Source organism: Protopterus annectens, chromosome 2.part1 (assembly GCF_019279795.1).
Source record: "Protopterus annectens isolate FY-2018-M chromosome 2.part1, PAN1.0, whole genome shotgun sequence".
Lineage (NCBI taxonomy): Eukaryota > Metazoa > Chordata > Ceratodontiformes > Protopteridae > Protopterus > Protopterus annectens.
Window position 1 is genome coordinate 835781767 of NC_056729.1, and position 72089 is coordinate 835853855.

Sequence of the window (72089 nt, forward strand, 5' to 3'; positions counted from 1 at the left end):
CTGCAGCACTCTAATATCACAAACAATACACCAAACCCACACACATTGCCAACATCCTACCAAACAGATTCCTTGCAAACTCCCCACCAGCACCTAACTGCCAAATATCTATCCCAGGAGAGTGCTGGCCCCCTGACATTGCAGATGCTGAGGTAACAGCCAGCATCCACAAAGCACAGCACATGGCATCAGTGGTACCAGATGGTGTCCTGGGTTGTGTCCAACAAGTACTGTAAGAAGAATGGGACAGTAAATGGCAGTACTGCGCACTATCAGTCCTACCACAGGATATGTACCCAAAGAGCAGTGTACAGCAACAGTGGTCCCTCACCACAAAGGGGGTGCCTGAATGGATACTGCAAACTATCACCCCTCAACCCCGACTATCTAGGTTGGCAAAGTAATGGAGAGGATGATCATGGATCCCATGAATAACGAGATTGGGTACCTACAGACATTGGACCCTACCCAGTGTGGCTGTCATAGGGCAGATCCTGCCCTTTACACATGTCTGACTCATGTGAAACATGCACCAAGGCCATTGATGTGGGAAATGTGGATCACACAGCCTATCTGGACCTTGCTAAACCCTTCCATACAATACCCTAGTTGGCAGTACAGATAAGCTCACCAGCCTAACTATAAACCCCTATGCAAGTAGATGGGTTGCAAACCAGCTCAAGGACAGAACTGACCTGGTCAGATATGCTGCAGCCATGGCAGACTACAAACCAGGTACAACTGGCATCCCACAAGGCATGGTCCTGGGACCTCTCTTGTATGCTATATATGTCACATAGGTACAGGCCAACATGGAAGGACTCTGTCTGAACAGGTTCGCAGAGGACTGCAAACTGCCCACCATATTGGACCCTCCAGCTGACACAAGCAACCTACAAAAGGCACACATAGAAACAGACAAGTGGTGCCACAGCCATGTCAACAAGCTAAATGCAGAATAGTGTATAGTCAATCCCTGTGGAAACACAGTACATGGCCAGAAATTACCACATAGGCATTAACCCAGTAAGTACATCAGGAGCAATAAGAGACCTGGGGACACAAGGTGATAGATATCCTGCATGTGACAACCATGTGTCTGTAGTGGTTACAGAAACATACCATATACCCACCTAATCATGAAGGTAAGCACAGCTCGGTTAGGGTAGGTCAATGTGCCTCTCCAGTCATCCATCAGAAGACTCGCAATTGTGTGCAATGGCCCTTCAGGGATGTACTGTAGCAGACACCTGCAGCAACTGGAAAGACCCCACAAATACCCCACCAGGAGGATCGCAGAACTGTAACAGATGCCATGTGTCGCCTGATTAAAGAAACTGCAGCTCCACACAGTGCCATATCACCTGGCTAGAAATGAACTGTGCCTGATGTATAGAGTCATGACCAACCTGGTATCAATGGACATTTGGCACCATGTAAACTCTGAATGCTGGTGACCTATGCAGCTGACAGGCCTGAACCCCAGCACAGACATAAACAGGTCATGCTGTACTGATTGATCCATAACCCAGAAGCTCACTCCACTCACAACTAAACTCCCACTACAGGTTATCCAGGGAGTCCTTCATTGACTGTCATCCAGAGGAATCATGATGACTGGATGGGAGATGATAGGTGTACCCTGGATATCACCTGTATGTCACGGGTAGACAGAGACACAGCACACTAACCGTGACATATGTCATGGCAAACACCAGTAAATGTGTGTTGAAGGACAAACACTCTCTGACTAGCATTACAAATGGACTAGGGCACATGGCCATTGTTTGTCACTGTCCACACAAGTTGTGGAATACATTAACAATGTCGGACAATCATGTACTATGCTGTCCATATCTGAACAAAATGCTACATGGTCATATCTGCACAACTGGCCCTCAACCAGTCTGGTGTGCTCACTATAAATATTACAAGCAGTGATAGGACTGAAACCGATTATACTGTCCACCACAGTGAAAGTACTGCACCAGTACACTATACGACAATACAACTGTTTGGTCAGCAGGAAAGGATGATGAAAACTGTATGCAAACTATCCCATGGCAACCCTGCAGGCACAGCATAATGCCTGTTAGGGTCAGACACAAAGCAGTTGGGCAGTAAGAACACATCCTGATGTTCAACACACAACTGTACATGTGATATATAGATGGCGTCCACACACAAACACAAATGTGGTGGTCCACAGATCCCAACATAAGGAAAGGTCACACTGGGCATGCTCGCACACTTAGATAAATGAGACATGTCAGTCAAGAAGCCATACAAACTGTGAACTGGGCATGCTCACACACTTGCCATGTCACAGTTCAGCAGTTGCACACACATATCTGGCATTTATATGTGTTAACACAGGAACCTCCCACAATACAGACATCTGCCCAGTGCACTCAGTGAAGTTACAACAGAGACATAAGTAAGTACTGGATCCCAGTCATATGCAAACATCTTCCACAGTACACAAGTTGTTTATAGAGATAGGGAAGGCTATGGCAATAAAAACCCACAAACAGTATATGAGCAACAGATACTTGCATCTGACAGGTAAACATATGGCTATAGAGTGCAATACTAGACTGTTGTCCCTAGGGAATACAGAAGGCTATCCACAGTGTATTTGGCGTCTGCCTCCACAGTACAGTAGGCCACTGTGCCTGTGCAAAGTTAATGCATAGATATGCTCTCCCCTGTACTGATGGATAGTAACAGATGTACATACCTCTACATCCATAATGATGTCAGCACACTATACATATGTCAGGAGCAGAAATTATACCCAGTAATGTGAACAGCATGCTCTGCTACTGCGTCTCTCACAAGTGTCATAACATAGTTAAGTAGTGGTTTGAATCCTGCAAGTGAATGTGTGTGGGGTAGTAGTGTGTGCAATTCCATGTGTAAGAGAAATGTCCCTTTTGGCAACTATTACTACACAACACATGCTGCATATTCCACTGTCTAAACACTGATGATGTCAGCACCCTATAAGTACAGCAGGAGAAAGCAATCCTCCCAGTCATGTGAATAACGTGCTCTGCAAGTGCGTCTCTCACAAGTGTCATAACATAGTTTGGTAGGGGTTTGAATCTGGCAAGTGCACAGTGTGTGTATGAATGTGTGGGGGGGAGTAGTGTGTGCAATTCTATGTGTAAGAGAAATGTCCCTTTTGGCAACTATTACTACACAACACATGCTGCATATTCCATTGTCTAAACACTGATGATGTCAGCACCCTATAAGTACAGCAGGAGAAAGCAATCCTCCCAGTAATGCAAATAGCACGCTCTGCTACTGCATTGCTCACAAGTGTCATAACATAGTTAGGTAGGGGTTTGAATCCTACAAGTGCGCAGTGTGCATGTAAATGTGTGTGAAGGAGTAGTGTGTGCAATTCCATGTGTAAGAGAAATGTCCCTTTTGGCAACTATTACTACACAACACATGCTGCATATTCCACTGTCTAAACACTGATGATGTCAGCACCCTATAAGTACAGCAGAAGAAAGCAATCCCCCCAGTAATGCAAATAGTCCGCTCCGCTACTGCGTCTCTCACATGTGTCATAACATAGTTAGGTAGGGGTTTAAATCCTGCAAGTGCACAGTGTGTGTGTGAATGTGTGTGGGGGAGTAGTCTGTACAATTCCATGTGTAAGAGAAATGTCCCTTTTGGCAACTATTACTACACAACACATGCTGCATATTCCACTGTCTAAACACTGATGATGTCAGCACCCTATAAGTACAGCAGGAGAAAGAAATCCTCCCAGTAATGCAAAAAGCGAGCTCTGTTACTGCGTCTCTCACAAGTGTCATAACATAGTTAGGTAGGGGTTTGAATCTTGCAAGTGCACAGTGTGTGTGTGGGGGAGTAGTGTGTGCAATTCCATGTGTAAGAGAAATGCCCCTTTTGGCAACTATTACTACACAACACATGCTGCATAGTCCACTGTCTAAACACTGATGATGTCAGCACCCTATAAGTATAGCAGGAGAAAGCAATCCTCCCAGTAATGCGAATAGCATGCTCTGCTATTGCATCTCTCACAAGTGTTATAACATAGTTAGATAGGAGTTTGAATCCTGCAAGTGCACAGTGTGTGTGTAAATGTGTGTGGGGAAGTAGTGTGCAATTCCATGTGTAAGAAAAATGTCCCTTTTGGCAACTATTACTACACAACACATGCTGAATATTCCACTGTCTAAACACTGATGATGTCAGCACCCTATAAGTACAGCAGGAGAAAGCAATCCTCCTAGTAATGCAAATAGTGTGCTCTGCTACTGTGTCTCTCACAAGTGATCTAACATAGTTAGGTAGGGGTTTGTATCCTACAAACGCAATGGGTATTTTTGTCACACAGTTTGTCCATGTGTGTGGGGTGTTGTTCCCAATATTGCACGACATACATTATATCAGTAATGTCAATGCACACATGATGTATGTGTGTGCCACCTACACATATGTACCTGTGAACTGCAATAGTTCCCATGTCCGAAGCTTGCCTCATGTGAATACATGGAATATGCATCAGACAACTGTATGACTGTGGTGTTCTGTGCAGGGGCTGCATGTGGTATGTGATTAGACAGTGTGGGTTGTAGATGGTGTCATCCCACCAGCGAGGGATACATGACTGGTCTGAAGCATATAGTCCACATGTTGGTGATGAACAGGTGCAGCATGTTGTCACCTGTTGTGGGAGTGGTAACAAGTTGTTCCATAGTAATGCAGGGAATGAATGCTAAGAACCCTTCACATAGGGTCTTGTAGCTAGAGTAATGCTCACACTCTATGTTTGGGTAGTCGCAGTCCAACCATATAATGGTGTTTGTAGGGACCATCATATTCCCAGAGTTGTCAGGAAGGCCAAGTGGGTTTCCTGGGTATGGGAGTGTGGTGTGTGCCAGGCTATGAACCTGAAGGCAGTCTAACCCACTGTTAGTTGCACATGGATAGGCTCTGATGCTTTGTGCAGTGCCACCAACCTGGGGGTGTGTGTATCTGAGGTGCCTTTGGATACATCCCCCCTGTTCTGGTTTGGTGCATGTGTAGGGGACGACAAGCATGGTATCAGGAATGACCTGGCAGTGATGGTGTGCACCTGGGAGCCTTGTACCAGGAGTCTGTTACTGCACGGATATTGCTGTACCCCATGCTAAGGACAGTTTCCACTGCATGCATCTTGAGGTTTACACTGCTGCTGTTGAGTAGCATTTCTATTAGTGTCCTATCCCGTGTGATACCTGTGTAGGTGGCTATGTAATGGTCAGCCTTGCATACAAAGGCACTATGTGTGTAGCAACAGCATCTGCCAATATACAACGTCCCATGGGTGACAGGTGAAAGCTGTCCCAAGCAAAGCAATGTGGCTTGTCCAGCATGTAATCCCACACTGACAGGCACTGGATCCCCTTTGAATGTCCCTGAAACATACATTAATTGCAGAAACTGATCATTCTGTCTACATATTGTGGCAGCATTATTGGTGAGGGTAAGATGCTACTCAAGGCCAGGGTCATACCAGCCTGTGCCACAAGCTCAGAGAGCTCCTCTATGTCCCCTAACATGTAGTCCAGGGATGTGCATCAGAGGTCATACCCACTGGCACAGACAATGACTTCTACATGCCTTGGAGTGACCGGTATGCTTGTGTTATGTGGTGGATCATAGTGCCCAACGGGCAGCTCAGCGTGACCGCCACCTTGTTCAGCCTGGTGGGCAGGACCTCAGTGTACCTGACGATAGAGGTGCCTCATAAAACTGTAGCAGATGTGTTGTCAAGCCGTATGGCCTGTGACTGTTTGGCACACAGACTTTGTGAGCTATGTGTTGCACGTGCTCTGCTCTGGCTTAACGTTTGCTTGTGTGTCTGCTTCACAGGTGTCAGCTGCTCAGGCAGGATGCTATTCTGAGAGACCAATAATGTACCTGTGTGTTTCTGTGTTTGGATTGCAGTCATGACAGGTCTATGGGAGACTGCTACTGTATTCACTGTAGTATCCCACTCCACCTGACAGGGAATGCCAGTGCTGAGTTAGGAGAGCTTAGCCCGCAATTTGGCTATGTGGTTGCATCTCTCACATGTGTTGTAAGTGTTTGGGAAGGGGAGAGGGTTGTCTGTGTACATGAGGCAGCTGTAACATTGCCACAAGACTCACAGATTCACCAACTGGACCTGAGAGTAGATCGACAGGTGACCTTTGCACATGCTACCATAGCATTGTGAATCCCATACTAAGTAACGACACATAGGGCCAATGGGGAACAAGGTACTCAAGGTGACTATGTGAAGGTGTAGTGCTCCTGACTTGTTAGTGCTGGCATATATGAATGCTGTCTTGAGCAAATGCGAGGTAAGTCATATGCAATGTGTTACAGGCAAGCTACATGCAAACAGGACAAACAGTGACGTTCTGTCAAGTGAGACATGGACATCAGTACAGTAAGCAATACAGATGTCACTAGGGATCCACACAGGCACTGTACATCTGCACTGCAGGTGGAATCAGTGTTTCAGGAACATAACAAGCAAACATGCATACAAACAAAGCTACAGTCAGCAGGCCTGTATGTAGACTATGCTACAACAAACAAGGTGTACGACTTCCAGTAGGTAACAGTGCATATATGTAGGCACAATAAGCCTGTACTCAGACATTCACAGGTCAGACAGGCTGGGCCCAGCCACACCCCCCACAAGTGTATAGACCACGTACCTTCGTAATGGTGAATAACTGGCCTGATATCCATGTGCTCATACCTGTAATAATACACATGTCAAATAACAGACACTGAGCCCTCACTCAGCAGTTCCAGACTTAGTATGATGTATGCTACCTGTCCTGGCACCACAGTATCCTTGACATATATGGACACTCTCCCTCCTGTCATAGTTAGTTCTGTGTTTTGGTGCTGTCATGCATGATATGAGGTGTGACCTTGTAGTGCTAGTGTGCTCTTGTGAGCCTTGAACCTGTTGTGCAGTACTGCACAGATATCAACATCCTCAAACATCTGCATTGCAGAGTCGTGTGTAGACAGTATGCAACTCGCAGTTGACATGACCATCATTGAGTATCAATATGTACATAGTTGTATCCCCTGTGTTACCTATGTAGGTGGCCATCCCTTGACAGCCTCACCACCAGTATGCAAAGATGTGCAGACAGTACACTGTGGTAATTACTATGGGTGTACAAAACAATACAATGACATTCATACTGTAACTGCATCAGGCATGCTGGTATATACCCACAATGATATCATTACACTGTACTGTTGTCAACATCATACTATTACAACACGTCTATGTAGTCACCCTGTGCATCAGCACCATGTTAACCTGTTCCTGCACAGATTTTACAGATTGCAGTAGGTGACACAGTTTCATCATATGCACAGGGAGTGTACCTGGTATGCCTGAGTCTGCCACTGATACAACCAATTGACATGTCTGTGTGTGTGTGTTGGTGAGGGACAGCAGTACAAGATGGGGCAATGTTGATGCAGTGTGTGCGTGTATGTGTTAGCCCTAGGTGTTATCACTTTGCATGTGTGTATGAATGCACACAGTCCCACCTCATGGCTGCCATATACAGGTGTGTGTGGACAGCCACAGACTGTACCTGCCAGGTCATACAGATCATTGTCTGTGGCCACGGACATGGTACCTGTGCCTGGCAGGGGTGCTACGGACCGTATCAGGTACTAAGCCAGACTGGGTACTCTCATCAGAAGCAAGCGGTTGGTGACTGGAGACAGGTCCCTGTTGGGACTGTCCAGTGCCATGTGTACGTGGTCTCATGGGGCGGTCTGATGACAGCACAGACCCAGCATTGCTGGGGCTGCTGCTGGCACTATGTGAGCAGCCGCGGGCCTGTTGTCGTCCGCAACGGCTGCCAGCCGCTGCTGTTGCTGGCATACGGCCACGTCGATGCCTCAACCATCCACCATTGCCCTGGCTCATGGACATGTAGTTGTGGAACAGATCTAATGTGTCCCCCCAACATCTGTCAATGACCTCGGTGAAGTTACGGATGGCAGCCGCAACATCACGCATACTGTCACTCATGGCTGTGCGACATGCTCTCAGCTCCCTCAGACCCTGTCTGGTGTACCGTTCCATACGTGACTGTGCCTGCATTACAGCCCGAAACATAGCTGAGGTTGAAAGACCTCTGTGGGCACATCTGACAGGGGCGGTACACCCACGGATGCACCCACAAGAACCCCTGGACGTCTGCCTGTGTGGTACCATGTCAGGACCCTGGCCATGGCTGCTGTGTGGGGATGCATGTGCCACCAATACCACATTACCCTGGTCAATGCCCACTGTATCCTGTCCATCACCTAGGGACATTGGTGACAAAAGATGTATTGGCAGGATGACTGTGCGCATTGATGGGTCGACAGCTGTGTAGTGTCAGTTGGCTGACCAGTGACGGACCCTGGCACACCTACCTGTGCCATTACACAGGTATCAACATTATCACTATCCACAGCATCTGATTCAGGTTCCCTGCTGCAGAAAACCACAGCAGCACCAGAACCTGTGGGAGTAAGACAGGAAACACAGTTTACAATGTGTACACAATATCACCACTGATACACACATGCACACATGCACACATGGGCACATGCACACACACACATGCCCACATGCACACATGGGCACATGCACACATGGGCACATACGCACATGCACACATGCACACATGCACACACCTCAGTATATGAGATATCAACACACAGACACAAACACACCTGCAATCAAACACATAGCACTACTGCTTCAGCCTATTATTACTGTTAGTATCAAGAGTATTGAAGGTAATGGTATTACACACTCACCAGCATGGATAGGCTGCCTTGCTGTTATACCAGAGGGACCTGCAGAAAAGAGACATTTATTGTCAGTGGGCACAACTGTGCCATTGATACTGTGGGCATGATACAGTTCAGTAGTGCAACAGTTAGCTTCCACAGGTGTACTGCTGATATTGAGGATATCACTCTTGCACAATAATTACCAAGATTACAGCTACAAAATGAGGACACACCTCATACATGCATAACCTAACAGTGTACAGAACAGTCAACTATACACATGGCATGTTACCTGCACACTCCGTGTCCTGCTGCTGTGTGGCTCCAGCCTCCATCATTACACATGTATGCTTCTGCTGTTGCTGTCGGGCTGGAGCCACAACACTTAGGAGTAGTCCCTCTAGTCTGGTGAGGGGGGGATGTCTAGACACTTCACCACCTGTGGCAAGCTGCTGCCTGTGGATATCCGACGCACGCTGATGAACATTTCGAATTAAATCACTGCAGTGATGGCATGCCTGCTCATATGTCCGGTTATGTGTGCCTATGTCATTTACCCGATGGACCAGGTCCTGCCACAGTGCAGCCCTCTCCTGCTGGTTCTGGCTGGTGCGGGAAACGAGTATTGCAAAATCCTGCACCAGGCTCTGGTGTATCTCTTCCTCCTCTGCAGCGGAGTAGACAGGGTTCCGCTGGTGAACCATAGCCCTGAAAAGGAGAAGGAAAATATGTCAGCAATATCTGTCAGCAAACTATGGCACACATAATACTCGACTGCAGTGATATAACTTAACCACCATATATAGCATCTGTCTGTCTATTGGGGGATACACATGTAAATGACCAGATATCAGTGCTCTTCTGACAACTGTGCAACAGTACCTGGCACACTCCATACGACAGACTAATATACTGCAACAGTCAACACACTGTTTCAGGTACAATACACAACCTCACACTGGGGGTTTGTATCAAGGTACTGTATGGGGACATTATCAGCCCATGCACTGCACACAATGCACATTACATATTTCACTGGTAATGCACACTACTCTTACTTGCCATAACCCTACCTACACCACAGTGACATACAGGGAAACACAGCACAACATATGGCAATGTAGTATGTGTTGATCGCAATACCTCACGCACATGTCTCTGGCCTCACACCAAGGACACACACTACCATGACAGACAGTCATGGTGAGCAATCACACCAGTACACAACATGCACCCAGTCACTGGCACACTTATTCCACCTCACATATTTCATTTGCAATGTGTTCATGGGTGTTCATTGTGTCTTAGGTAGGTAGTGTGCTTTTGGCCTTGGGCCTACAGCAGCATACTGTTATGCTACCCTGCCCCTTGTGACACGTGTTGTGATAGTACCTGCTCCTTACAAACTGTTACACAGGGTGACTCATATGGCATATTACCTATCTGCATAACATTCAGCAGGGGTATGTCTGACATCTACTCATGGGGAGCCTTGCTTCTTAATTCTGTGTGGTCTACTACAGGGTATGTCGTATCTGTGGGTAGGGTCCTGTACCTCAACCATGTGCTCTATACAGCAGTGACAAGGACGACAGACATAGGTAATCTGTGTTGTGGATGTTGGAGGTGTTACCATGGTTGTTAGACAACTGTCATGGGTGTGACCGAACTATGTATATCCAGCAATGGTAACCTCTATGTAGGTAGTCTGGGTGCACTCTGTGGTCTTGTCAGTCACTCTGCATAGGTATTGTGTTTGAGTGCATTGACACAGTTACTTGCATATGTCTGTGTCCTTCTCCATATCTGTAGCTGTCATGGGAGGTACATACCGTGTAGGACATTGTGAGGTGTGGAGGGGTACAGTGACCTACATGTCCATAGCTGACACACCATGTCCGCTGACACATTCCATGTACAGGTATTACAGGACTAGTGTGCCACTGTGTATATCAATGGGGAGCCTATTGTACTCTTGTTGCCCCTGTTCCCCCCTGACACATGCAGTGATGGGCAGGCATGCACATATGTGGTGGTTACTGCTGTCAGTGTTTTTGAATGGGGTATAGTACTCCAGTATCCACACTGGTGTTCACTCCATGCCTTTGACACCAGGCACCTGTTGCAAGACATCTGCACACATGTGCCTCACAAAGTATATATATATATATATATATATATATATATATATATATATATATATATGTATATATTGATATATTTATATCTGTATATTTGTATATATGTATATAATATGTATATATATTCCCAACTTACATTTGTCCAAAGAGCTTTCTACCAATCTCTTAACACACCTGTACTTTCTAACCTCTTAACCCCATACGCTAATCTAAACTCACTCCGCTCATCTAGCAAACTGCTAGTTACCCTAATCAAATCTAATAACCTAGCTGGTGACTCCCTCTTCTCAAACTCCATCGGTAAACACTGGAACCAACTTCCTACCGAACTTACTTCCATTCCAACTACTTTTCTATTTAAACAAAAACTCAGAACATACCTCAAAAGCCACTGGATGTGTCCCTGCTCTAATCCTGACTAAATGTTGTTTCCCCCCTTAACCCTCTTTTCTCTCCCTTCTGCTGTGCCTCCTCATTTCTCCCTTTAGCTCCCCTCCTCCCTACATACCTCTCTCATATTTCTCTCCTCCTATTGACTATGACTCTTTTCCTATAAACCTGTATTTCCTATCTCTCTCTATTGTTGTCTCTCTCTCTTCTCCTTGGTCTTCCTCTTTCTTTACCTGCTGTTAAACTTAAGCAAAAATGTTCAATATGATGTTTTTTTAGATTATCCAGGTAGTTAAACTCCTTTCCTTTTGGTAACAATGTACATTTCTCTGCCTTTGGTATTTCAATTTTTTGCTCCTTGTTTTTTACACTATGTAATAATATTCTTTATGATCGCATTTAGATTGTATAGAAATTTTTAACTTCTACCCTTGTTTGGATAACAATATTCCTTGTCTAAGTCCTACCAGTCTGTAATCTGTTGTCTCTATATGTGGAGTTTCTCCCGGGCCTCTACTGAAAATGGAAATATATCCAGCTAGACTAGCCCGGTTAACAAATGTAAAATAAAAATAAAATAAATAAAATAATAAATAAATATATAGATGTAGCTATATACATATAGATGTGTGGAGAGAGGGGGAGAGAGTGAGAGAGAGACAGAGGGAGAGTGAGAGTGAGAGAGGGTGGGACAGAGAGAGAGAGATAGTCATATACAGACATATCTGTTGTCAGTCAGATCTATCTGTATATGTATATGTATATGTATCTACATATATCTATATATGTATGTGTGTATTACATATATCTGTACGTACATATTCTACCAATCTCGATGTCTGTGCAGTAAGTGAGAACCTGGTTCAAGGCTCCTGACAGCACACCAGCGGTACCAGGCTATACCTCGTATCATGCTTTTTGGCCCCAGGACTCGGGACAAAACAAAAAGGGAGGGGGTGTGTCCATATTCATGAAGGACACCCACACCTCCGGGTTAGTGGCAACACATGAAGCATCAGAGACCATCCAGGTGCAGATAACTATAGGCAAACCTGCTATACAACTGGTAGCATGTTACAGACCACCCTCCCAATCTCAGGAACCACAGTCAGCCTTCCTGAAGACATTGGAGGATATGAACGTCCCACCACACACCATCATTTTGGGAGACTTCAACTACCCTAACATACACTGGGTGCATTATTCTACCCCAAACACCCTAGCCCAAAGGTTCCCGGAATTCACTAAGTCAAATGCAATGGAACAGCTTGTCACCTCTCCCACAAGGGGAGATAATATACTAGACCTGATCATCACAAACATGGGGACAATGTGCTACACACCGGAAGTATACCCCTCACTAGTCACATCTGCCACAGACTAATCCCCATGGATATACATATCCCACCTCCCCCACAACACAAAAGACTACAGTGGGAAACCTCTCACATGCCGACTTTACACTTCTTATAACTGAGTTGGTATCCTTTATGCCCACTGGGCCAGTGGAAACCACATCCCACAATGCAGACACCTTCACATATGCTTTCTACGGACATCTCCAAGAATGCATGGATCATGCAATCCCAAATAAAACCATGTCCCTCTCCACCAAGGGCAGGTGTCCTGTCTGGTGGATCCCAGCATTGAACAAATTGTATAACAACAGAAGGTAGCTACTGCACGGCAGAGCAGAATTCCATAGAGATAAGGCATCTCTGATCAGCACTAGTAGAAAGATACATTCTGTTGTCCAAACATGCAAGGCCAACAATGAGAGGGACATCACTATGGACACTACAGATAACCACAAGGCCTTCTTCTGCTATGTTACACACCTGGGTGGGAACCCTCAGATATGTTCACAGTTAGTTCACAGTGACAAAAGCTACACTGAACACACAGATAATGCCAACATTCTGGCAGACAGGTTCAGTGCAGATTTCTCCCCTCCCTCACCCACACATGAGGAATTACTTATCCCAGCTGACTGTAACCTCCCTGTCATCTCAGATGTCCAGCTGGGAACCACCCTCAGCAAAGCTGTAAACACAGCATCAATGGGACCCGACGGTATCACAGATTGCATGCTACGTGAACTCCAAGAGGAGCTACACATGCACATTAAATGCTATTCAACCATAACCTTACTACAACATATGTACCTGGACACTGGCATACAGCAACAGTAGTCCCACTCCACAAAGGAGGCACCTCTACAGACCCTGGTAACTACCGCCCCATAAGCTTAACCAGCCTGGTCTGCAACGCTATGGAAAGAATCATTATGGAACTCATACACAGAGACATTGGGGACTTAGACACTTGATCCCACCCGGTTTGGCTTTGTAGAGGGCAGATCCTGCCTTATGAACCTGGTTGACCTTTTCAAATCAGTCACTAGAGCCATTGACGAGGGCACAGTGGTCCATACAGCCTACCTGGATTTGCCTACAGCTTTCAACACAATACCGCACTCTGGCATCATAGACATGATCAACAGCTGAAATGTAAATCCATATGTCACAAGATGGGTTGCAAACTGGCTAACGGATAGAAACCTTACAGTCAAACTCACTGGTGCCATGTCAGACTCAGAGCCAGTCACAAGTGGTGTCCCACAGGGCTCTGTCCTGGGACCGCTCATGTTCGGCATATATTTCTCAGATGTGGCAGCAGACATGTGAGGGTAGTGGCTTACAATGTTCAAAGATGACTGCATACTAGGCGCCATAGTCGATACACCAGCTGACACATACATCCTACAGAAAGGCCTCACTGAAACCGACAACTGGTGCCGGAGTCATGGCCTTAAACTGCATGCCGCGTAATGTATAGTCATACCCTTTCGGATGGACAAGGTACCCACATATTATCACATAGACAGTAACCCACTGAGTACAGACAAAGTAATCGGAGACCTGGTGACACTAATCGATACTGACCTCTCATTTGACACCCATGTTGCCAAAGTGGTTGGATAGACTTCCTACCTTGCCTACCTTATCATGAAGGGATTCACATCCAGATCAAAAGGATTCATTGTACCCCTATTCTCCTCCCTTATCAGGCCCATGACTGTGTACTATGCCCCATTTGGTATGTACCTCACCTGGCACTTGCAACAGCTAAGGGGACCCCAAAAGTACATCACCAGGAGGATCAAGGGTCTCCAACAACTTTCATATGCTGCCAGACTAAAGTAACTCATGCTCTATTCCATAGCATACTGCCTACTTAGGGGTGATCTGTGCCTGATGTACAAGGCCATGTCCAATCAGGTATTGATGGGCATGATCCACCTCATACAATCCAAATCCATCAGAACCACAACAGCTACAGATTTAAACCTCAGGACACATATGAATAGGACATGCTGTAGGGACTGATCCATCACTAAGAGGCTTCCCATACTGTGGAACAGGATCCCAGTTCATGTTAGGCAGAGACCCTCACTGACACTCTTCATGTGAATTCTTGACGAGTGGATGGGAGATCATAGGTTTACACCAGGGGTCATCTCTGTGTCACTACTAGACAGCGGCACAGTAAACTAATGCTATTATGTACGGGGGTCTTCACTGTGTCACTACTATACAGAGGTGCAATTTTCTAAATCTATTTTATACACTGTCTGCAGATAGCCTAGTACTAAACTATGACACTGTGAAACTATATATGTCTATGTATTTCTACATCCCTCTCTATCTATGTATACACATATGCATATTATATATATATATATATATATATATATATATATATATATATATATATATATATATACATACATATCTCAATATACATACATATACACATGTTAGATATATATATATATATATATATATATATATATATATATATATATATATATATATCCTTTTTAGTTCCACATATGTATACACACAGTAACATACTGCTGAACATCCATTACTGTACAACCTACTTGTACATTGCACTACAACCTACATTGCTATGTGCACATAGCTACCTTCACATACATATGTATGTAGAGCCTTCAGTGACAGTTGCAGTATGTCCCCGGCCCTATGCACATCTTCATATACATAGATACAGACCAATAACACATCTGGAGGGTTCACAGTATGTAGAGTATTATAGTAGTACTTTACATTACCTGTGTTTGTTGCAGCTGTTTGCGTAGGCTTGCAGTTACTTGGCCTGCTGTCAGCCTCTTTGTTTTGTTGTTACAGGTTTTTTTTTTTCTTTCTTTCTTTATTTCTTTCTTTCTTTCTTTCTTTCTCTCTCTCTCTCTCTCTCTCTCTATACCTCCAGCGGGTGCAATGAAAGTATTGCATATGTGGACTGGGAGTACAGGATGCTTTTGTAGGTATCTGCACATGTCCATGTGATGGCCTCTGCACCAATTGTTAGCCAGCATTTACTAATTGCATGCAGCCGGTTGTGTAGTGATTGCAGTTCTCACTGTGATTACAGGACTGTGCTATAAAAGGTCTGTTAGGTAGGCATAGCCCTTTCAGATTATCAGGGTGGGGACCATGCCGGTTTGCTGTGGACACTGTTCTGTGAGTGTAAGGGTTGGTATGTCTCTCATATTTCAGGCTGTGTTGTAGACACTGCAATGCATGTTGTTCTGAAAGCTGCGTATTCCTTCCTCCAGTGTCCTCTTCTCCGTGTGTATGTAAACTGACACCTACGACTAGTAATACTGTGTATATGGGTGTGTGTGCTTTCCTGTGGGGATTGTGGTGTAACTGGTATATAGCAGTGGCTCTTGCAATCTGTTGCTATGTCTTCAATATTTGGCCTTTACATTCACTCCTTGTATGCCTGCTAGGTGTCTTTCCTGTAATGTGTTGCTATGGCTTTCCTATTTTCCATTTACATTCACAGCTTGTAATGCTTGCTAAATCTGTTTGGGCAGCAATTTCCTATGTGTTTGTTGTGGTAGGGTGTTACAGCATGCAGTGTGGTCTGACCATGGTGTGGGACTTGACACGTACAAGGGTATTTGATCATGCTGCTGAGCAGGCCTTAGATACTCTCAGGTGCATCTTTTATCAGCCTCATGGAATAGTACATAGCAGTGGGATACTCCAATGACATATTCTGATATTCTGCAGTTGTGACTGTGGGTTATTTCAAGCATATGTATTAGTACACCATTTGTGACGTGCAGGTGGTGCATACCTTCAGTCATTCATAGTTACCATTGCATGTGTAGTTACACCTTTCTGCCTACTGTTAGTACATTTGACAGAGTGTCAGTGGGGCACAGTTGACATTTGTTTTCACATCAGGGACATCCCTGTAACTCATTTACAGTTGCTATGTCTGATCTCTTAACTATTCAACTATAACAGTGTTTATCCTGCTTTGAGTATGTGTGTGTCTTGCCAGATGCTACTGTGACATTATTACCTAGTAGCTACCAACTAGCATGACTGTTTCTCATCACACAGTATTATTTTACAAATCCACTAGATTTGACAGTAAATATACATGACATGCTTTGTGTACTAGACTTGCTATACTCCCTTTACATTAATTCCTACTATTTTATGATATATTTCTTTCAGCACAATGTTCTTGTATAGCAGTCATGGCTTAGTGGTAAGTCATGCAGACTAGTGTTTCCAAGGTCCTGGGTTCGAGACTGAGGGAGGTATTTTATTTTGCTGCTGAGAAAACTACAGGCCTTGTCATTCAGAGCGACTAAGGCACTTTAAAGCAGTTGTAAGCGGGTTAGCGCTGGTTTGTGCAGAGGTCACGCATGCGCACTGCCACTTAGCTTCACGCACACACACTTAGCTAAGCGCACAGAAGCGCACTCCCACTTACTACAGCTTAAAAGTGCTTACTCTCGTGTACACCCGTGCTATTTTCTTTCAAAGAAAAGAAAATGGGGAGATAGGGAAGTGGTGAAAAAGGGGGCACAAAGAGGGTAGGACAGTAGGAAAACAAGCTCGGGTTTTGCAGGAGGGATGTATGAAAGGCCCATAGCTGCCCATTTCTTCGTCAGCAACAGCTGTGCATATGTTTGTAATTTGGTGTGAAATTTGAAACCTTCCACCCCTGAGAGAGGTGTGAGGACAACATTAATATTTGTTGTACAGCCAATTGTAATTGCCAGTTTACATGTCCAGCAGACATGTGTGCAAAATGGGCAGCTATGTATGGGGTGTAATTTTTTTGTGGGTACAGAGTGCCCTTTTTTTTTTCAGGTGAGAGTGGTATGTCAGGTACGGGAAGTCGGTATAGCTGGGGAGGTAGGTAGGGGAGGTTAACAGACAAGACAAACAAGACGCATACAGGGGTGGTGTATGACACATGTGGGGGGTTACACAATTGATGGGGACGGATGTTTGGATATCTCGAGCCCATGAGCCCAGAGATGGCAACAGTGGAACTGAGATCCTCACCCATGGGCAGTTGCCACTGTGCCTTCACTGCCCAGGATGTGTCTGTGCTGGGGGCTGTGTAGGACGGGCAGCAGGCACGCCCATGAGTTGTGCCACCCTTGCCTCAAGCTGGCGTAGGGGCCCAAGCACAGTGTGCTGGATCTCCCTACGCACCACAGTCCGGACACTACGGAGGGTGAGTGGATGTTCTCCTCCGGTCACGCTTGCAGAGGGGGGACGAGCCCCATCCCCTGCAGCACTTCCACCCGCAGGTGGCACAGGGCCACTGGAGGAGGGTCCGGCCTGGGCACTACTGCCAGGTGCACTCGCCAGCAGAGGTGGGAGAGGTGGGTCCGCTGGAACCCGCCTTCCCTGTCGTCCTATGTTTTGCATTATTTAGTGACAGTTTGGGTTAGTAACGTGCAATATCATTCACAATTAGTTGTAACAGCATGAATTAGTATTCCCATTAACCAAACACCCATAAATTCAAGCCGTTGAACAGCAAGCATAACAAATGCATAGTTTGAACAACAGTACACGTTCTGACAACATGCAGGGTTGAGTGATGGCAATAGGCCATCAGGTTTGGATGTATGAACAGGGCACATGCATCAACGTACATGCAAATATGTATGAACCAACAGAACAATTGTCCAGGGGAGTTAATTGTGAATACACATACCCATTTCACGTGGAATGGATTATTTGTGGTTATAGGGTAAGGTGAAGAAATATTTCATTAACAACTTCAAATACCTATACATATGCTGTACATTTCTACTAGCTGCAGATATATACACACGACAGGTCTGACTACAGTTTCCTATGTGACAACTTATGCATGTTGGTGATAGGAATGTTACTGCTACATCAATATACATTTCATTTTTATTCATACACATTCATATCTGGCTCTGTTCAGCTACATCATCCTGCTACATTTGCTTTATATGGCTCTAGACAACTGTGGATGTTTGGTATTTCATACAACCATGCTATCTGCATGTTGCAAACTGAGAGCAACATATCCAGATTTTGGGACACACATTCCAGCTTCAGTACTTTTTTCAACACATGTTGCTGTTTGGTTGTGCCTGTCACATTCATTTCATTCTGTACTCACTGCAGTATACTTTATTCAGGAGTTATTACTACTTTATTGGTGGATTCATACCTCTTTCTCACACTCTCTCACTTGTTTTATTTTTACAATTCAGGATGGTACTTAATTCTAGGCTTTATTGACATGTTTTACTTAGTTATAACAATCCTTTCCAACAGTCTCACTTGTGTCATGTTTCAGAATTTAAACGGGGATATATTTCACACATGTGTTTTACTCAGTTTCTGTAGCTGTACTTTTCAGCCTGCTGCAGGTTATGTACTATTATATTACAGGTGGAACATGTTTATTTCAGACTTGTTTCATTTTTATTTTTGGATTACAGGCTGCATCACACTTATGTAATCAAACAATACTAGCAAAATCTCACTTACACTGTTACTTGCACTTTTTATTAATAAGTGACTACACTGCACTCTTTTGCAAGCTGTCATACTTATATTTTTTTACAGTTACAGGGAGAGAATTACTCACCTGCCTGGTGGTGCAACTGCACCAGCCTATCGGTATAGGCTCGACGGTTCATGGAACGGACACCTGCAGCTGTAATATAAATGAAGTAATATTGGAATACACATCTCCATAATATCAGCTAGGTTAATTTCTTACATAAATAATTACATGTAACTTACTCAGTAGTGGGGCGTTGGGAATTTGCCGGGCCTCCTGGATCCAACGGTTCAGTTGGTCCTGCTTCCGTCTCTTCAGGTCCGCATGGTGGTGACGGACCTGTTCACCAGTCCTTGGTATTCCTGTGGCACTGGTGAGATCATGTACCAACCGGTTCCACGCCTCAGCTCTATATGCTCCCCACAGGACCTGGCCCTGCATGAGTTGGGCCACATGATCATGGACGAGGAGCCAAACCATATATTTGGACTCCTCAATGCCCCACCTCTGTGCTCGGAAACAACTACCCTCTCCTACACCTGCCATCCTGACTGCAAATCGGTTCCACAATCAGTTATGCTGTGTATTCCTGCCTATGGGGCTTATATATGCCATTTTTCCCACACTTATCTGTGATTGGCCATTTTGGAATTGTATCAGCTTCACAAAACCTGCTTTGTCATGCTCCTCTTTCCATTCATTCCTATATATATATGCTATTACTGCATTTCTAAGAGCAACTGTCATGGCTTAGTGGTTCAGTACTTTGACTATGGTGCATGGTATCCTGAGTTTGAGCCTGGCCATTGCTTTTTATATTTTATGACTGTCTACACAAGCCAGGAGGTGTGTCTGTGTAAAGGCAATTTTGATACAGCTTGCTCAACCTTGCTCGTCGGTTAGCTTGTTGGCGCAGTGCGCAGCTCCGCGCAAACAGGTCACGCTGACTTACTTTTGGTTTGGCTGTCAGCACGCATATTACGCTCAGCTCAGCTACGGGCACACAGTTTCAGCATGTTTGAACTCTGCTCAACCCCGGGCACTCCTTCTACACCTGTTAAACCACTACTCACCTACGGGCACTCATTTTACACCTGTTAAGACACTGCTCACCTACGGGCAGATATACTCAGCTTGTTAGAGTGTAGCTCAGCTATGGGCATTTCTGACATTTCTTCTTTTTTTTTCACACATTTCTTCATAATACAGGGCCCATTTCATTACATTTTACATAAAAATAATTTTATATGTGTACATATATGTCAGGGAATTGTTTCGTGCTTATTTCACTAAAAATAATAATTGATGTTGTGGGGGCTCGAGCCATGACTGCCTCTCCTTCAGCCAATGTCTCTACCACTATGCTATTGCTTCTTGGCTTACTTTGCATATTTAGTTCTTATATGATTTTACACTGACTACTAACTGTGGCTAAGCGATGGGCACACCCGCGCAAACAAGCGCACTCACGGGCAAACATCTTTAAAACTTATAAAAAAAATATAACATGTTCATTTTTACATTTTATGTTAATAGTCTGTGGGGGCATGTGTTGTGTTGTGTTTATTCACATTTACACAGACTCTGTCATGGGGGTTTACTTTTGGGACTTTTACTCTTCTGGGGTCGTGTCCGTTTGCAGGGCTCGCCCTATGGACACACCCCCTACTGTCTTACATGGACCGTGTTAGCCTTCAGTGTGATTCAGCATGCCCTCATGCATATGCATGGCATGCTGATGTCACACCATTTAACTGCAGCCTCCGTGTAAGCCTTGTAACTCTTACACGGAGGCTTCGTGAATCCTGCCCATTGTCTTAAAAGGCTCAAGAAGACCTTCTTGAACAACACAGTGTGCCATTTCCTATCCAATAAATAAGAGGATGGTTATACATCACAGTAATTACATTAAGTTTTCTGTAGTATCTTTCTCTACTGCTAAAGTTTGACAGCATTTTTCTCATTACGGTGTGGGGGGTGGGGTATCAACAGAGTCCTTCTACAAGAACTCCATTTATTGGAAGGCTACTTACCATGGAGTCTGCAGAAGCATGACCTAATATATTGGGTTCATATTATGTTATCGAAAGATAACGTAATCGATGGCCGAAACTTTGAAACGGCCACATTTCAAAACTTTTATTGTGGGGGGCTGTGCCCCCCACATCCCACATTATATATATATTCCAAATTTGAGATTGCACTACAGTGAGGAAAGGGCAAATATCCCAATCTTCACTGTACTGCCATCCCAGAATTCAAACTTTGAAATGTGGCCATTTTGATGTTTTGGCTGTTCGATTATGTTATCTTTCGATAATGTAATAGGAACCCTAATAAATTTTATAGCTTAGCAGGCATTATACTGTGTTGGAATCAAGCAGAAAAAAGTCATAATTTCTGCAGAATGACAGTTGTGATCTTTGCCTGTCATTTCCATCTCCCAGTGTCTTAGGAAGCTTTGCGCCAGGAAGAATGAATGCTCCCCTAAGGGATAGAGGACTGATTTTTGGGGGGAATGAAAGACAGACTCACAAAAAATTACTAAGAAAAGCACTCTAGTTTATACTATATAACCTAAAGCTAAGTTATATTCCTACAGAAGACATTTGTAGTTGATTGGGTTGTTTTGCTAAACATAGGAGGAATGTGATTCACTAACTCACTCATTGGTCGTTATCATGTGTTCTCTTAAAGCTATGAGTTAAAAAATGCATTATTTTCCATTTAAAAAAAATTCATTTTCCACCATAAAATTCAGTGGGTTAGTAAAAGGTATGATTAAACATTTCTTGAAAATTGTGAAGATAAATTTATTTTTTATAAGCACCTTAGCTACTGAAAGAAGATAGTCAGAATGAACAGGAGTCAGTTATTTGCTATAAAACAATGGTCAGCAGAAAGTTCCATTAGTAACAGCTATGTATTAAATACGAGGCATATAAAATTTAAATATTGAAAAGTATAGCACTTGAATGACATGCACAACCAAAAGACAAACAAACAAGAAATCCAAGAAAGGCTACTAAACTGTACCTTAAATGGTTTCTTTAAAATAATGCATGCAAACTACAAAAAAATGAGTGGGTAGTTTTACCGAACAAGAGGACATTCTCAAGCATAAACAATGAAAGAAAAGTTCACTTGTTTAAATCTGTAATGCCATCAAAACAAAATAAAAAGTCAAATCAATGACTTCTTCAGAAATCTCATGAATGAATGCAAAAATAAATGAATACAATGTTAAAAAAAATGTTGCAGCAAGTAAATGAGGCCAATGCAGCTGGACAGATGTGCTTAATTAGTAAAGTGCTCATAAGGAGGTCAGGAGTAGCTTTGAGTGACTGGGTGGAAAGGAACAAGTTGTAAATTTTTGAACTGTCTTTGAAAATTACAACATTTGCCATTTAGAATTGTGGAGGATGGATGTGGTTGATTGAGTAAAGGCATTGGGAGACAGAGATAGGCTTATGTATCATGATATTGAGTCAGTAGTCATGTAGTCATGTAGTTTAGAGATTACAGTAGAAGAGGTAGGATTACAAACTATGCAGAAATGAAAAACATGTTAACGGTTTGATTATATCCAGCACAAAAATCTGAATGCAGGGAATGGTTGTCAATGATATGATAGTTTAAGGGAATGGCTTGGGTAGTGTAGGAGAAAACTGGAACACTATTATGGATGGCTGCACACCATGAGTATGATAGCACTGCTGCAGAAGCTGCATTGCATAAAGCACAGCCCCCGTGCCTGAAGAAGATGATAGTTGGGAGGTTGAAGGACCTGTGGTTTTAAACCCAGGAGGAAATGGCAGAGATATATTATTAACCAAGAAAAGACCAATGCCTGGTTTGAAATGGTACTCTCAAAATGTATTTGTTGGCAGAAAATGTGTGATTAACCAAGAAAAGACCAATGTCTGGTTTGAAATGGCACTCTCAAAATGTATTTGTTGGCAGAAAATGTGTGATTAACCAAGAAAAGACCAATGTCTGGTTTGAAATGGCACTCTCAAAATGTATTTGTTGGTAGAAAATGTGAAGGAAATGATAAAAATGGGAACTTTGAGAAAAGGGAAGGTAGTTTCAGTGGGACCGAGAATGGACTGAGGATGTGACATTTTGCAAAAGGTATTATAAAGAAAACAATTGTTGGGTATCAAATTTGGGGGAGATTTGTGTATGTGTGTGGGGATGCCATAAGAAAAAGTGTGTAACAATTTGGGGTTGTCGTACAAAGTAGGACTTATGGGATGAGGGACTGGGATGTGAAAAGCATAGGTGGCATGGACAATATCTGAATAAAAATTAAAGACAGGTTTATGATAGGAGGGTAAGTCTTTTTTGTGGTAAACATAGAGCATGGATGAAATATATTGAGTCCAAAGAGAAAGGTAGGCCAATAGTCAGATGGGCTGAAGAGGCAGAATTTATGAATGGAATGGAAAGAGGAGCTATGAGGTACTGAGGTGAGCCAAACTGAAAGAAGGATAGGAAAGGTGACTTGAGCCATAGAATATGGGACTGACAGAGGTGCACATAAAAAGGGAATAAAAAGATTAACGATAGGGATTAAGTTAGCATAGCTACAAAAAATTAAAGAATACTAAAACAGCTGGCAATTTTATAATCAGAGTTCATAAGTGTGTACTAGGTTAGCAATCACTGATGCCTTTTAAAGACTAGTCATGCATCCTAAATCTCTAATACCCAACAGGACAACATCCTCCTCCTCAAGGAAGAGTAAACCTGTAGGGTAGATATCTGCAATAAATAAACTCTATAATGAAAGGAAAAAATGCTGCCCAGGACCAAGAAGGAACAGGTGCCCAACTGGAAGCAATCTCTCCTTAGCCTGAACAAGCAAATAAGAACACTAGTGAAATCCTCCAAAGCAAACTCCAACTCTAAACTGTCCACATCTACTAAAGACAATCAAAAGGCCTTCTTTGCATAAGCCTGCAGTCTCAAAGGAAGCACTCAGATCTGCTCAGAACTGATGGTTCATACACAAGCACCATAGCTATAGCCAACCTGCTGGCAGACAGGATAAGTGAAAACTTCACCCCTCTGTCCCCCATCAGTAAATCAGGACATCCCCAGTACCTGCCCCCCTCCCTTTATCTCTAGGGAGCAAATCATCACTGCTCCCCCAAAGGCAAAAAATACAGCCTCCATGGGACCCAATAGCATCCTAGACTGCATCCTACATGAACTCAGGCAGGAACTTGCAGCACCATTAGGCAGTCTATTCAACCAAAGTCTGAGTACCAGCTTCATCCCAGCTTAGTGGAGGACAGCTGCTGTCATCCCATTGCACAAAGATGGACTGTCTACTGATCCAAGAAATTATAGACCTAACAGCCTAACTAGCCTGATCTGCAAGGACATGGAACAGATTACCATGGACATTAATAACAAGGACATTGGCAACCTCCAAATGCTCGATCCCACACAGCTTGGTTTCGTCAAGGGGAGGTCATGCCTGTTGAATTTGGTCTGCTTCCATAAGACACTCAACAAAGCCATAAAGAGCAGTGTACCCTAGAGATCAGTCTTCGGGCCTCTGTTGCTTGGGATATATTTTTCTGAGGTGCAGGCCAAAACCAGTGAGCTATAGCTAACCAAGTCTGCAGATGACTGCAAGCTGGGCATTGTCATCAATTCCCCTAGTGATGTGGACATCCTCCAAGAGGGTCTCACCCAAACAAATGACTGGTGCCAGAAACATGGCCTCAAACTGAATGCCAAAAAATGCATTATCATCCCCTTTGGGGAGAGTGACATCCCCACAAATTATCACATTTATAACAAAGTCCTAAGCACGCAATCAGTCGTGAGGGACTTGGGCACCCAGGTTGTTAGATGACTGACTTTTGACCACCATACTGCTTCCATTGTATGCAAACCTTTCTACATGGCCCACCTCATTAGTAAGGGTATCTCATCCAGGGACAAGGAGGTCATAACATCTCTGTATTCTTCTCATATAAGACCCATTATTGAATACAATGCCCCTTTTGGTATGTACCTTACAAAGCACATGCAGCAGCTGGAAAGACCACAAAGGTTCCTCACCAGGAGAATCCAGGGCCTGAAACATCTACTCTACACAGATAGGCTAAACGTCCTGTCCCTCTTCTCAGTCTGGTATACAAAGCAATCTCAGGCCCTCCCTTGATGTGACTGCTATATATCCACAAGTCAAACTCCACTCGAGTAACCAACATGTGTGACCTGACCTCAATCTGGTCTGTGATATCAATAGAACTTGTTGGTGGGACAGATTTGTGTCCCAGAGACTCCCCCTCTGAGGAATAGACTCCCGTTCCACATCAAGCAGAGTACCTCATTAACGCTTTTTAAGGTCAGGTAGGATTACTGAATGGTGAACAGAAAATACACCCCTGGGATTCCACCTGTGTCCCTGCTGGACAGGGGCATCGGGTACTGATTTGTCAGGACATGGGCTAATTTCTTGGCTAGGTTTGTAAGGGCCTCAGGCCCAACAGCCTAGTAACTTCCTACAATCCTATTATCCTATGGTATCCTTGGCACTGTAAACAGGGGCTTGGAAAATGAAAAATTTACAAGGAGGGACCTGGGAGATGAACCATTTAAAGTCTGTCTGTGTCTATTAGAGGCAAAATTGCCAAATTGCTTTTTAAGTTAAGACATATAAGTAAATAATGTTATTCTATATCCAGCTAGGTTCACAGAGGGTTACTAGGGTAAAGACCTATGATCCCTTACAAGCCTAGCCATATTTATCTTAAATTGCCTCAATTGTCGGCGGTTAAATGAGTGAAGTTCACAGACTCCCCAGACTTTGGAATAGATTGCCCATACATGTCAAGCGCAGTGCCTCTTTGACCCTCTTCAAAAGGAACCTTGACAATTGGATGGGAGAAAGGAAATTCACCCCGGGGATCATGTCAGTCGCTCTGCTAGACAGGGGTCCAGGGAAGTAAATAGTGTGGGAAGAAATAGCCAGGGAATTGTTATGACTAGGCTTGTATAGGCCCTAGGGCTGATAGCCTAGTACCAACCTATGAACCTATGAGATTATGGTAGATAATAATGACTTCCTCTGTCCAGGAGGGGCAAGGATGCCACCCCAGGTGTGAATTTGAAGTCATCCATCCATTGATCTAGGTTGCATTTGAAAAGGGTCAGGGAGGGTCTCTGTTTCATGTGACTTGGAAACTTGTTTCAGAAAAGTTGCAGTCTATGAGATATATATATATCTCTCCAGCATGACTTCAAAAGGAACCTTGATGATTGGATGGGAGATAGCAAATTCACCCCTGCCATTCAGGGGTCCAGGGAAGTAAATACTGTGGGAAGAAATAGAAAGGGAATTGTCATGGCTAGACTTGTATAGGCCCTAGGGCTGATAGCACCTAGTCCCAACCTATGAACATATATATATATATATATATATATATATATATATATATTTATAGATATATATATAGATATATATATACATATATATATACATATATATATATATATATATATATATATAGATATATAGATATAGATATACAGAGACATCTATAAATGGCCATATATATGATGCACTATACAGATGTGTATAAATACATATATATGAATATATATATATATAATATATATATATATATATATATATATATATATATATATATATATATATATATGTATGTACATGTAGACATATCTACATATGTATATGTATATATCCATATCCTTGTCATGTGTAAATATTACTGTTGTATATACCTTCCCAGATGTATCACACAGTATGAATCTGATATGTGTATATGTAGATATAACAACATATGGGATGGAACAGTAATATCACTAAAAAGTACTATACAATTGTAGAAGGCACAGCAATTGTTCAATACTATTCAATATGTCTACTGACAGATGTATTGGATAAACAAAAGCTGTCTTCACAGCTGTCATGGCGTAGTGGTTAACTGTTGTGACTAGTGTAAAGGGTCCTGGGTTCAAGTCTTGCAATGGCTGTTTATTTTGTGGCTGGGCAGAAGAAGAGCAGTTGGATGCAAAGTGGTTAAGGCAGTTTTGAGCAGCCTTAAGCTCAAAGCTAAGTGGTGCTAAGGTACGGTTAAATGTACGGGCGCTTACACCGTTGTACAAATGGGTTGATAGGCATGGGATACCCACTGAGTTCTGGCAAGTGTGTGTATGTGTGCATGTGTGTGTGTGTGTGTGTGTGTGTATAGATATATATATATATATATATATAGATATACATATATATATATATATATATATATATATACATATATATATATATATATATATATATATATATATATATATATATATATATATATATATATATATATATATATATATATATATATGTATAGGGTACAGCATTCTAAGGCCACATACTCCTATTACTGTACGCATTGCCACACAGTATTAGGGATAGTGATGTTGCTGCCCATAGGAGAGGCATGACAATGCATCACCCTACTATGCCTGTGGCATGTGCATTAGATGCATATCCCTGTAGTAGCACTCTTGGGATGGACAAGGGGTTGTAATGCAGTCCTGGTCAATGTGTGATGGTGGGTATGTCAGAGTGTCATCATAGGTTCCAGTGTATACAATATCCATGATGGGGTTTGGGTGCTGGGTATACTGTCATTACACCATGGTACCCCCGGTACATGTCCCATGTACCACTGTATGGTGACCACTGTCACCATCAACCATACAGGTAACTGATAACATTATCCAGCCCAGTTATGACTGTGCTGTGTGCAGCCTACATGTAACACATTGGACACACTGACAAGTTAGTAAGCACTGATAGGCCCAGGTCTCTCAGATGTGTGTCTGACTCTTATGTGTTTGTTAATGTGTATATGATGGTATGTCACACTATGTATTGTCCATATATAACCATTACATCCTCCATTACCATACTGTACATGCTTTGGGATGTTCTGAATGTAACATGTAACCTGGAACACACCTCATCCTAAACGCTCTGGTGTGTGCATTTAAAGCCACACACATCAGTAGCACTACATATCTAGGTAGGGGTCTAGTTGCAGTGTTGCCAAGTAAGAATTTGTGTGTGTGTGTGTGTGTGTGTGTGTGTGTGTGTGTGTGTGTGTGTGTGTGTGTGTGAAGGGATCTACATCAGGTTGCTGAATATACATGTCCCAGTTTATGTGGCACAGGCAGTAACCGTTATACAGACTTGTGACATGTGTTCAACTGTAGTCAGGATATGGCACAGCCATGGTGTCATTACAGTGCCATACCCCTTGTGAGATAAGACAGTGACCATCCTCCTGCTGACACATGTACACCTACAACACAAATGGATAACATTATGGAGACCATGATCACTCAGTGTTACTAACAGCTATAATGCATCATGGCTGGTGAGGTACACTACCTGACATGTAAGCATTAAACATTACTGCTGACATGTTACACAGCAGTACATTGGTACACTGTAGTACAGTCACCATGTACATCAGAACAATATTAGCCTGTCCCTGTATCGATATTATGGATGACAGGGATGTGGCACAATTATCATCATATGTACAGGGTGTGTTGTTGTTTTGCCAGAGACCTGGGTGGGCCATATGTTTGACACCATGTGTGTGAGTGAGGGGTGTAAGTTACTGATATGGTCATGGTGATGTGGTGTGTGTAAGTATGGGGTTGCCCTAGCTGGGTTTGTATTGTGTATGGGTATGCATGCACACAGTTCTGCCATGTGGCTGCCCTATACAGGTGTTTCATGGACAGCTGCAGAACATCCCTGTTAGGGTGTGCAGTTCACCACTTCCAGCCATGGACACAAGAACTGTGCCTGCCAGGGGTTCCACGGGCATGTCCAGGTACAAACCTTGATATGCTACACTCCCCTGATGATGACATATGTCTGTTGGAACAAGGTCCCTCCTGGGACTGGCCAGGGCCACGTGCACATGGCCTGCTGTGGTGTGGTGTAGTGTAGGCAGCGCCCCTCCTGCAGTGCTGGGGCTGGTACTGCCACTATGGGAGTGTGTCAGTGCCCTTGCACATCCACGTTGACTGTCAGATGTTGGTGTTGCTGGCCTACATCCACATGGCTGTTGAACCATTCCCAACACATGCTCTAGCACGGACAATCCATGGTCAATGAGGACCACCATCTCACCCAAACATCTATCCATGACCTCTGTATAATCATGGAGGGCACCTGCAAGATCACGAATGTTGTCACTTACAGATGAAAAAGCAGCCTCTTGCAGCCTCAGACCCTGTCTGGTTTACCGTTCCATATGTGCCTGCTCCTCCATGACAGCCTGAAACATGTGTCTGCTGGTACCAGATGAGGCACTTCTGCCAGGGGCATGATGGCCAGTGGCCCTCCCATGAGCACCCCAGTAATCTGCCTATGTGGTACCCTGCCGGACATCCAGCTATGGCTGCTGTGTCCAGACACAGCAGCCATAGATACCACACTGTCCTGTACACTGCCATCAACCGCCAACTGTCCCTCTGCTCTGGTCTCTGACGATGGGGTATCTATAGGCACTGTGACTGTGTGTGGGGATAGGGTGGATAACAGGGGAATGTCAAACAATGGAGCACTTTCGGCCTCTGACAACCCCGCCTGTGCCTCAACACACCTATCATCATTTTCAGTGTCTGCATGGGCATCAACATCAGATTGCATGCAGGAGGCACTCTGTCCCACCTCGCCACCTGTGAGGGGAAAACAAGAAATGCACTTTAAGACAAGTATGTCATTGCTTAACAGTACACACATACACACAAACGCACACACGCACACACGCACATGTACACACATGCACACACACACACACACACACACACACACACACACACACACACCCTAACATTTCACCATAATACCTACCTGTCGATGAGTTTACAGACTATCCCAAGTTTATTCACATAAGTTCCACATCCTGCATCACACTTGGAAACTTAATACCAATCATTAAAGTATCATTCTTCTAATTGCATAGACAAGAGATCACAAAACATGACCTGTTACTCCATTACCTCTTTGACTTGATTGGTGTTGGTTTTACAGGAACTCACTGCTGTCATCCATTGTTCACCCTGGGTATGTCCAGACATTGTGTGCATGGCCCCATATGTGAGGGGCTACTACGGTCACTCAATAATGTCACGCACTGGTGTGTCATATGTAACTATTGTTCAGTAGATGCAAGATCTGTTGCTCAATCAACTTATTATGTGGACAACAGTAATATTTGGATACACTAACTGGTGATATCTAGTATTTCCCCAATGCATCTGTAGTGCTGCATACATAGGTAGTTTTTCACCTTTCTGCTGATTGCAATTTTAACAGTATACCTGGTGTCTAGTTTTCCTCTCAATGCATGTTCCATGCTACAGACCTTATTATACTATCAGCCGTCCTGAGGTTACATATCAGACAAGTATTCCTGGTGTCTCATGTGTCAGTCCATGTCCATATACTGCACGATACCAAAGGGAAGTAGTGATGTATGAACAACCCAAAAATCACACATGTGCAAACATGGACACTTAGACAAACACACGCATACACACACACATCCAACATGCATCAACCCTCCTCTACTCCACCAGATTGCACATACAGACAAAATAACCCCCCACACACACTTACAGGTGAGGTTGCATGAAGATATTACACACAGACCTCCCATTACCCATCTGTCAACATGCAAAACATATGGCACTCAACAGCATGCAGTGCAGCTATAGTCATTCAATGCTAGCAACAGTATACATGTGTGTGATGCATGGGCTGTGTTAGTAGGTGATGCCCCTTCCCCTGGAAAACACAGCACCCATGTACACAGTATTGCTGTGACCTGTTCAGCACCCTGTCATGTACTGTGCACCATACCACACAGGTGTACACACCATTGCTGAATGTGTATTACTGTGTCAGTTATGTCTGCTCTGCTGCTCACAGCCCCTATGTGTTTGCCCGACAAATACCTGGGATGATATGTGGGCAGATGCCATTTGTGAATGCCTGATGTCTGATTTACAGATATCATCATCAGTGGTGCATGTATGACCAATATGATACTATTACACTGACAACCATCTAACCCTGCGGTGGCTATGGGGAGTGTACACACTCTTATTGATATGACACCCTCTTCCTTGATGTGCCATGGGACCACATTATTGAATTTGTTAACATTACATGAGCCTGATATGTGACATATTACCTGTACAATCAAATGCAGTGTCAAACAAATGTGTTAGTTGTGCTGATGCTGATTGAAATGCATGCACTTCATGGGTGCATATGTGTGCATGCCCTTATCATGATGGTTTGTTGCACCTACTGTTATGTGTACTACAGCAGTCACTATTCCTATCAGGGGTATACTAGCAAGGGCCATCTGCAATTGCCAGTATATGGTTAGCCTGCCCTACACATGTCCCCCAACTCTGCATGATTGCAAGTTCAACTCATGTGCACATCCCTTGGATTTCACACTCTGCCGTCACTATTGCTGTGGAGTCCAGGTTACATCTGCCTCAGTTCCTGACACTGACTGTGTACAGATACAGCCATTCATTGCATCATTTGGATCTCTGCTGCAGTGCACTGTTGTGTCACGATGACAACCCCCACCTTCAGTCTTTCTGCAGATGTTTGACAACTATGGACTACACATGTGTGTCAGTTTTCAGTTTCCCAAACACTGAACACCACGTGTAAAAGCCTAATCCCAGCTAATGAATGGCAAACATACAGGTGTATACTGGCAGTGGCACGGTACAGATGGAGATGGTGGGCCTGAGGTGGGGTAAGGCGTAGGTTGTGCAGCACATGTATCTTACGTGTTACTGTCTGTAGGTTTCCAACATGGTCTTGGTACACCAGTGCACATTGCAACACATGCCTTTAGGGAACCTCTTCTGTTATGCATACACTACCTGTAGAGAAGCCTGGCTGATGTTTCCTCTGGAACAACTGTCACATCTGATTACCCTAACCCATAGGCTACATGTTTGCAGAGTCCAGGCAATTGCTGACATGGGTACTGCACAGCCAGTACTTGCTAGACATTCCTGCAAACCCCACAGTGTTCTGGCATGTTACTAGGCAGCCTGCATTACTGGCTTGCTACATGTAACATCATCTGGCTTAGATGGTCATCTGTTTATTTCCTACATCATTCCTGTCTGATACATCCTTGCTACATACAGGACTGTCTGCACTGTTTGCCATGGTATATGCAATGGTGAGGTATGGCTACATGTCCAACTCATGGGTGCTACCTGTTGGGTATAGGGCCCATGCCATGTCATGTAAGATGCGTGCAAGCCACAGCTGCCTCTGTTACAGGTAAGTGTGCACATTTTATGGACAAATGTTTTGGACAGCAGATCAATACTTGGTGTGACACTGGACTTGTACTTGCTGGAAGGAGCATTTCCAGGCAGTACCTCAACAGCTGCTTCCACTAAATTTTATCTGGAGTGTGTGCACACATATGCTTCCAGTGTTTGTGAAGGTATGTATTCCCCATATTTGCTGCCCTAACCTATGATTCCATATTACACACTCATTGCTCATGTAGGGACCACATTGCAGGTTATAAGGGTTGTGGACAATAGTATTATGATATGCCGTAGTGTAGATCTGTAACAGTTGCCATTGTAATACTGGTATATACACTGTTGTAGCACTGTATAAGGGTGATGTTTCACACATGTCCCTACAGTAGGCCATTTGTCCCACCATTATGTTCTTCTCTGTGAACACATTTTGCAATGACAGCATGTTAGTTATATTGCAGGGGTCTAACATACCCTTCAGATACACCATCATGGTGACCACTGATGCAGTGCAGTTAACAGTAACAATACGTGAACATGTATGGCATGCATTATGGGTAGGTGTGTTAAATGTGCACATGGCTTATACTATAGCAATAACATGACCTATGTATTGGCAAACCTGAACAAAAACCATACTCACCAGCTACAGGCTGCTGCCTTGGGGGTATACCAGAGGGAGCAACATAAGTGTGTGAGAGATGTGATGTCAGTAGCCACAGCTGTGGCATTGGTACACGGTAGGTGCAGTATTACTGTACATCAACAGTACAAGTCCACAGTACTACAGCTTATACACATCTGTTTATTTCTACTATGCAGCAACAGACTATATATATATAAATATATATATATATATATATATATATATATATAAAATAAACACCGTGCACTAGAAGAATCTTAATTATATAAATTCAGACTTCTTTTAGGCGTAGTAATTAATACTGAGCTAGTAGAAAGTGTCTGAGTTTTTATTTCCTTTGTACTAGCACAGTATTAATTACTACGCCTAAAAGAAGTCTGAATATATATATATGTATATATATATATATATATATATATATATATATATATATATATATATATATATTATCTCACATATGCAGGATCTACCTGTACAGATGTGGATGGATACACAACAGTGGTCTACTGATGTACCCTGTGGTCTTACCTGCACGGTCATCTGCCAGTGTGTGGTTAGCACCCATCTCCAGTATACTCTCCTCCAGTTGATGTTTTTGCGGGTGGGCAGGTGTCCCGAGGCTGGCAAGGAGCTCCTCAACATGTGTGAGGGGTGTGGATGTCATTACCCCCCATTGCGAGTAGCATGCCGATGGGCAGTGCGAAGAAGGTCAGTGCAATGATGCTGGACCTGCTCATAACTGTGGTTATGCATGCCAACATAATTTACCCTGTGGACAAGATCATTCCACAGGGTGGTCTGCTCCTGCTGCTCATGGGCTGTTCTGCCGAACAGCACCTGGTAATGCTGCACCAGGTGTGTGATGATGATCTCATTTTTGTCTGCCGTATAAACAGGGAGTTTCTTACAGGACATCTTGCCTGAAAGCCATAAAGATGGAAACAGGTCTGAGCAACTCAAACAGCAAGGTTACCATAGTTCTTAATACACATCTCTATCTCTCCCCACCATATCTGCAACAACAATCTGATCACACAACTCAATAGGTATGGCTACAGAATACCTACCATTGGGACATATATTGTATTGTACCACACTTTGTGCTATATGTTTGTAGCCATGTTCCCTGTGGGGACACTATCATTGCTGGCCTGTTACGGACAATGTCACCTGCATGCCATTATAAGGGCCACTATGGATCCATATATGCACATGGTCTGTTTGCTATGTGATTGCTGCACATCTGTTGTTTTGTGTTATTGGAGATATCTATGCATGCTGTTGGACATGATCCGGGAATGTATGGACTATTGCTATCCACATATGTTCTATAACAGTGACATAATAGCATGTATAAGGAACAGTTGCCAGCAGAACCACCTCTCCCACCTCATCTGGCCATGTTACCAGGCCACATCACATATGGGACCCACCCTGGGAACTCCTCATCTACTGGTCTTGCATTACCTTCAGGTGGAACCACCTCAGGGGATGGTGTTCCCCATCCCTGGGAGCACACACACAGACATGATCCTGTTACCCAAGGTCAGGTCCAGGGTCTGGTGCAGAGGGAGCTCCACAGAGACTTGGGTGATGTGTTACAGCACACTGAGGCCTCAGTACACAGTCACAGGGTCCACATACTCCTTCTGCTCAGCCTCCAGTTCAGGCACCAATAGGGCCGTGAATCTGATGCTGTCACTGGCAATGGGTTGGGACCTTGTTCCCATTGTTTCCATATGGGGGCTCATACGGCTTCCACATCGCAGATGACACTACCCAGCCAGGGTGTTTACCCACCACATGTGTCATATACCACCCCTGCAGGCTGTCTTCTCTATCTTCCAACCCAACCCACCCACACATATATACTACCTCCTTACTAACAACCTCCTTTCCAATACTCAGCATGGTTTCCAACCAAACCATAGCACCATCACTGCCTTACTCTCCTTTACTAACACTATCCTTTAGCATAAAAACAATGTCTAGCTCTACTCTGCTACTTTCCTAGATCTATCTAAAGTGTTTGACATGGTCCCACACAAACAACTCATCTCTGTCCTCAATAACCTATCCTTCTCTCAATCAGTCACCAACTGGTTTCAGAGTTACCTATCTGGCCGCCAGCAAATAGTTGTATGGTAGAATGACAAATCTCCAAAACTACCTGTCTCTATAGGGGTTCCCCAAGGATCCATCCTTGGACCCCTATTCTTCTCTATTTTCACCAATAATCTAGCCTCTGCCACCAAACATGGCACACTCATACAATATGCAGATGACTAAACCATCATCTGCTCAGCCCAGTCCCTACCCAAACTGCAAAAAGTCACAAAGGAAGCCTTTTCCTCTGTTGAAACGTGGTTATCCAATGCTCAATTAATACTCAACTAAAAAAAAACTAAACTACTCATCTTCCAACCCACCAAACATGCTCAAAACAACTCTCATTTTACCATCACAGCAAAAGACAACACCACTATACACCCAACAGAACACACCAAATTGCTAGGAGTGGAAATAGACAATAAACTAAAATTTGACATTCACATATCCATGACCATAAAAAAAGTTCACAAAAAACTAGGAGAGTTATACAGAAATAAGCAACTTCTCACCAAAGCAGCAAATATTTCATTAGCAAATTCCCACCTTATCTCCACCCTACTTTATGCCTCTCAAATATATACCAACCTAAGGCAATGCGATCTAAACAAGCCAGAGACCTGCTACAACAAAATCACCAAATTCACCACAGGGGCATCCTACCGTAGTTACCACTGTCTCTTACTTGCTGAACTGGGCTGGTTTGAACTTCCTCACCTCCTTTAATTGTATCAACTCTCACTCGCCCACAAACTAGTAAACCATCCACTAAATGTCCCATTCCTCCAGAATCTACTCCAACCCTATTGCACCACCAGTACACTAAGATCCAGCAACAAAAATCACTTGCAGATCACTAAAGCCAATAACTCTGCTGGTGAAGCACTATTCTCTTGTGCCATAGCCAAATTATAGAACTCCCTCCCATCCACAATTACCTCCATACCATCATGCACTCACTTCAAAACTTTACTAAAAGCACACCTAAAAACATGCTGGCTATGCCCTTGAAAATCCCACTCTAATATCATCCACCCCATCCAACCACTACCTTTCTTTTCACCTCACTAACTACCTTGATTATAGCAAGCTCGGATGCTCATAAGCCTATACTTATTATACAGCAGGAAATTCTTATTGTAACAATTGTTAATGTCTGTTATGTACTTCACAGATAAATATTCTAGTTGTCTACTGATGTAGTATGTCCTTCATGTGTAACTATGTTTGTAATTAATCAAATTGTTAACCGCTATGTAAATCCAATGTAAATGTCTGTATATTTTAACTGTGGAGCTTTTTTCCCTGGGCCTCCACTGAAAATGGACCTATGTCCAGTCAGACATTACTGGTCAACAAATGTAAATAAATAAATACATAAATAAAATATATACCTGCTATACTTCCCCAAATTCACAATCCCACCTTCACAAACAAGGGCAATGAGATCCCACCAAGGGGTTCACACGTGACATAACCATCCATGTTGCACACACTTACTGCTGTATACATATGTGTGATGTTCCATCACACATAACATACAGCACTGTGATGCAAAACCAGGGGACATGTATTTATGTACATATGTGTGTTTGTATATATGTAGACATATATATATATATATATATATATATATATATATATATATATATATATATATACGTGACAAAAAAGCTACACAAACTGTTAAAGAACAAGAAGCGAGTTGAAGAACACGGAGTATACGCCACTAACAGCACATACGATTGCAGATAATAAAGATTCTTTCCTTTTAACACACTTTCTTTATTGGTGTTTTCGGAGACGGCTATGCGTTTCCTTCCTCAGAAAAACAGCAAACAACAAACGTTACAGTGACAGCGTTCAGCCCTTACTTTTAAAAAACCACAAGGCATCATGTGATGCTAAATGGAAGAACATTCCAATTCAATTATTACTTAATTACTTAAATTAAAAGTCCCAATAAATCAAAAATAAATGTTATAACTAAGCACAATGCTCACAACATTCCATATTAATGCATCACAGGAAAATCATCACTCAAAATATCCTCATAAAAAATCACTAATAATATTAACCTAAGATATGACCACATAAAAAACATTAAAAATGAAACATAAGTAACACTATTTAATATGCTAAAAATAAATGATATGCCGCTTTAAAATATATATAAGTGAGCAACCATTCTATTATTTTAAAAATAGAGCCATTATAGTAGACTAATATTCTTCATAATTACATGAATAAATATATGGCCATTTAACCACATTAACCTTAAAAAATGCATTTAACCAAGTTATCAACAACTAGTCCTTTGATCGACTAGAAAAATATATATAGAGAAATATAATTAATCAATTAGACAGCAAATTGATGAAACTAAACAAAGATAGCTGCATTCTAGGTAATCACCAATACTGTTCCACTAAATCATTGAACAGAACAGTAAATATGAGTAACAATGTTAATTTCCTTTAACACAAGACATCGCCACTATATTATTTATACATGACAATATCAGTTTATCTATTAATAGCTAGCCTTTTCAAAACACATGTAATAGAGACGTGGTCATTGAGACCTGGGGAAAATGTAGCCCCAGTTCTAATTTGCCAATATAACTCTTGTATTTCCAAAAAAATTTGCCAAGGTCCTACATAGGAAGCGTCTTCTACCTTCTTCAAGACCATAAAGACAAACTTATGATTTGGAAATTCCAAGATATGGCAAGCAAGTGCGTTATTGGTATCTCCTTTTGCAACTGCATAATAGTGCTCATAAATGCGCTGTTTTAATTTGCGCTCCGTTTTTCCTATGTAAAACGCATGGCACATTGTGCACGTTGCTACATATACTATAGCTCTGGTATTACAATTGAATTTACCTATGATTTTGTACTTAATGTTGTTAATTACAGTACTAGTTCCTTCTTTAATAAATTTACATTGACCACAGCTACCGCACTTGCTCATCCCATTTCTGAAACCTTTCAATTTATTTTCACTTTGACCCGTCTCCAAAAGGGTTTTCAGATTCGCCCCACGCCTATAAGTAATTGCCAGTGGGCCTTCGCAAATTCTTTGAACTTGTTTGTCATTTGCAAGGAGCATCCAATTTTTATTTAAAATTTCTTTTATAAAATAATGATCTGTAGAAAAAGTACATAGGAACCTAAGGCTGTTATCCTTTTGACTACAGTTAACCTTGATGAAACCAGTGTCTCCCAATTCGTCAATTTGATTGACATAATGGTGAGATGACAAAATGGGACTAAATTGTCCCATTCTACGTTTGTACTCAACTTCTTCAAAAACTTCATCCACCAGTCTTCTTGGATAACCTCTGTGGCTGAACATCTCAATAAGCTTATTACATTCTACATTGAAATCATGGCCATCTGTCACCATTCTGGCTGCCCGCACCATCTGCCCTTTTACAATGGCTCTCTTTTGATGGTGCGGATGGCAGCTGGAAAAATGAAGGAAGTCATTTGAATATGTAGGTTTTCTATATATACTACTCTTAAATCTCATGTTCACTGAATCTTTTTGCAACCAAATATCCAGAAAGCTGATTTCCGTATGACTATAATTGAATGTAAATTCTAGAAAGCTAGTTAAGCTAGTAATAGACTCAATAAATTGAGGAATCAGGCTATCTTGCCCTCTCCACAATATAAACATGTCGTCCTGGTACCTGGTGTACCAGGCGACATATGATTTGAACATAATATTTTGAAATAGCAGTGTATTTTCCCATTGTGCCAAAATGCAATTAGCGTATGCCCCCCCACAAGGCGAGCCCATGGCTACCCCTGATGTTTGTTTATAAGTGCAGCCTTCAAATTTAAAAATATTATTGCACAGAACAAGTTCCAAGAGTGTTTCTGTTAAATAAATAATATTATCTGTCATTTTCCTATCCACCAAAAAATCCCTTACCCACTCCAGACCTATGTTATGTGGAATCACAGTGTATAGATCTTTGATATCAACTGTGAGCAGCACCAAGGATGGGTCAAATTGGATTTTATTAATAGCTTCTAGAAAGCCCCATGAATCTTTGCAGATCTGGTTTTCTTTGGATAAATAAGGCTTAAGCAAAATATCTACATATTTTGCACATGCACTTGTAATTGACCCTCTACTATCCACAATAGGTCTGAAAGGTGGGTCTTGTACTGACTTATGGATCTTAGCTATTCCGAAGAAGGCTGGTAACTTAGGTGCTACCATAGTTAAATAATTATGTAGATCGGTGTCAATATGCCCTTCCAAAAATAAATCTTCTAGAATGTATTGAATCGTTTTATAGGCTATATTTACTTCATTGACACTGACCTCCTGGTAGGGTCCCTCTTCAAGATGTTTTACCATTTTCTCAACATATACAGGATGGTCCATAAATATTAGACCATTCCCTTTGTCGGGTTTAGTTACTCTAATATTGCAGTCTTTAATCATACTAATCAAAACCCTTTCTTGTGCTGTAATATTAGGTTTAGCTTTTTTATATATAGGACGGCTAGCAGCCAAATGCCTAAGATCAAGTTCACAGGCTAATTCGAAGGCTTTAAGACTTTGTGGGAGAGGGGGATTAAATACACTGGCTACTCTGAAAGGATTCGATAGCATTGGCATATTGCCTAATAATGCGTAAATTCATTTTACGTAAAAATAACTTTAAGTCTATTATTGTTTTAACCATGTCCAAATGTGTATCCGGAACAAAGTTAAGTCCTCTAGAAAAGAAGTCGCACATATCCTGGTCAATGGCCAAGGCAGTAAAATTATATATTTTAAAGTCTCCTTCTGTACTATATATAATGTTTAAATTTGTTACGGAGGAGGTTATTTCTTCCTCGGATTCCTCTTGCTCTTTGGAGACTGGTGATTCATGTTGGATCTCAGGTGTCTCTGATTGGTCTCCTGACCTTGCCGAAAATCCTGAGCCTGGATTTGCTCACTCATGTTACCGTTATTCTTATTCTGATTGTCACACTGGCCCCCATTATTTGTACGATTATCATCCCCTTGGGTTTGGGCAACGTTCACTTGGGTTTTACCCCGTATACCTTGCCCATCCGACCATGATGTATTCAAGTGCTCGTCTACATTAGGGACCATATCATCACGTTCCTTTTCATCATTAATAATGTTATTCCCTTTAACCGGATATTTAGGTCGATTAATTAATGGTGGGAGCGGATACGCTTTGTTATTAGAGTATTGGGCCATGTCACGTTCGATCTTCTTTTTCTTGTTTTTTGATAATTTAGTCATTGTGGCATCAATACTCGAAAAAATCCTTGAATACTCATATCTATACCTATTAAAATACAAGTTATTCTTTATGTCCTGTTCCAGTTGTTCTAAATCATTCTTATATGCAGCTATTTCTTGCACGTAATGATTGATTAAAGTTTGCATAAATTCGAACCCTTGTTTATCAAAAAGGTTCAAAAGCTGTTTATGGTAACTGGAGCCATTCCTTAATCCCACTGGGAACCTCCATTGTCTGAGGCCCTTAGGGACTATCTGCTTATCCAGACATTCTTCTAGATAAGCGACCTCCAATTGTAATTTCCTACATTTAAAAAGTTTATAATCAAATTCACTAATAATGGAAGAAATGTCAGTAACAGTACCTTCATGTTCCTGTACTTGATCGAACACTTCACAAGTGTTAGTTGCAAAAAAATCCCTTTTATTCAAAAAGGAATTTAGCGATGGTGATGAATTATGTTCATTCTGCAGTCTCTCAGCACTATTAATTATCTGACCTGGTTGGGGCGTGCTCTGGGACTCGGAAGCTGGTGTAGCTGCATTATGAACAAGGCAATGTTCACCATTACTTCGGTTCCTGGAGCTTTGGTTTTGCCTTGCTGGTTGCTGATAAAAATGTTCGGAATGGCAGAGCTGCTGTTCTGTGCTTACAGCATAAATGTGTGTGTGTGTAGATATATATTATGAGTTGAATAAATATATATATATATATATATATATATATATATATATATATATATATATATATATATATATATATATAAAGTACATATAGGTGTCTGCATATCAGTAGACATACATGTGTATATATATATATATATATATATATATATATATATATATATATACACACACACACACACACACACACACACACACATACATACATACATACATATATATATATATATATATATATATATATATATATAGATATATAGATATATAGATATATATGGGGTGCATTCAGACATCAGATCCACACTCTCGAACTCTTCTTCCTGCACAGTTGCACTGTTCTGCCTTGCAACAACATATACAGGTGCCACATGTGGATACAGCCTAACATTAAAGGGTATATATAGGGAAAGATTGCAGGTAAACCTATTACACACTTATGGCATTTCTGCATGCTACATTACACATTAACTTGACTGTCCTGTAAGTGGTGGGCTCTGGAACCCACATGGCAATCATAATGGCATTACTTCCACCACCAGCTATTGGCCACACTAATAAACATGTTTTGCATTATGCAACACGCACTAAGATGGCTTACATTTTGTCAGTCAGTGCTGATCTTCACAGTTGATGGGTATGGCTCACTACCCATGGGGACAGACACTGTTGTTCATAGCAGTTGTTCAGCTGGACATCATTACAACAACACCTGATTGCACATATACATCATTCCACATCATCTATCCCATTATTATTGACCAAGTACTACATTCAATTACATGCATATATACTTCACATACCTGTTGTGGGAATGATATCTGTTCTGGATAGTTTGCTGGATGGATGTTATTTTTTCTTTTTGTTGTGGTTTTTATTTTTGGCTTTGGCTTTGCCTTTCTCTCTCTCTCTCTCTCTCTCTCTCTCTCTCTCTCTCAGTCTGTCTCCAATAAATGGACTGAGCTGCTTTGAATAGATTGCAGCATGGATTTTTTAGGTGATGCACATAATCAGGTGATGGCCTCTGTACCAGTCAGTGTCCTACACTTGCTACCTGCATGCAGCATACTGTGTAGTACTTCCAATTACCACTGTCATGGCAACCTACTATAAAACCCTACATCAGGTGTGCATGGTCCCTTTACCTTTCCTGCAAGGTGGACATCCTTCCTGTGAGTGGGCAGCAGTGTTACAGACATCAGGTAGCAATGCCTCTTACAAGAGGACTTGCAGACTCAGGCCAGCTACATATTTGTATAAGGTTCCAGAACTAAAAGCAGAGTGTGAGTGGTGTTGTTATATGCATTGTATAGCACCAGTGTTACAGGTATTGTGCATACATACTAGTTTAACATGGAATACAGTCTGTCTGCATCGCTCTCAATTGTGGGCCTATCCACATGATGACCAGAGGTGTGCCTGTTATGTTTTGTCTGTCCACCACACAGATTTTGTGTCAGATATATCACTGACATTGTGTGTGTTGAGTGCTATCAGTACACGGCTACATCCATTTGTGTTTCTGACTTCATATTCCTGACTAAGGATATGTTGCAGACTATCCTGTAACACCAGCAACTTACTTGGTGTATGAAAACACTATTTCACATATGGGCCTGTGTTTTGGCCTCTGTCCTCCACCTACATACCAGGCTTTGTCCATATGACATGCAGTAAGGGGTTGTTATGTACTGGCCTGTAATTATATCATGCTGCCATTCCTGCCAACATTCCACTGCTGTTGTGGCCCCCACACATATTGTGGGGTAGGGTCCATATATATGTAGGCTTCAGCTGCACAAAACCTGTGTGCCCCTTCTGCAGTCCAAATGTCAGTGTATGTAACTGTGTTATATGACCCTGTAAATCAGTCTATGGAGGGGGTTTGCACCATATATAACCTAGGCTGTTACAACATGTGAGGGATATCAGTAGTATGCCATCTTAAGGTATATGGCTGTATATTACCATACATTTCACCTTGGGAACATTGGTGGCCTAGTTCTTACTGCCATACAGACTGTCCTGTTTGTTAGTGTGATTGTGATGTTTTCAGTTATGCATTATTATGTAACAGATACATCCCATTGTGTCATCTTAAGTCTTTTCCCCCTAGGGATTGAGTACAGAGTGTAATTAGAGGCTGCTAGATTACACATCTGCATTACTTACTGTTGATTGATTGTTATCCTGTGGCCCAGTCTGTCTTTACTGTACTACTTAAAGGCCTTGGCCTGGACAGCGACATATATTATGCTTTCGGATTACTGTATAAAATGATCTGCTTGAGAGTTGCATTAATCAGTTAGTATATATTTCAAAGTCTAAACAGCTATATGACATGGCATATACAACTGTAATAGTACACAAATAAAACATTCTTATGTATGCAAACCAGTGTCGTGTCATATCCTTTGACTTCTCTGCGGGTATATGTTTCAAGCAACAATTGTCTTTTGTATGAGTGACTCATACACTGTCCATTTGAAAAGGTGTCCTCTGTAGGAATACTGGCTGTTCAATATGCTGTGCACCCTCTAAATATTTATCTTCCTATACATATCTCTGTGTGTGTTTGTGTAGTTACATATATATCTATCTATATATATATATATATATATATATATATATATATATATATATATACATATATATATATATATATATATATATATATATATATATATATATATATATATATATATATGTGTGTGTGTGTGTATCTGCATATATGTGTATGTGTATATGTATCTTTGGAATGCGTATCACTTCCAGAATGTACGTTTCCTATGGCAGCCAGACTGTACTGTATGACATATTATTGATACCATTCTGACATCATACAGGTGGGATGGATTACTGTTAATGTCTTGTGGCCATGTTGTGTAGGGTCCTGGCTATGGGACTTGCAACAGTTGGTATTGTATTGCAGGGCAGATCTGTTTCACTGTAAAGGAGGGGGTGATATCAATATTTACAAGACATATTTAGCTTGGCCCCCCTCACCCCCATTTATGGATCCTTTGGTCATATATGTATATGTTATGTTCTCTTTTGTATCTATAGATGCAGAAGTGTGTGAACCAAATACTCCACAATAAAACCACTGGTATATTGATGCTGCAGAAAATGCTGGTAATCCACAAAATAAAGCAAAAAAGTTTATTGTAAGACATTAGAAAGCTGGTAAGCGCTTTCATCCTCAAAAAATAACTTCATCAGACAAATTAAAATCAAACACAGAACACATTTTATAGACTCCCTTTGTGCTTCACATGATAGTAGCTACTCTCCCTAAGTAACAAAAAATTTAAAAGGGCAATATAAACTGTGATGTCAATGACAAAATGTTAAATAAATACATGTTAATAGATATAACAAATATAGAAAATATATAAAAAAGATCATCCACTTCACAATTTTTTAAAAGAGCAATGAATAAATATATAAATAAATATATAAATATATAAATAAATAATCATCTGTTTAAAGCTCTCAATTTTAAAAGGGAATTAATGTAGAGGGGTTCATTTAATCCTGGCCAGTTGTTCGCATTTAAAAACAACTGCCAGTATAATTCTCTCTTTTCTAGTAAGGCAGACCATGCACCTCCCCTGATATCCATCTTGACACCATCAATAACAAAAAAATTAAAAGTGCGGCCACTGTTCACTGAGGTATGTTTATACAAAGCATTTGTCTCTTTGCCTGTTTTTATTTCATACAAATGTTCATATATTCTATTTTTAAATTTTCTATCAGTTTTTCCAATGTAAAAACAATCACATAGGTTACAGAGGGCACAATAAATAATACATTCAGAGTTACAGTTATACTTATTTTAAGTATTAAGTACTTATTTTCTGTATTTTTTTTATATCTATTAACATGCATTTATTTAACATTTTGTCATTGATATCACAGTTTGTATTGCCCTTTTACATTTTTGTTACTTAGGGGGAGTAGCTACTATCATGTGAAGCACAAAGAGAGTCTTTAAAACGTGTTCTGTGTTTGATTTTAATTTGTTTGATGTAGTTTTTTGTTGAGGATGATAGTGCTTACCAGCTTTCTATTGTCTTACAATAAACTTTTTTGCTTTACTTTGTGGACTACCAGCATTTTCTACAGCATCAATATACCAGTGGTTGTATTGTGGAGTATTTGGTTCGCACACTTCTGCAGTTTGCTCAGTAGTTTCTTTCTGTCTTTTGACGCTTACTGTTTGTCATGGCAGATGTGGAAGATACCACCAACTCCAATGAACCTCCTGTTAAAAGTACTGATTTCAGTACTTTACAGCGTGCTGTAGCGGATTTAACTAACATTTTGTCTCTTTCTCACAAAGTGGATTCCCTGACTGCCAAGCTCCCAAATGAGGTAAAATGCTCTGCAACTACTTTGGAACGAGGAGAAATTGTGTCTTCCAACTCACAGAGCTCCTTAAACCATCTTTCTAGCTTAAAAACTTGTACTGCTGGAGCATCTGGTCTTAGCAACGTTAATTTGTCTTCTACTTGTATGCCTAACTTAGCTATGAGTCCCACAAGCTCTATCCCTTGTGGGCAACAAACTGCTGATATTTTTTTCTGGTACACAAGGCTTGAATACAGTACCACAGTTAAAAGACTGGATTTCTGCCTCTATTTCCCTACAAAATGGACAAGTAAACCAAAATGAGACTGGTAAAAAAAACTTACATTTACGTTTAGAAGAGTTTGAATATTATTTATCTAAGATAAAACGTTTACAAATGGACAATGCTTATTTTATAGAATGTCTCAAAGAAAAAATTGTACCTAAAGGGTTACAAATGTGGAGGTATCCTAGTGGCTTAAAATCTGATTCTAATTTTTTTCTTGAATTAACTGTGTTATTTGATAAACATGGCTTTGTCTATATGAAATTGATTGTATCTAACAATGAAAAAATTATTAATGAATTAATGGATAGAGCTACTGAACTGGATGCAGCAATTTCTACACACAAACAGTATGTAGATTTTAGATGTGAGCATTTTAGAATTTTTAAAAGTATAGATGATTTGAGTAACAATATAAAATACCGTAAGATGAAAAAGTTAAACAGGGACAAAATGGAGTATAGTAAGGGCATTGTATACCCTAAATCCCCACCATCCTAGGAATGGGGTAACAAATATAATGTATCTGAAAATGAGATGGTAAATACTAAGGATGTTCTCCAGACCCATTTTTCACATGACCAAGATGATGATGAATATTTTTTAGATGAGGAAGAATACCCCCCTTTAAGACATTCAGAACGTCTGAAAAACAAGACCCCCTAAGTGAACAACTTGAGGGGGGTGAATTATGTAGCCCATCCCCACAACAACCAATGGAACAGAGGGTGGGGGGGGTTGAACAACCACAAGGGTGGAGGGAACTTCCGCAACAGGAAATGGTCGAACAGGAAATAAGTTTTATGCTGAACAATACAGTCATTGATGATGTACAAGTAGTTGGTAGTGGGGACCATTTTTTACCCACTTGCTGTATTTTAACTAACAGCATGGGTGATTTTAAGGTTTATAATTTTTCAAACCTTGAATTTAATAAAGAACAATGTGATGTTTTTTTTCTAAAGGGTTTACTTATGTCTCATGGCAATATAGTAACATATCACAAACCTTGATGGACCTGAAATTGTATACCCGTAAAATAAATTTTAAGGTTTTATTACAGAATTCTTTCTCCATTCAACCCACCAGCTCATTATCTATATCTAGCACATATACCCCCCCCCCCCTTGCACCCTATGATCATCCTATTTGAAAAAATATGTGAATTAGATATTAGGAGTGCACTTTCCACCTACTGTAATGGGGAGGGTTACAATATCCAAGAAGGTATTCTTATAAAATAAATTAATGGCTTGCTTGACACAGTCAGAATTTTGAAACCTGATAAGTGTGTGTGGGGGGGGTTGCTATTATGAACCTGGATGACTATAATAGAAAAATGTTGTTCATATTGGAAGGAAAAGCATACAGAAGATCATCCATCAGTGAGGTAAATGGTGCCTATCCAAAAATGAAAAATGAATTACAGGACCTATTTATTGATTGTTTTATTGATATAGACGTTTTAAATTATTTGACTATTATGTATCCTAAACTAACAGTAATGTTTGGTCTCCCGAAACTAGATAAGAACATATCACAACCACCCATGCGACCCATAGTTGACTCTAAGGGGTCAATTACGCAACCCCTGGCAAAATAGTTAGATTTCAAGTTAAAGAAATTTGTGCAGCAAGAGTCACATATATCTAAAGGCTCATGGAGCTTCTTAAAATATATTAATCACATACCCTTTGAAGGCTTCTATATGTTAATAATGGTTGATATAAATGATCTTTATACAGTAATTCCCCATCAGGAGGGGTTAGAATGGTTTAATGAATTTTTATATGAAAAGCTCAACGCTTTCTGGAATTCATAAACTCCAATGCCCTGGATCAACGTATCCACACCCCCACCAGGGGCAACAATATTCTAGATCTAGCCATTACCAACATGAGTGACTGGTGTTCCACACCTGAAGTCAATGCCTCATTGGTCCTATCCGACCATAAGCTAATTACCATAGATATCCACATCCTGCCTCCACCCCCATTAAGGAAACCATGATAAAAAATGTCTCCAAATCCAACTTTATGCTTCTTAAGACAGAAGTGGTGAACTTCATGACACCCATGCAGATGGACAATACAGTTACGACTACTGAATCCTACACAATTGCACTTTATAAGCACTTACATGAGTGCATGGATCGTGCTATCCCAAACAGAACCAAGACACTATCCTCCAAAAAAAGGAAGCCAATCTAGTGGTCCCCTGCCATAAACAAACTGTACAACAGAAGGAAGAAACTGTTGCAAAAGAGAGTAAAATCCCATGAGTGGAGGAGCTCCCTGGTCAGCCTCAGTAAGAAGCTGCAATCCCTGATAAAATCCAACAAAGCTAGTTGTGAAAACAAAATCACCACTGATTCTAAAGACAACCACAAAGCATTCTATAGCTATGTCAAGAATCTCAATGGCAGCACTCAGATCTGCTCTGAGTTACAGCACAATGGCACTAAATATACAGACTGAACTGATATTGTCAACATCCTGGCAGATAGGTTCAGTGCTAACTTTACCCCCCTCTCACCCCCTAAATCACCCATCTCTATACCAGAAGAATGCAAAGTTCCTGTATCACGGCTGCACATGTAAAAATCACACTCTCCAAAGCCAAGAACACAGCATCCATGGGACCAGACAACATCCCAGGCTGCATTCTACATGAACTACAGAACGAACTGGCACCCCACCTAAGTACCACGTTCAATCATAGCCTCACCTCAGGCTTTGTGCCTGCTGAATGGTGCACAGCGATGGTTATCCCACTCCACAAGGGGGGGAGCCACCATGGAACCCAGGAACTACCGCCCCATTAGCCTGACGAGCCTGATCTGCAAGGCCATGGAATGTATCATCATGGAATTTATAAACAAAGACATTGGTAATCTCCAAACTCTGGACCCCACCCAGTTCGGGTTTGTAAAAGGCAGATCATGTCTCCTAAACCTGATAGACTTCTTAGAAGCAGTCACCAAAGCCGTAGACAAGGGTAAGGTGGTTCACGCAGCATATCTAGATCTTTCCAAGGCTTTCGACACCATCCCCCACTCTGGAATTATAGATAGACTCACTAAACTAGGTATAAATCCCTATGTCACAAGATGGGTTGCCAACTGGCTCACTGACAGAACCCACACTGTGAAAGTAGCAGACTCCAAATCCAACTTCAGACAGTGACAAGTAGAGTACCAAAGGGTTCAGTCCTGGGTCCTCTCCTGTTTGGTATCTACTTCTCTGAAGTACAGGCTAACACAGAAGGTCTTTGGCTAATGAAATTTGCAGATGACTGCAAACTAGGAGCCATAATCAAAACTCCTAATGATTTGGACATCCTACAAAAGGGCCTCACTGAGACAGATACCTGGTGTCAAAGCCATGGCCTCAAGCTCAATGCCAAAAAGTGCATTGTCATCCCCTTTGGTAAAAACTCTGTAGTCATGAACTACAACATAGGCGGTAGTATACTTAACACCAAAAGTGTGATAAGAGACCTTGGGACACAGGAGGACAGTAGTCTCTCCTTTGATAATCACATCACTACAGTAGTCAGGAAATCCTTCTACATGGCACACCTCATCACAAAAGGTTTCTCATCCAGAAAAAAAGAGGTCATTGTTCCCCTCTACTCATCACTCATTAGACCCATTATAGAGTACAATGCCCCTTTTGGTATGTACCTCACAAGACATCTACAACAACTGGAAAGGCTGCCAAAATACCTCACAAAGATGATTACTGGCCTCAAACGTCTAAAAAAACTCCAGGTTTACTCCATCACATATCACCTACTCAGAGGTGATCTCTGCCTAACATACAAAACTATGTCAAACCCAGAGCTGGTGGACATGCTCCACTTAAAGAAATCCCAATCCCTCTGAGCTACATGCTCTAGGGACCTAAACCTTGTCACCACAATAAACAGAACATGCTGGAGGGATAGATTCCTGTCCCAGAGACTTCCCATACTCCAGAATAAACTACCTATATATATCAAACAAAGCTCCTCATTAGCACTCTTCAAGAAAAATCTTGATGATTGGATGGGAAATAGGAAATTCACCCTGGGGATCACCTCTGTGGCTCTGCTCGACAGTGGCACAGGGAAATAATTTTCTTGGGTGGCAAAAGCCAGGGTACCTTTTTGGCTGGGCTTGTTTAGGCCCCAGGGCCGATAGCCTAGTACCTACCTATGAACCATTTTGATGTAATAATGTATACCCAGTTGATGGAGATGGTCCTTAAGAACAATTTTATTTTATTTTATTTAATAAGGAGATTTTTTTACAACAGGAAGGGGTAGCTTTTGGTTCTGCGTGTGGTGGTCTTTATGCTAACATAGTGGTTTTACAGTGGGAGAATAAATATTTGTTTCCTTCTGACTTTTACAAGTATGTTAAATATTATACACGATTCCTGGATGACCTTTTTATTTTATGGGATGGTCCCTATGCCCTTATTAGTGATTTTATTGGATATTTAGATTCCACCACTTCATTTTTAAGATTTACATATTCATTTAACTTACATGCGATAGCCTTCCTTGATATTAAATTAATTAAAGATTACCAGAATAATAGGTTTATATCTAAATTATATCGAATGGACACATGTTCAAATTCACTACTTCATTATAGTAGCATCCACCCTCAGAAACAGAAAAAAGCTATTATTAAGGGACAGTTTGTATGGGCTGCCTGTATAGTATCACTTTCAGAAGATTTTTTAGATGAATGTGATACCTTAAAAGATATGTTTTTAAAGATGGTCTACCCGTTGAGACTTGTTAACAATGGGCAGGATTCACAATGGCTTGCACGGAGTATAAGAGTAGTGTAAGACTCCATGCAGCCATCGCTATCCAGGAACAGCCTGTATTTGCATGTAAGAGAGCACCTAAAACAGCTCTTACACAGACAGGGTGTGGATATGCTAATTACCTCACTTGCAGCCAAAAGGCATGCAAATGAGGTAATTTTGCGATTCAGGAAGCAGAAACCTGCCCGTGTAAGAGCCGTGTTATCTGCAGAAATGTACTCAGCTGACAACTGAGTACCATTCTGCAAATAACACAATGGAGCCTTGTCAGCTCCAAATAAAGGTTGCATATGTTCCAGGCAGCATGCCAATGGCCAAATATGTGGCCACTAGCAACGTACCCCAATGCAAAAATAAAATAAACGTAGTGCAGTGCCGCGCTGCGCAAATGGGCTGCGCTATAAAAAAACAGAAAAATAAAAATTTTAAACCTACAAATGTGGGTTTTATGCAAAGCATGAATTTACAATGTAAGGGAATAGCAGGCTGAAAACAACATGGCCACCGAGTAGGGGTTTCTAAGGGGGGAAGCTGAGTGTAAGACAGTAACTAAGCATTAGTAGGCAATCCTATGTAAATGAGTGGTAGGATAGTGAATTGGACTGTCACATAGCAAATGAGCACATTCCGTGCAGTGTAAGAGTAGGATAAGGGGGAGTAACAGAGTAGGAGATAGGTGACATCATAGGGGGGAATGTATGAAAGAAATGAAGCTCATTGGAGCACAGTGGCATGTGAAAGATGTCAGTCACACATCATGGAAAGAGAAGTGTCAACAAGTAGGCATGGGAAAGCCAAGAAATGGAAGGTGTACACTATGGATAACACCAAAATTTCTTGCTGGGCGTGCATGTGCGTGTGTGCTCGCTGGTAGGCACGAGTAAGATAGAGTGCGCACGTGTAAGCGTGAGTGCACATGTTTAAGGCAGAGTAAGCATGTAGGAGCCTGTTTAAACACCTGTAAACTTGTATGCACTGGTGTGCATGCATTTTAACCCGAATAAGCAGATTCTAGTCCGTCTAAGCATGTGTGCACGCGCGTTAGCTGCTGTGAGCATGTTTTCACTGGTATGCACGTCACTTCCTTCTGAGGAAACAGAAGGGAAAAATGAAGCAGGAGAAATAGTAGGAAGCTAGCAGGGAATACTGTCAGAGCTAGCAGGTGAAAACAATCAGAAGCAGGCAATTACACAGGCAGAACAGTAGCCCAGCCCAGCACTTAAAACTCTGCAAACAACAGTGCAGTATGTTTCTCTCAAGAGACACTGCAACAGAGGAGTAAGCTATTAGAAACATATGCAACTTGCTGAGGGTGGTGACTATACAAATGCTGCTGGACAACCCACAGTGAGGAGACGGAGAAGATTGTACAGGCCCAGGGTCACCTACCAGGGGTTACATGAGCTGGAGATAGTGGAGCACTATAGAGTGGACAAAGACCTCCTACAGCAAATTGTTGAGCAGTGCAGGCCACACCTCACACACAGAACCAACAGAGGGGAACCCATCCCAGTGGAAACCAAGGTATGTGTTGGCCTAAGAATACTAGCAACAGGTACCTTCCAGAGACCAACTGGTGATATGATGGGGATATCACAGGCATCAGCATCCAGGGTACTGCACCAGTTCATGGATGCCATGTCAGCACATGTCGGTGATCATGTATATTTCCCCAATCCAGTGAGGTATTGGCCAACAATATGCGTCTCTTCCAGCAAATAGCGGAATACCCTGAGGTAGTGGGTGCAATAAACTGCACGCATATACGCATCAAAGCACCAGCTGGTGAGCGGGGTAGGGCCTACATTAACCGCAAGGGCTTCCCCTCCATCAACTGCCAGGTTGTGTGTAATGCCCAGGGCATAATAATGAATGTGTGTGCTGGCTGCCCTGGAAGCTACCATGATTCCCATATCTGGCATTTGACGCAGCTCTACCAGACATTTGTTAATGGGGACATCCCACATGGTCACCTAGTGGGGGATGCTGGCTACACACTGGAGCCGTGGCTGATGACACCCATCAGAAATGCACACACACCTGAACAAGAATGCCATAATGTAGCACACGCACAAACACAAAATGTAATCGAGCATGTGTTTGGGCTGCTCAAGTCATGGTTCCGGTGCCTGGACACATCTGGTGGAGCCTTGCAGTACTCACCAACTACATGTACCCAAATTGTCATGGTATGTGCTATGCTATATAATATGATTCTGTGAAAACAGCTGCAGCAGGACCAGCATAGGGCTGGGCCAAACAGCCCCCCACCACTGCCAAGCCAATCACAGGCAGAGCTTGACTCGGAGGAGGAACAACTTGAGCCTGCCCCAGTAGGCAGAAGGAGGCGTGCCCAGTATGCCTTGGCCTTGGCAAAGAGGCAAAGCATAGCACATACACTGGCTCAGTAGGAACCCTGGAAATTATACCTCTCTCTGACTCACACATATAGTAAAAGTGATGCCTAAGTTGACAACCTGCTTTCAAACATGTACAGGGAGAGTAGTATGTGCATCCAACATAGACAGCCCTGCAGCACCACCTGAGGCATGATTGCCATGTGTTAAGCAATGTAACATCATGTAGTATATGCAAACTTGATGACCCTGACTAACATCCTACCCTCACCAAGTATGATGCCACAATATGAAGACAAGATGATCAATTACAATAATTGGCTTAAGTATTGCTGTTAGTCAAAGGGGATCCAATGCGTGTCAGCCTGGGATGACATACTGAACAAGACACGATGCTCCACCTGCTAGGGATGGCGTGCACCTATCACTCCTGGCCTTTTGGATACTGGCAAACGTTGTTGTCACCCCCATTGTGCCTTGAATAGGTAAGGCTCAAAACACAAACCCACCTCCATAGGTATCACAAGGGATAAGAACCTAGACGTAATGCTACCCAATGCCAGAAGTCTAAACTGCAAGATGCATGCAATCCAAACTCTCCTCAGCATGGAAAATGTTGATATCTGTTCTGTAACAGAAACCTGGGTCAAGGCTCACAAGAGCACCCTAACACTACCAGGTTACACCTCATACCATGCTTTACAGCCCCAAAACATGGAACAAACTACAAAAGGAGGGTGACTATCCATAATTGTCAAGGATAACCACACCCCCAGGTTGGTACCACAGCAAGAAGCAGCATGGACTATCCACGGGCAAGTAACAGTGGCTAAAACTGCCTCCCAGTTTGTATCCTGCTACAGACCACCCTCCTAATGCCGGAACCGCACTTGGCCTACTTCGGAACACATGAAAATATCAAGGTCTCTCCAAACAACATTATATTGGGCGACTGAAAATACTCAAACATAGACTGGGAGCATTATTCTAGCTCCAACATCCTAGGCCAAAGGTTCCTAGAATTCGTAAACCAAAATTCTCAGGAACAACTTACCACTCCCACAAGAGGGGTAAGCATACTGGATGTGATAATCAGCAACATGGGTACTCTATGCCCAGATGAGAAGTGTATCCCTCACTGGTAAGATCAGACCATAGAGTAATCTCACTGGATATTCACATCCTGACCGCAGTCCCTGGGCAAAAAACCACAGTGAAAAACATGTGTAAAGCAAATGTTGCACTCTTTCAAACTGATGTGGAATCCATTGCAGGCCTTGTGCCTGTGGAAAATATGGGTCAGACCTCAGAACCCTTTATAAATGCATTCTATGAACACTTTCAGGAATGCATGGATTATGCAATCCCAAATAAAACCAAGACCCAATTCCATACACGCAGGCATCTGGCCTGGTGGATGCCAGCCATTACCAAACCATGCAAGAGAAGGAGGAAGCTGCTACATGATAGAGCAAAACCCAAAAAGGGAAGTAATCTCTGATCAGTATTATGGCAAAAAACTATGCCATAAAATCCTCTAAGGCCAGCAACAACATGTTGAATCTGGGAATCTTGAGGCAATGTTACACCTGCCCATGTACACAGTCAACCCCCTCCTCCCCTCAACAAATACAAATATATGTGAGAGATGCAACTATTTATCCAAACTGGAGGCCGAGCTCTCTCAACTCAGTACTGGCAAAACCAGTCAGGAGGAGAAGGTAACCACACACACCACAAACCCAGTCTCACATAGACCTATCACAACTGCAAACCAAAGACATAAACACACAAAAATATTCCCTGAGGCTCTAATTAAAAATCTACCAAATTAACAGAGCCTCCAAAGCAACCACTACCTCAAAACATAGCACATGCAACACATAGTTCACAAAGTCAGTGTGCCAAACAGTCACAGTCCTTAAGGGCAAACAACATGCCTGATACACTTGTAATAGGTGACTCCATAGTCAGACACACTGATGTCCCACTCAGCAGACTGAACAAGGAAAAGGTTACGGTAAGCTGCCTGTTGGGCGCTAGAATCCGCCACACAACACAAACACTCAGGTCACTCCAAAGCAAGTACAAATATGAGTCCGTCATTGTCCATGCTGGTGTGAATGGCCTGAGACGTACCTCCCTGGACTACATGAAAAGAGACATAGAGGAGCTCTCTGATTATGTAGCCCAGACCGGTATGACCCAGACCCTGAGCAGCATCTTACCCTCACCAAGAATGATGCCACAGTACAAATATAGAATGATCAGCTTTAACAATTGGCTCAATTACTGGTGTCATTCCAAGGGGATCCAATGTCTGTCTGCTTGGGATGACATGCTTGACAAACCACGCTGCTTTGCCAGGGATGGCTTGCACCTGTCACCCCTGGGCTTCTGGATATTGGCTAAGGCTCTTGCCACCTCCATAGTGCCTTTTTTAGGCAAGGCTCAAAAGACAAACCCACCTCCCTAGAAAACATAAGTGGAAAAAAAATAAGGTAATGCTGCTCAACGCCAGAAGTCTAAACCTCAAGATGCACGTTCTCGAGGCCCTCCTCAGTATGGAGAACATCAATGTGTGTGCCGTGACGGAAACCTGCTTCAAGGCTCCTGAGAGCACCCCAGCACTATTAGGTTATACCTCATATCATGCTTTTCGGCCCCAAAACCTGGACCAAACCACAAAAGGAGGGGGAGTATCCATATTCATCAAAGATACCCACACCTCCAGGTTACTGACAATGCACGAAGCATCGGAGACCATCCATGTGCAACTAACCATAGGCAAAACTGCCGTACAGTTTGTAGCATGCTACAAACAACCCTCTCAAACCCAGGAACCCCACTCAGCCTTCCTGAAGACACTGGAGCGTATGAATGTCTCTCCAAATACCAAACAAGGTACCCAAAAATTACCACATAGGTGGCAATCCGTTACGTACGGAAGAAGTAATCAGGGACCTAGGGACACAAGTGGACAGTAACCTCTCATTTGACACTCACATTGCCAAGGTGGCTAGAAAGACCTTCTATATTGGCCACCTTATCATGAAAGGATTCACATCTACATCAAGAAAGGTCATTGTGCCCCTATACTCTTCTCTTATCAGGCCCATACTTGAGTACAATGCCCCATTTGGGATGCACCTTACCCGATACCTGCAGCAGTTAGAAAGACCCCAAAAGTACCTCACCAAGAGGATAAAAGGTCTCAAACATTTGTCATATGCTGCCTGGCTGAAGAAACCCCAGCTGTATTCAGTCACATACTGCCTACTCAGAGGCGATGTATGCCCGACGTACAAGGCCATGTCCAATCCAGAATTAATGGACATGCTCCACCTCAGAAAATCCAAATCCATCACAGCCACGAGAGATTTGAACCTCAACACATAAATAAATACGATGTGTTGGAGGGACAGATTCATAACCCAGAGGCTCCCTACACTCTGGAACATAATCCCAGTCCATGTTAGGCAGAGCCCCTCATTGACTCTCTTCAAGAGAAATCTTGATGAGTGGATGGGAGATCATAGATTTACACTGGGGGTCATCGCTGTGTCACTTCTAGACAGAGGCACAGTAAAGTAAACCCTAAATGGGCATAATATTCACATTGCAAGGGGTGGCGAAAGCCACACACACTCTGGCTAGGCTTATAAATGCCCTAGGGCAGATAGCCTAGTATGAACCTATGAACCTATGAAGATACAAATTGTACAGGACACTAAGGATAATCACAAGGCTTTCTTAACTGATGGTAGTAACCTTGGTGGGCATTCACAGATATGCTCTGAATTACTCAAATATTACAAACAATACACCAAACCCACACACATTGCCAACATCCAACCTGACAGGTTCAGTGCAAACTCCCCCCCCCCACACCAAAATGTCAAATATCTATCCCAGCAGAGTGCTGGCCCCCTGACATTGCAGATGCTGAGGTAACAGCTAGCATCTTCAAAGCAAAACACACAGCATCAATGGTACGAGATGGTGTTCTGGGCTGCGTCCAACATGAACTCCAAGAATGGAACACCAAATAACACTACTGCTCAATCTCAGCCTTACCACAGGATATGTACCCAAAGAGCAGTGTACAGCAACAGTGGTCCCTCTCCACAAAGGTAGTGCCTGAATGGATACTACAAACTATCACCCCAGAATCCTGACAAGCTTGGTCTGCAAAGCTATGGAAAGGATCATCATGGACCTCAGAAATAAAGATATTGGGGACCTACAGACACAGGACCCTACCCAGTGTGGCTTTCTTAAGGGCAGATCCTGCCCCTTAAACATGTTTGACTCATTTAAAACAGCCATCAAGGCCATTGATGAGGGGAATGTGGTCCACACAGCCTATCTGGACCTTGCAAAAGTCTTCCATACAATACCCCACTTGTTCATTATAGATAAGCTCACCACCTTAAATATAAACCCCTATGTCAGTAGATGGGTTGCAAACCAGCTCAAGGACAGAACTGACATGGTCAGAAATGCTGCAGCCATGTCAGACTACAAACCAGCTACAACTGGCATCCCACAAGGCTCGGTCCTGGGACCTCCCTTGTTTGGTATATATTTCCCATAAGTACAGGCCAAAATGGAAAGACTGTGTCTGAACAAGTTTGCAGATGACTACAAACTGGGCACCATATCTGACCTTCCAGCTGATACAAGCATCCTACAAAAGGGCCACATAGAAACAGACAACTGGTGCCAGAGCCATGTCATCAAGCTAAGTGCAGAAAAGTGTATAGTCATCCCCTATAGAAAAACAGTAAGTGCCCACCAATTCCCACATAGGTGTTAACCCATTAAGTACTTTAGAAGTAATAAGAGACCTGGGGACACAAGTTGATAGATATCTTGCATTTGACAACCATGTGGCCGTAGTGGTTACAGAAACATACCATATACCCACCTAATCATGAAGGTATTCACATCTAGATCAGGGGAGGTCATTGTGCCTCTTCAGTCATCCTTCATCAGCCTCACAATTGAGTACAATGGCCCCTGTGGGATGTACCTTAGCAGACATCTCCAGCAACTGGAAAGACCCCAAAAGTACCTCACCAGGAGGATCAAAGAGCTCTAACAGATGCCATGTGTTGCCTGATTAAACAAACTGCAGCTCCACACAGTGCCATACTGTCTGCCCAGAGGCAATCTATGCCTGATGTATAAAGCCATGCCCAAGCTGGAATCAATGAACATGCTGCACCTTGTAAAATCTGAATGCCAGTGAGCTATGCACATGAGAGACCTGAACCCCAGCACTGACATAAATAGGACATGCTGTAGTGATTGATCCATAACCCAGAAGCTCCCTCCACTCTTGAGTAAACTCCCAGTACAGGTTAGCCAGAGAGTCCCTCATTGACTCTCTTCAAGAGGGATCTTGATGAGTGGATGGGAGATGGTAGGTTTACCCTGGGTATCACTTTTATGTCACGGGTAGACAGAGGCACAGTATATTAACCCTGAAATATGTCATGGCAAACTCCAGTTACAATGTGTGTTGAAGGACAAACACACTCTCTGACTAGCATTAGAAATGGCCTAGGGCACATAGCTAGTGTTTGTCAATGTCCACCCAAGCTGCGGAATACACTACCAGTGTTGGACAAGCCTGGTTTAAGTAGTCCATATCTGAACAAAATGCAACATGGTCATATTTGCACAACTGGACCTTAACCAGTCTGGTGTGCTCACTATGAATATTTAAAGCAGTGATAGGTCTGAAACCCAGGATGCTGTCCACCACAGTGAAAGTACTGAACCAGTACACTATACGATATTACAGTGTTTGGTCAGTATGAAAGGATGTTGACAACTGTATGCAAACTATCCCATGGAAACCCTGCAGGCACAGTATAATCCCTGTTGGGTTCAGGCACAAAGCAGTTGGGCAGTAAGAACACAACATGACTATAAATGTGAAATATTGTTGAAGTTCACACACAACCACAAATGTGGTGGACCTCAGATCTCAACATATGAAAAGCTCACACTGGGCATGTTCGCACACTTTGATAAATGAGACATATGTCAGGCAACAAGCCATGGAAAGCCTGATCTGGGCATGCACACACATTTAGGCCATGTCTCAGTTTAGCAGTTGGCCACACATATCTGGCATTTATATGTGTTAAGCCAGGAACCTCCCACAATACAGAAATCTGCCCAGTGCACACAGTTAAATGACAACAGAGACATAAGTAAAATAGTGGATCCCTCTCATATTCAAATATCTTCCACAGATACACAAATTGTTCATAGAAACAGGGAAAGCTATGGCAATAAAGACCTGCAAACAGTTTATCAGCAACAAATATTGTGCATCTGAAAATTAAACATATGGGTGTAGAGGTCAATACTAGACTGTTTGCCCTAGGGAATACATAAGCTTAGCCAGAGTGTGTTTGGCGTCTGCCTCCCCAGTACAGTAGGCTACTGTGCCTCTTTAAAGTAGGTCACAGAAGGCACCGTTTAAGGCTAGTGTGCTGTGCCTCCATCAAGCAGGGACACAGTGGAGATCCCAGGGGTTGAATTTGCAATGTCACATCCATGTGGCTGGAGTTTGCTGGAAGAGGGTTGGCGAGGACTTATAACAGTAATTGGGTGTCAATTACAGACTGAGGGGAGCCTTATCTGCAGTGTCTGGACAATTTCACTGTCAACACTTTGAAGTGATGATTTTGAGGGATTGAAGTGTCTTGCCAATACTGTTCATAGACGTCCTTCCTCTGTGGGATATTGCTCTGTAATTTATAGCTCCCTCCTTCTGTTGTACAGCTTATATATGGCTGGTGTACACCAGACAGGTCTCCTGTTGTGGAGGAGTCTTGGGTTTATTTGGGATAGCATGATCAATGCAAACCTTCCGGATGCTCATAGAATGCAATTGTCAAGTATTATGCAGAGTGTCCTGTATAATCCTCCAGCATGGGTCCTTTGAAGTCTTCCACCCCACTCTTCACAAGTGCAAAGTCTGCTTTTGATAAATACTTTGCTTGCAGTGACTTCATTGCCTGGGGGTGGGGATGGGATATGGATGTCCAGGGAAAGTTGGTTATGGTCAGATATTAACAATGGTGGTCTACATCTGGTGTGGAACATAGAGTCCCCATGTTGCAGATGGTCAGGTCCAATATGTATTCCCCCTTGTGGCTGTGGTGATTGGTCCTACCATAGCACATGGATTCACAAATTAATAGGGTGATGTTGTTGAGGCCTGAGTAGTTCCCCCACTCAATATACCTGTACCTGAAGTTAACCACTGTAATGGTGTATGTGAACACCTTCATATCCTACACTGTTCCCAGGGAAGCAAAGTGTGGTTCCTGGATATGGGAGGGGTGATCTGAACTGGTTGTGTTGTGTGTTACAAGTCCTGTGGTCATGAAGCATGGTATAAAACATAACCTGGCAGTGCTGATGTGCATATGGGACCCTGAAGTAGGCGTCTGTTAATGCATATATATGCTATCCCCCTTACTGACAGATAGTAATAGATGTACATACCTCTTTATAAATAATGATGTCAGCACCCTATAAATACTGCAGGAGAAGAAAAGATGCTCAGTAATTTGAATAGTGCACTCTGCTAATGCGTTTCTCTCAAGTGTCATAATATAGTTAGGTAGGAGTTTGAATCCTGCAAATGCACTGTGTGTGTGATTGGGGAGGGGGTGGTTAGTGTGTGTGCAATTCTGTTTGAAAGAAATGTCCCTTTTGGCAACTAGAAGAACACACTACATGATGTACACTCCTCTTTCTAAACACTGATGATGTCAGCACCCTATAAGTATAGCAAGCAGGAGAATAGAAACCTCCCAATAATGCAAATAGCGCGCTCCGCTAATGCGTCTCTCTCAAGTGTCATAATATAGTTAGGTAGGGGATTGAATCCTGCAAATGCTCAGTGTGTGTATGCAATTCTGTTTGAAAGAAATGTCCCTTTTGGCAACTAGAAGAACACACTACATGATGTACATTCCTCTTTCTAAACACTGATGATGTCAGCAACCTATAAGTATAGCAGGAGAAGGAAAACCTCCCAGTAATGCAAATAGTGCGCTTCGCTAATACGTCTCTCTCTCAAGTGGCATAACATAGTTAGGTAGAGGTTTCAATCCTACAAATGCCATGTGTGTTTTTGTCACACAGTTTGTCCATGTGTATAGGGTGTTGCTCTTAATATTGTATGACGTATATTGTATGACATATATTATATCAGTAATTTCAATGCACATGAGGTATGTGTGTGCCACATAGATATATGTACCTGTGTCCTTAAATAGTTCCCATGTGTGAAGCCTGCCTCATGTGAATACATGTAATTTGCATTACACAAATTTTTGACTGTGGTTTTCTGTGCAGGGGCTACGGTTGGTATGTGAATATACAGTGAGATTACTCTATGGAGTCATCTTACCAGTGAGGGATACACTTCTGGTCTGGAGCATAGAGTCCACATGCTGGTGATGGTCAGGTGCAGCATGTTTTCCCCTCTTGTGGGAGTGGTAACAAGTTGTTCCATAGCATTTGAGTGCATGGATTCTAGGAACCTTTCGCCTAGGGTGTTGGAGCTACAGTAATGCTCCCAGTCTATGTGTGGGTAAATGAAGCTGCCCAATATATTGTTGTTTGGAGACACCTGCATATATTCATGTGTTCTTAAGTAGGCCAAGTGGGTTACCTGGGTTTAGGAGGGTGGTCTGTATCAGGCTATGAAGTGGAAGTCAGTTTAACCCACTGTTAGTTGCACGTGGATAGTCTGTGATGCGTCACGCTGTGGCAACAACCTGGGGGTGTGGGTATAGTTTCATAGGTTCATAGGCTCATACTAGGCTATTTGCCCTAGGGCATTTATAAGCCTAGCCAGAGTGTGTTTGGCTTTCACCACCCATTTTAAACTAATTTTGCTATGCCCTTTTTCAAGAGTAGTATACTGTGCCTCTTTCTAACAGTGACACAGAAGTGATACCCGGGGTAAACCTATGATCCCCCATCCACTCATCAAGATTCCTCTTGAAGAGAGTCAATGAGGGACTCTGCCTAACCTGGACTGGGATTTTATTCCAGAGTGAAGGGAGCCTCTGGGTTATGAATCTGTCCCTCCAGCATGTCCTATTTATGTCAGTGCTGAGGTTCAAGTCTCTCGAGCACGTAGCTCGATGGGATTTGGATTTTCTGAGGTGCAGCATGTCCATTAATTCTGGGTAGGACATGGCATTATACATCAGGCACAGATAGCCTCTGAGCAGGCGGTATGCCACTGAGTAGAGCTGGAGTTTCTTTAACCGGGCAGCATATGGCATTTGTTTGAGCCCTTTGATCCTCTTGGTGAGGTACTTTTGGGGTCTTTCCAATTGCTGCAGGTGTCTGGTAAGGTAAATCCCAAAAGGGGCATTGTACTCAATTATGGGCCTGATGAGGGATGAGTAAAGAGGCACGATGACCTCCCATGATCTAGATGTGAATCCCTTCATGATTAGGTGGGCTATATAAAATGTTTTTCTAACCACTTTGGCCACGTGGTTGTCAAATGAGAGATTGTTATCAACTTGGGTCCCCAGGTCCCTAATTACTTCCTCCATACTTAATGGATTACCACCTATGTGGTAATTTGTGGGCACTTTGTTTTTGCCAAAGGGGATGACTATACACTTTTTGGCATTTAGCTTGAGGCCATGGCTCTGGCACCAGTTGTCTGTTTCTATGAGGCCCTTTTGGAGGATGCTTGTGTCGGCTGGAGAGTCGATTATAGTGCCCAGTTTGCAGTCATCTGCGAACTTGGTCAGCCACAGACCTTCTGTGTTGGCCTGCACCTCAGAGAAATATATACCGAACAGGAGAGGTCCTGGGACTGAGCCTTGTGGGACACAACTTGTAACTGGTTTGGAGTCTGACATGGCTCCAGCAATTCTAACCATGTGGGTTCTGTCCTTGAGCCAGTTTGCAACCCATCTAGTGACATAGGGGTTTATATTTAAGCTGGTGAGCTTATCTATAATGCCCGAGTGGGGTATTGTATCGAAGGCTTTTGCGAGGTCCAGGTAGGCTGTGTGGACCACCTTCCCCCCGCCAATGGCCTTGGTAACTGTTTCAAAGAAATCGGCCAGGTTTAAGAGGCAGGATCTGCCCTTAACAAAGCCAAACTGGGTAGGATCCAGTGTCTGTAGGTCCCCAATATCTTTCTTTATGAGGTCCATGATGATCCTTTCCATAGCTTTGCAGACCAAGCTAGTCAGGCTTATGGGGTGATAGTTTCCAGGATCCGTTGAGGCACCACCTTTGTGTAGAGGGACTACTGTTGCTGTACGCCACTCTTTGGGTACATATCCTGTGGTAAGGCTGAGATGGAACAGTAGTTTTATGTTTGGGTTTAGCTCTTCTTGGAGTTCATGTAGGATGCAGCCCGAGACACCGTCTGGTCCCATTGATGCTGTGTTTTTTGCTTTGGAGAGGGTAGCTCTTACCTGAACATCTGAGACGTCAGGGGGGCAGCACTCTGCTGGGATAGATATTTGCCCTTCTGGTTGGGAGGGGGTGGAGAGGTTTGCGCTGAACCTGTCAGCTAGGATGTTGGCAATGTCCGTGGGTTTGGTGTATTTTTTGTCATTTTGGATGAATTCTGAGCATATCTGGGAATTCCCACCTAGGTTCCTAACATAACTAAAGAAAACCTTGTGATTATCCTTAGTGTCCTGTGCAATTTTTCTCTTGAAGCTGGCCTAGACGATTTTATGAGTGCCCGTAGCTTCTTGCTAACATTGATCAGAGATGCCTCCCCTTTTTGCGATTTTGCTCTATCATGTAGCAGCTTCCTCCTTCTATTGTATAGTTTGTTTATGGCTGGGGTCCACCAGACAGGACGTCTGCCTTTGGAGGATTGGGTCTAGGTTTAATTTGGGATTGCATGATCCATGCATTTGTGAAGGTGTTCATAGAATGCGTTTATAAAGGATTCTGAGGTCTGGGCCGTATTTTCCACAGGCCCAGGGGCTTTGAAGGATTCCACCTCAGTTTTGAGGAGTGTGAAATTTGCTTTAGAGAAGTTTTTCACTGTGGTTTTCTGGGCAGGGGGTGGGGTCAGGCTATGAATATCCAGTGAGATTAGTCTATGGTCTGATCTTACGAGTGAGGGATACACTTCTGGTCTGGAGCACAGAGTCCCCATGTTGGTGATGATCAGGTCCAGTATGTTTTCCCCTCTTGTGGGAGTGGTAACAAGTTGTTCCATAGCATTTGAGTTTATAAATTCTAGGAACCTTTGAGCTAGGGTGTTGTAGCTAGAGTAATGCTCCCAGACTATGTTTGGGTAGTTGAAGTCACCCAATATAATGGTGTTTGGAGAGATCTTCATATTTACCAGTGTTCTCAGGAAGGCCGAGTGGGGTTCCTCGGTTTGGGAGGGTGGTCTGTAGCAGGCTATAAACTGGAAGGCAGTTTTACCCACTGTTAGTTGCACATGGATAGTCTCTGATGCTTTGTGCTGTGCCACCAACTTGGAGGTGTGGGTATCTTTGACAAATATTGATACTCCCCCTCCTTTTCTAGTTCGGTCCAAGTTTTGGGGCCGAAAAGCATGGTATGAGGTATAACCTGGTAGTGCTGGGGTGTTCTCGGTAGCCTTGAACCAGGTTTCTGTTACTGCACAGATATCGATGTTCTCCATGCTAAGGAGAGTTTCCAGTGCATGCATCTTGAGGTTTAGACTTCTGGCGTTGAGTAGCATGACTCTTAGTTTCTTATCCCTTGTGATACCTATGGAGGTGGGTTTGTCTTTTGAGCCTTGCCTAAAAAAGGCACTATGGGGGTAACAAGGGCCTTTGCCAATATCCGAAAGCCCAGGGGTGACAGGTACAAGCCGTCCCTAGCAAAGCATCGTGGCTTATCGAGCATGTCATCCCAGGCTGACAGGCAGTGGATCCCCTTTGAATGACACCAATACTTAAGCCAATTGTTGAAATTGATCATCTTGTCTTCATATTGTGGCATCATTCTTGGTGAGGGTAAGATGCAACTCAAGGTCAGGGTCATACCGGCCTGGGCCACATGCTCAGAGAGCTCCTGTATGTCTCTTTTCATGTAGTCCAGGGAGGTACATCTCAGGTCATTCACACCAGCATGGACAATGACCGAGTCATATTTGTACTTGCCTTGGAGTGACCTGAGTGCTTGTGTTATGTGGCGGATCCTAGTGCCCGACAGGCAGCTCACCGTGACCTTCTCCTTGTTCAGCCTGGTGAGCGGGACGTCAGTTTGCCTGATGATAGAGTCACCTATAACAAGTGTATCAGGTGTGTTGTTTAGCCTTAAGGGCTGTGACTGTTCGGCACACTGGCTTTGTGAGCTATGTGTTGCACGTGTTTTGTTTTGGGGTAGCGGTTGCTTGGGTGTCTGCTTTGGAGGTCTCTGCTGCTTAGGCAGATTTTTATTTAGAGCATCTGAGTATGTTTTTGTGTGCTTATGTGTTTGGTTTGTTGTCGTGGTAGGTCTATGTGAGACTGGAATTGTAGTGAGTGTGGTTTCCTTCTCCTCCTGACAGGTTTCGCCAGTACTGAGTTGAGAGAGATTAGCCTCCAGTTTGGCTATATGGTTGCATCTCTCACATGTGTTGGAATTTGTTGGGAGGAGGAGAGGGTTGTCTGTGTACATGAGCCAGTTGTAACATTGCCTCAAGATTCCCAGATTCAGCAGCTAGACTGGAGAGGAGATTGACAACTGACCTTTGTACATGCTAGAATAGTATTGGAATTCCTTTATAATTGACAAAAAAAAAGGGCCAATGGGGAACAAGTTACTCAAGGGGAGTTTGTGAGGGTGTAGTGCTTTTAATTTTTTAGTGCTGACTTATATAATTGCTTTAGTGAGCAAGTGCCAGGTAACTTAAATGCAATGTGTTACAGGTAACTTAAATTCAAAAATGACAAACAGTAACTTTCTTTCAAGTGACACAAGGAAATAAGTACAGTAAGCAATGCAGATGTCACTAGGGATCCGCAGAAGCACTGAAAAGCCATGTTTTAGGTAGAATTAGCGTTTCATGGAAATAACAAGCAAACAAGCATACAAACAAAGCTAGATTCAGCAGGCCTGGATCTAGTCTATGCTACAGCAAACAAGGTGTACCAATTTCAGTAAGAAACAGTTCAAATATGCAGGCACTATAAGCCTTTAACCAGAAATTCCCAGCTCAGAAGGGCAAAGTCCAGCCTCTCCTCCCACAAGAGTGCAGACCATGAACATTCTTAATGTAAAATAACTGGCCTGAAGCCCAAGTCCTTAAACCAGAACTAATACACTTTTTGAATAACAGACACTGCACCCTCAATCAGCAGTTCCTGACTTAGAAGGATGTAAGCTACCTGTCCTGCCACCACAGTATCCTTGACATTTAATGAGACTCACCCTCCTGTCATAGTTAGTTCCATGTTTTGGGGTTGTCAAGCATGGTACGAGGTGTAACCTGGTAGTGCTAGGGTGCTCTTGTGAGTCTTGAACCTGTTGTCTATTACTGCACAGATATCAACATTCTCCATGCTGAGTAGAGTTTGGACTACATGCATCTTGCGGTTTACATGTCCGGCATTGAGTATCATTACTTCCATTTTCTTATCTCCTGTGCTACCTATGTAGGTGGCCTTCTGTTTTCAGCCTTACCACCAGAATGCAAAGATTTGCAGACATTACACTATGGTAATTAATAGTGCTGTACAAAACAATACAATGACAATCATACTGTTAGTGCATCAGGCATGCTGGGATATACGCACAATGATATCATTACACTGTACTGTTAACAACATGATCATATTACTACACTTCTATGTAGTCACCCTGTGCATCAGCACCATGTTAACCTGTTCCTGCATCAATGTTACAGATTGCAGGAGGTGGCACAGTTTCATCATATGCACAGGGTGAGTACTTGGTATGCCTGAGTCTGCCACTGATACATCCAATCGACATGTATGTGTGTGTGTGTGTTAGTGAGGGACAACAGTACAAGATGGGGCAATGTTGATGTGGTGTGTGCATGTATGTGTTAGTCCTAGGTGTTAGCATTATGCATGTGTGTATGCATGCACACAGTTCCACCTCGTGGCTGCCATATACGGGTGTTTGTGGACAGCCACAGACTGTACCTGCCAGGTCATACAGATCTCTGTCTCTGGCCACGGACATGGTACCTGCGCCTGGCAGGGTGCTAGAGACAGTATCAGGTACTAAGCCAGACTGGGTACTGTCATCAGAAGCAGTTGGTTGATGACTGAACACATGTCCCTGCTGGGACTGTCCAGAGCCATGTGCATGTGGTCTCCTAGGGCAGTCTGATGACAGCACAGACCCAGCATTGCTGGGGCTGGTACTGGCACTATGGGAGTGGCTGCGGGTTTGTTGCCATCTGTGACAATTGTCAGCTGCTGATGTTGCTGGCATACGTCCACGTCAATGCCTCAACCATCCTGCATTGCCCTGGCTCATGGACATGTATTTGTGGAACAGATCTAATGTGTCCCCCCAACATCTATCAATGACCTCGGTGAAATTACGGATGGCAGCCGCAACGTCACGCATAGTGTCATTCATAGCACTGCGATGTGCTCTAAGCTCCCTCAGACCCTGTCTGGTGTACCGTTCCATACGTGCCTGTGCCTGCATTACAGACCGGAACATAGCTGAGGTTGAAAGACCTCTGTGGGCAAGTCTGACAGGGGCAGTACAATCACGGATGCTCCCACAAGAACCCCTGGACATCTGCCTGTGTGGTACCATGTCAGGACTCTGGCCATGGCTGCTGTGAGGGGATGCATGTGCCACTAATACCACATTACCCTGGTCAATGCCCACTGTATGCTGTCCCTCACCTAAGGACATTGGTGACAATGGATGTATTGGCAGGATGACTGTGCGCATTGATGGGGTTGACTACTGTGTACTGTCGATTGGCTGACCAACAACAGACCCTGTCACACCTCCCTGTGCCATTACATGTGTATCATCATTATCACTATCCCCAGCAGTGGCTTCAGGTTCCCTGCTGCACACCACCAGAGCAACACCAGAACCTGTGAGAGGAAGACAGGAAACACAGTTTACAATGTGTACACAATGTTACCACAGATGCACACGGTCACATGCACAAATGCACACATGCACAAATGCACACATGGGCACATGCACACATGCACACATGGGCACATGCACACATGCACACATGCACACATGCACAAATGCACACATGGGCACATGCACACATGGGCACATGCACACATGCACACATGCACATATGCACACATGGGCACATGCACACTCCTCAGTACATGAGATACAAACACACAGACACAAACACACCTGAAATCCAACACATAGCAATACTGTTTGAGGGTATTATTACTATTATTATCAATAGTATTAAAAGTATTGTTATTACACACTCACCAGCATGGATTGGCTGCCTTGCTGTTACTCCAGAGGGACCTGCACAAACAAGACATTTATTGTCAGCTGGCACAACTGTGCCATTGATACTAGGAGTATGATACAGTACAGTAGTACAACAGTTGGCTTTCACAGGTCTACTGCTGATATTGAGAATATCAATCTTGCACAATAATTTCCAGGATAACAGCTACAAACACAGTACACATCTCACACATGCATAAACTACCAGTGTAGAGAACAGTCAACTATAGATATGGCATGTTACCTGTACGCTCCTTGTCCACATGCTGGGTGGCTCCAACCTCCATCATTACACATGTCTGTGGATGTTGTTGTTGTTGGGCTGGAGCCACAACACTTAGGAGGAGCTCCTTCAGTCTGGTGAGGGGGGTGTGTATAGGTGCCCCACCACCTGTGACAAGCTGTTGCCTGTGGATATCAGATGCACACTGATGGACATTTCTAATTAAATCACTGCAGTGATGGTGTGCCTGCTCATATGTCCGATTATGCATGCCTATGTCATTTACCTGACGGACAAGGTCTTGCCACAGTGCAGCCCTCTCCTGCTGATTCTGGCTGGTCCGGGAAAAGAGTGTGGCAAAATCTTGCACCAGGCTCTGGTGTATCTCCTCATCCTGTGCAGCCGAGTAAGAGGGGTTGTGCTGATGCACCATTGCCCTGGAAGGAAAAGAAAAATATGTGAGCAAGTAATATGGCACACATAATACTCTACTGTAGTGATATCATTGAACTGCCATAAATAGTATCTGTCTGTCTATCGGGGGATACACATGTAAATGACCACATATCAGTGCTCAGCCAACAACTGTGTGATAGTGCCTGGCACACTCCATACAACAAACTAGTATACACCAGCAGTTGCACACTGTTTGAGGTCCAATGCACAACCTCACACTGGGGGTATGTATCAAGGTAATGGATGGGGAACATTGTCATCCCATGCAATGCATGCAATGCACAGTTAAAATTTCAATGGTAATGCACCCTAGTTTTTGCGGCCATACCCCTACCTACACCACAGTCATATACAGGGAACCACAACACAACATATGGCAATGTAGTATGTTTGTATCCCAATACCTGACACATCTTTCTCTGGCCTCACACCAAGGACACACACTACCATGACAGACACAAAGTCATGCTGAGCAATCACACTATTACAGACCTTGCACACAGTCAGTGGCACACTCATTCCACCTCACATAGTTGGTATTGCAATGAGTACATGTGTGTGTGCATTGTGTCATAGGTAGGTAGTATGCTATTGGCCCTTGGCCTACAGCAGCATACTGTTATGCTACCCTGCCCCTTGGGACACATGTAATGTGATTGTACTTGCTCCTGTCAAACAGTTACACAGGGTGACTCATATGGCATATTATCTATCTGCATAACATTCAACAGGGGTATGTCTGACATCTACTAATGAGGAGCCTTGCTTCTTAAAGGTGGGTGGTTTACCCCAGGGTATGGCTTATTTGTGGGTAGGAACCTGTGCCCCCACCATGTGCTCTTTACTGCGGTGCCAAGGATGACAGACATAGGTCATTTAGGCTGGGGATATTGTGAGGTGTTACCATGGTTGTTGGACAACTGTTATGGGTGTGACTTAACTATGTATATCCAGCAGTAGTAACCCCTGTGTAGGTAGTATGAAAGGCACTCTATCTGTGGTTTTGTCAGTCACTCTGCATAGGTAATGTGTTTGAGGGTATTATCACTGTTTGTTAGGTATGACTGTGTCCTTCTCCCTTCCTGTAGTTGTCATGGGAGGTACATACCGTGTAGGACATTGTGAGGTGTAGAGGGGTACAGTGACCTACATTTCCCTAGCTGACACACCATTTGTGCTGACACATTCCATGTACAGGGATTACAAGACTAGTGTGCCACTGTGAATATCAAAGGGGAGGCTATTGTACACTTGTTTCCCATGTTCCCTTCTGACACATCCAGTAGTAGGCAGGCAACCACCTATGTGGTGGTTTGTGGTGAAAGTGTTTTGGAATGGGGTATGGTACTCCAGTATCCACATTGGTGTTCTGTCCATGCCTTTGTCACCAGGCACCTGTTGCAATATATCTGCACACATGTGCCTCTCTCAGTATATATATATATCTATATATATATATATATATATATATATATATATACATATATATATATATATGTAAATATATATATATATATATATATATATATATATATATATATACATATATATATATATATATATATATATATACAGAGAGAGAGAGAGATATTCATATACATACATATCTCTAGACATTCATATCTGTCTGTATATGTTTATGTATCTATATATATATATATATATATATATATATCTCTATATGTATGTGTCTATTACATATATATGTATATACATATTCTATCTATATATGTCTATTTATACATCCCTCTCTATCTATGTACACATATATGCATATTATATATATATATATATATATATATATATATATATGTATGGGTCTATATGACTTGGTCGACAGTTAATATGATCGACTGTTTATTTGGTCGACAGTTCATTTGATCGACAAGCATTTTAGGTGGGGGGCTTCGACGCCCACACCCCCCAATGTGGGGGGGCTGTGCCCCCTACACCCCCCCTAACTATATATATATCAACTCCAGGGTCACACAACATTGGGGAAGGGGGCAAATGCTTGTCGATCAAATGAACTGTCGACCAAATAAACAGTCGATCATATGAACTGTCGACCAAGTCATATAGACCCATATATATAATATAATATATATATATTTATTTATTTACACATACGAATACACACACTAACATACTGTTAAACATCCATTACTGTACAACCTACATTGTACATTGCACTACAACCTACATTGATATGTGCACATAGCAACCTTTAAATGCATATGTATGCCCAGCCTTCACTAACAGTTGCAGTATGTCCCCTGCCCTATGCACATCTTTATATATATATATATATATATATATATATATATATATATATATATATATAGATAGATAGATACAGACTGCTAACACATATGGAGGGTTCACAGTATGTAGATTAGTAGATTATGCAGTTTACATTACCTTTTTTTCTGACTGTTGTTTGGGATGGCTTGCTGCTGGCTGGTCTGCTGATGGTTGGCTTGCTGATGGTTGGCTTGATGTTTTTTTTATTTTTATTATTATTTTTTTTGGTCTCTCTCTCTCTGTCTGTCTCTCTCTCTCTCTCTGTCTCTCTCTATATCTGTCTCTCCCTCCAGTTGTTGCAATGAAACTATTGCATGTGTGGACTAGGAGTACAGGCTGCTTTTGTAGGTATCTGCACATGTGCATGTGATGGCCTCTGCACCAATTGTTAGCCAGCATTTACTAATTGCA